The sequence below is a fragment of the Hibiscus syriacus genome, unplaced genomic scaffold, assembly GCF_006381635.1.
Source record: "Hibiscus syriacus cultivar Baekdansim isolate YM2019G1 unplaced genomic scaffold, ASM638163v2 tig00110927_pilon, whole genome shotgun sequence".
Lineage (NCBI taxonomy): Eukaryota > Viridiplantae > Streptophyta > Magnoliopsida > Malvales > Malvaceae > Hibiscus > Hibiscus syriacus.
In genome coordinates this window covers 425780-497868 of record NW_024062914.1, presented here as the reverse complement: position 1 = coordinate 497868, position 72089 = coordinate 425780, and the positions used below count along the sequence as shown (strand labels likewise).

General features: G+C 34.5%; 3 protein-coding genes across 3 annotated transcripts; 1 reads left to right on the top strand and 2 right to left on the bottom strand.

Moving 5' to 3' along the window:
* The first annotated feature begins 2910 nt into the window (after positions 1-2910).
* Positions 2911-4126, top strand: LOC120146491. The gene is made up of 2 exons (XM_039160028.1): positions 2911-2987; positions 3433-4126. The coding sequence occupies exons 1-2, from the start codon at positions 2911-2913 to the stop codon at positions 4124-4126; spliced, it is 771 nt and encodes a 256-aa protein (XP_039015959.1).
* A 41446-nt stretch (positions 4127-45572) lies between these two features.
* LOC120146477 (ras-related protein RABC1-like) lies at positions 45573-47543 on the bottom strand. The gene is made up of 6 exons (XM_039160020.1): positions 47419-47543; positions 46893-46961; positions 46469-46534; positions 46009-46130; positions 45788-45916; positions 45573-45699 (listed from the first exon to the last, which is right to left on the bottom strand). Exons 1-6 carry the CDS (start codon positions 47537-47539, stop codon positions 45592-45594), a joined length of 615 nt encoding a protein of 204 aa, XP_039015951.1. The 5' UTR covers positions 47540-47543; the 3' UTR covers positions 45573-45591.
* A 19200-nt stretch (positions 47544-66743) lies between these two features.
* Positions 66744-67851, bottom strand: LOC120146475. The gene has a single exon (XM_039160017.1). It carries the CDS (start codon positions 67774-67776, stop codon positions 66778-66780), a length of 999 nt encoding a protein of 332 aa, XP_039015948.1. The 5' UTR covers positions 67777-67851; the 3' UTR covers positions 66744-66777.
* Between the last annotated feature and the right edge of the window lie 4238 nt (positions 67852-72089).

Genomic DNA, 72089 nt, shown 5'->3' with positions numbered 1-72089 from the left:
CGACATTGTATAGTCTCTGGTAGATCTCTAGTCATGGTTTGAAGAAACAGGTGTGTCAACATCGCATCTCCACCGGGATGTAGTACTTTCAGCCATGGCCCGAAGCATGTATCCTCAAATATTTTTCTTTGTGCAGGTGAAAGCTTCGACGCAATTGTTTTGGCCAGGCTGACTTTATTTCTTAAGGTCAATTGAGCCGAATAAAAGTTCTACAAAAACAATAAACATACTAAGTTAGATATACCAAAAACTACACTGTGAAGATATACCAAAAATAATAATAAACATAAAGAGTAGTAGGTTATTCTTCAAACTTAAATTTGCAACACTGTGAATTTCGTATTTGTCTTTGTTTTTTGGTTGAAGTAATGCAATTCATTCAAGTTTCAATTTGAAGAAGAAGAATAGTTTCTGAAAATGAAAATCGCAACACGAAAATGACTATCGCAACGCGAATTTGACTATCGCAACGAGAGAATCGCAACGCGAAACTAAAATCGCGTTGCGATTTGCATTTCGCTTTGCGATTCTCGATTGATTTAATAAGCAATCTAAGTGAAATGGTATTGAAATTACCAGTAAACTTATCATCAATTTCAATATGAAAAACCTAATAATAATGCAAAAATTTCAAAAAGAAAATAATTAAAAAAACTAACCCTCGTTGGTTGATTTGGTTGATTTTCCATTTCTGATTGTGAGGGTGGCTCTGAGAGATGGAGATAGACGGATTTCGCCGGAGATGGGGACGGATTTCGTCGGAGATGGGTGAGAGAGTGAGAGATGGAGATGGGACTGAGTTGTGATTTTAGGTTTTAGGTTATGAGTTGCGATTACGGGATATACTGTGGACGGTTCAGTGTTCCAATATATTAATATTCATGTTTGGAATTTAAAAATAAAATACTTGGCCAGGATACTAATGGCGCTTTGAAAATCGCATTGCGATTATGTATTATCGCGTTGCAAAAGTCAGAATCGCGTTGCGAAAGTCAGTATCTCGTTGCGATTTTGTATTATCGCATTGCGATAGTAAGTATCGCATTACGATAGTCAGTATCGCATTGCGATTTTCCCAATTCGCGTTGCGATTTACTTATTCGCATTGCGAATTAGGAAAATCGCAACGATACTGTAGACCATCGCAACGCGATTTTCAACTATCGCAACGCGAAATGCAACGCGAATTTGCGATAATGGAGATCGCGTTGCGAATTAGCGATCGCATTGCGATTTTGTTGGTCATTTTGGCAAATCCGGAAAAAGTTGGTTAAAATCGTATATTATATGGGATTTTTGGTCACTGAGGTTATTTTCTCTATATATAATTAGTTGCATGAAAAAATTACTAAAAGTTGGGTGCTATCAGTTTGAAAACAGCTTATTATGAGGAGGGATAGGCTACTTCTCGTGTTGATTTTTCATATTCAATTTGTTTCATTCCAATATCATTTGTAGTGTGTCGATATTAATGTATGATGCTATTTTTATTTATTTGGGGATATTCAATGGTATATTCGTGTCATCATAAACACGTTATTGTATCAAATCAAAGGTGAATAATGTTAAGTTATACCTCGAACTTGGAAGTATTTCATATATTTCGTTAGTGTCATGCTTTGTTGGTTTGTAATAGTTTCATGATATGGTATTCGAGCATTAGATATTAAATTAATAAAATAATCTTAATTAGAAAGGGGGACGGATTAGTTTATAAGCTTCGCTTGATGAATAATTAAGATTCTTGTTATTGATTTATAAAAGTCTAGTGTGCTATTAAATGAAAAGAAATTAGTAAATCGCCTTTATCGATTAGAACCATTAAAATACCCTTATAAATTAAAGCTGTAGTAAATTCTTGAGTAGTGAAATAATAAAATTGTTTTGTGATGTAAAAGCGTTTAAAATACTCAAGTTATATCGATAGTGTAATCTAATTAAAACAAAAAGAAAAATCAAAATAAAATAAAATAATTTTAAAATTAATATATATAAATATAAGCTAAATTAATAATAATTTATTTTGCCACCAAATACACCTACACAAAAATGGTATAAATATGAATCAAAACTCTAACCTTAACATCTTCAATGGAGCTCTTGTATATCGGGTCAAAGCCTACTATTGATCAATAAACTTTATAAGTTAATATGGCAACTAATATAGGTCTTAGGTTTGCATCCTCCTTTCATCATTATTTTCTTAATTTTTACTAATAAAATAATGTTTGGACTCATAATTCTGTCAACCATGACTAGTTTAACGGTTGTTATCTCCAGCATTCTTGTTACCCCTCCGGTAACAGTTGTTAACAACAAATGACTGATTTATTATAATTTAATATAAGACCAAATAAATCAAAATACAAATAAAGGTCCTCTGAATAGACATGTCCTTTAAAGTAATTGAGTATTATACTTTGAAACGAAGATGTTGGAAGTCATGTTGCGATGATGCTCCTCGAACATGCATTATCTATAAACCTGTAAATGGAAACATCTAAACACTAAGCTTTACATTATAAGCATGCTAGACATGCAATTAATAAATATAAGATACTAGATAATATAAACATAAAGGAATAAGTCTAAGCATGCAATGTCATCAATAAGGTAACATGTTAGTCACCTACAGTTTATGATCCACACGATACAATCATCATTCATGGTTTGATTTCTAGCTTAATATTTTATTTTTTAATTGTGGTTAACATCAATTAACATTCAATTCATACATTAAACATATATATATAATATTAACACCTGGTATTGCATAGCAATCAAATAATTGTAATATAAAGGGAAACTCAATCTCACTGATACATCGATAACAATTCTAACTAAGGGTTATATGCTTGTATATTTTGAAGGATACCTACCCATTTGATATACATATTCTAACTTCTAGACATGAATGGGATTCTAGGAAATCTACTTGGGTTGTGCACTATTCCTTGTTGGTGGAACCGTGGTTTGATTAGAATCAAGTAGTCAATCATATACGGTGATATGGTCCAATGGCGTGCGAACACTATGTTCGAATAGTCAGAGAAAGCAGATATGCAGGTCTAATCCTTCATGTCATCTTCTTTCCCCTTTTCTTATGGTTAAGGTTATTTTTTGGAATGTTCAGGGAGCTCGGGACCCTGATTTCAATAGATATTTTAAGTTATTGATGAAGTCTAAATAACCGGATGTTGTTGCTATTTTGGAACCAAGAATTAGTGGTATTGATGCTGATCAGTTTATAAAGAACTCGGGTTTTGAGTTCTCCTATCGTGTTGAAGCTTCAGGGTTTTCTGGTGGCATTTGGATACTTTGGAAGAATTCTTTTCATATTACTATCCTGGTTGTTTCACGACAATATATTCATGCAGCGTGTTCAATGACGGATGTAGAAAAATAATGCTTTATTACGTTTGTTTATGCTAGTCCTGCGATTGGGATTAGAAACAAGTTGTGGAGGCATTTAAAAGAATTGGATCCAGGTTTGGGGTTGCCGTGGTTGCTTGGTAGGGATTTTAATGTTATTAGTAATTATGGTGAACGACAAGGTGGTTCTCAACGGCGCCATGGAGTTTGCGTAAAATTTGGTGAATTTATGTTCGATATAGGGTTGATTGATATGGGGTTTTCAAGTCCAAAGTTCACTTGGAAACGTGGAACCCTTTCTAAAAGGTTGGATAGGTGTATTTGCAATGCTGAGTGGTATGATTACTTTGAAAATTCTGAAGTCTTTCACCTCCAAAAATTGGGTTCGGATCATCGACCCATTCTCCTTAAGTTTGGGGAGCAGCAGGAGGCTTCCCATAATCGATATTTCCGATACATTGATGCTTGGAGTGATCACCCAGATTTCCAAAACTTACTGATGAATTCTTGGAAAAATGATAGAGACTTATACGAAAATATACTTGAATTCCAAGCTCAAAGTACCAAGTGGAATAAAGAGGTGTTTGGGCATATTGGGAGGCGTAAGAATTTGTTGCTTGCTCGAATCCATGAAGTTGAAAAAGCAGTGGATAATTCCAATGATCATGCTCTACTAGATCTAGAGACAAGGCTTAAAAAGGAGTTGAACGTAGTTCTCGCTCAAGAAGAAAGCTTGTGGAACCAAAAAAGCTAGAACCACTTGGATCGCGAATGGGGATAGGAATACCTCTTTCTTTCACGCATCGACTATTAACCGTCGGAAGCACAACACAATTAGTATATTGAAGTTGCCTGATGGTTCTTGGTGTAGTGACTATGTGTTTCTCAAAGATCATGCAATTAATTTTTTCCAGAAACTATTTACGAGCGAGCGAAGGATGCCTATTATTGATATTGGGAGGGGCAATTTCTTTCGTATGGGGATGATGTTCTTCGGCCATTGGTTCGTGATATTTCATTGGAAGAGGTTAGAAGTGTTATCCTTAGTATGGCTCCCTTGAAAGCCCCGGGCGCGGATGGAATCCATGCAACGTTTTTTCAGAAGAATTGGAACACAATTGGTGGGTCAGTTTTCCGATTTATCGATCGATTTTTCAAAGATGGATATATAGCTGATTGGGTAAATCAGAATCTGTTGGTGTTGATCCCGAAGGTTAATAATCAAGTCTCAATTACTCAGTTTAGGCCTATTAGTCTGTGTAATGTTCTCTATAAGACCATTACTAAACTGATTGTATGTCGTTTGAAACCGTTTATTCCTAAATGGGTGGACGAAAGTCAAGCTAGTTTTATTCCAGGCCGCCAGATTACAGATAACATTATTCTTGCCCAGGAGGTTATTCATTCGATGACAAAGAAGAAGGGTATAATAGGATGGATCGCAATCAAGGTGGATTTGGAGAAGGCTTATGATTGCCTGGAATGGAATTATATCGAGAACACTCTTCATGCAATTAGCCTACTGGAAGTACTCATTTCTCGTATCATGTGTTGTGTTAGATCTGTGTCGACACAGATTCTATGGAATGGGGATATTACGGATCCCTTTAAGCCTACGAGGGGTATTCGACAGGGGATCCACTATCGCCTTATTTATTTGTCTTATGTATGGAGAGACTGTCTCAAGCTATAAAGAAGAAAGTAGGTTCGGATGACTGGAAGTAGATTTATCTCTCAAAGGAGGGGCCTGGGTTATCCCATCTCTTCTTCGCAGATGATTTAGTGTTGTTTGCTAAAGCATCATTGGATCACGTTTCGATAATCAAGGGTGTTTTGGACAGGTTTTGTGATGAATCAGGACACCACATTAGCTCAGCTAAAACTCAGATTTTCTTTTCAAGTAACTGTCCAGTAAGCACTCGTCAGGCTATTTCTCAAAGTTTCGGTTTTGAGGAGGTTTAGATCTTGGCAAATATCTAGGTGTCCCGTTACTCCATAATAGAGTCACTAAAGCCACATACTCTTATCTCATTGATAGATTGAATCAACGACTGTCGGGTTGGGTGGTGAAATGTCTTACTTTAGCAGGTCGTATAACACTTGCTAAGGCTACACTTCAGGCTATCCCGGTCTATGTGATGCAATCAACTTGGATACCGAAAAGTTTGTGTATTGAAATAGAAAAGATTATTCGAAGATTTGTATGGGGCTCGAATAATGGTGGTACTGGTATTCCCCTGGTTAAATGGGAATCTATGCAGCAGCCAATAAAATTTGGAGGTGTGGGTATTCGGAATCTATATAATCAAAAAAAGGCATTCTTGATGAAGATGGGTTTCCAATTGATAACCAATCCGGAGAAACTTTGGGTTCGCACTCTTCGTGGAAAATATAAATGGGACAGTCTTGTTCCTGTTTCATTAAATCACACTAATGGCTCCCGCTTGTGGAAAGGATTACGATACATTTGGAGTGAGTTGTACGATAATATCGCTTGGAACATACGGGATGGGCGAGATACAGATTTTTGGTATGATCATTGGCTTGTTACTGAAAATCATCTTGTATTCTTCTATACAGGAGCAGGCACACCAAGACCCACCTCGGTTAGCGATATGGTTCTCCCTTCAGGTTCGTGGAATTGGGGCAAGCTTTCGCCATTACTCCCTGAACATGTACTTCAAAGAATTACTGATGTCCAACCACCCCAAGATTACTTGGGTACTGATACACCCGGGTGGAGATGGGAGCCCCATAGAAATTTCACTACAAGGTCAGCCTATACTGAAATCACATGCCTTGACAATAGTAAGGAACATCCTCTATGGAGTTTGATTTGGAAGCTAGAAGTTCCACAAAGAATTCGTACTTTTCTTTGGCTATTATTCCATGATCGAATTCTTACCAATGCTGAACGATCTCGTCGGCACCTTTCTAGCCTAGTGGATTGTAAGATTTGTGGGGCTGTTAGGGAGGATGCTGACCATATTTTGCGTCATTACAGTATGGCTATGAATCTGTGGGTAAGGGTTATCAAGCCTGAGAAGCTTAATGAGTTCTTGGCTCTTCCTTACAAGATTTGGATTGAACGTAACTTAAGGGCTACTGAAGTGTATGCACGAATGAATGATAATTGGGATATTTGCTTCTCTATTTACTGTTGGCACCTTTGGAAAAGAAGATGTAGTATTCTCTTTGATCCAAATTATGTGGAAAGAGAGGAGTTCATTTATCGTTTCGATCGCTTTGTTGATGATATTGTGATTGCTAAGGTTAGCACCACTAATTCTAGTCCATCGATATCTAGAAGTATTTTGTCTTGGATTCGGCCTCCCACAGGTTGGATTAAAGGAAATTCGGATGGGGCTGTAAGAACGTGTGATAATATGGCGGCTGCAGGAGGTGATCTGCGTAACTCTGAGGGAGAATGGATTTTTGGTTTCACGCGTAGCCTAGGAAGGTGTTCGATTCTTACCGCTGAGTTGTGGGGTGTTCATGATCTCTTGTTGCATGCTTGGAGGCTAGGGTTTCAAAAAATTGAATTGGAAACCGATAATCTAGAGGTTATGAAGATCTACACTTTTTCTTCGGCTGCGCTTGTGGGGAGTGCTTTGGTTACTAAAATCCATGAGCTGCTCGAACTTGAGTGGATCATAAAGGTATCACATATATGTAGGGAGCAAAATATGGTTGCGGATAGGCTGGCTACTTTGAGTCGAGGAGCCCCCATTGCTGCTACTGTTTTCTTAGAGCCACCTTCGGAGTTATCTTCCACGCTACTGCGAGATCTTTGGTTAGGGTTGAATCAGAAGAAAAATATCATAGGCTCAAAAGGGGACACAAGAGATATATATATTTTCTGCTGTTGTGAAGGGATAAAGAAAGAAAGCCTTTCATCATTTCATACATGGAAGTCTTCACAGAAGAGGTATCCCAGGGGGATAGATTTTCAGAATTAATTTTATTCACATGAAAATAGTGTAATTAATGCATGATAGAATTATTTCGAATGAATTCTTCTTTATTCTTCTTGCTCCCAACATGTCTCAATGTTCAGGCTCCCTGCGAGATGCCCCATGTTGTGTCTTAGAAGAATTCTCATGTTTAAATGAACAACTCAATGCCTTGGGTTTTAGTGGTATAAAAAAGTCAATTTTGAGTCTAAAAAGACAATGGTGTGACTTTATTGACTCAAAGAAAGGTTCAAAAGTTTCAAAGAGTGGTAATGTCAAAATATGGTCTTTTGGTAATGACCATGACTTATTTTGGGTAAAGAATCAAGGTATTTTTATTTTGGGGTTTAAGACAAGATAAGAAAGGTCTAATCTTGCCATATGTCAAAAATCTATAATTCTTTAAGAATTAAAAGAATCCTTAATTCATTTAATATTCGACGAACTAAAGATTAAAATTTGTTCAATTATTCCACCTTAGAAAGTAGCATACATTCAATCGTTTAAAAGATTAAGAAAACATGAAAGATCAAAGACGTGTTCAAACAAAACAATGCTCTAAGTGCAAATGGTATATGCAATGCCCTCTTCTTCGGCTGTTCATGCCCCTGAATCCATCAAGTTTTGCGCTTTGGTGACTTATAGTTATTTGGGGAGTGTTTGGAGCATCCTATGTGGCAACTGCAAACAGCTTCAACATCGTAGCCCTTAGGATATGTGGACTCTTTTCTCAGATCATCCTGACAGTCTTAGTCATATAATAAGCTGATCGAGCTCCCACTGTACTGATTTCAATTTTTTCTTTTGATGTTACAATCTTTCTTGTGGTGTCATGTGGTTAAAACCACTTCATCGAATCCTCCATGAAGAAATTTCAATGTTTATGAAAATACTTAAAAATGAAATGTAGATGCAAAATGAAAAAGTGCATGAAATGTTTGAGGCATTGATCCGAAAATATGTCTGTTATTATAAATAATCTTTATTGGGACAAAAGTGTTTTATCTTTTAAGAGACAATAAACATATTTAAAGGTACATCCGGACTAAATCCTCTAGACCCTGAAATAAGTTGACTAGTCTTCTGGCTTCGTCTGTCACCGGTCAAATACCCTACCGAATCGCTTCGGCTTCTCTGGCTAAATCGTGCAAGTAATGAGCTGTTTTTTGTACTTGTTCCCAGAAGTATCAAATGGCTGCATCTCTGGCTTTCATCCTTTGTTGAACCTGTTCTATAACGGAAACGCCATTGAAATCCTCCATCAAAGGGATTATCCGAAGTTCATTGAATTTGTCGACAATGACTTCCAATTCAGCTATTGTTTTGTCATCTTGTTCTTGTTATCTTTGAAAGGACTCTCGAGGTCAGTAACCTTTTTCTCGTCTTGCCCCTTCCACCTTTGTCAACCCATTTTTGAAAAGTTGACTTTGTATCTATTTGATTGTGGGCACCATGTCTTCTTGATCGAATGTGACACATAGTTGTCTTGCAGATTGTCATCATTTTCTTTTTGAGTCTTTTTTGACCATAGCCGGACCACTGCGTTTTTCACCTCTTGTATTACAACCCCTTTGTCCATTAATGCAAATTATTTAGGTTTAGCGAACATGTTTTAGATGGATCAACACCTTTTTTGAATGATGCAGATGATGTAAATAAAATAAAAGAGAGAGAAAATGAAAAAAGTTAGTAACGTAAATGTAATAATCAAAACAATCATGAAAATAAAAGTTCTACCCCACATGATATCTACCCCACATACTTATTATTCCTACCCGAACATGATCTCTATCCCACGTGTTAATTTTGAACCAGTCCTAACCGCATAAATTCTAGTTCACATGCTTTGAACAAAAAATAAGACATGAAATAATATCAAAGTAGCCTAGGGTTTAAAATGAGGTTTTGGGGTAGGCTCTAATTCTCCATAGTCTCTCGATTTAGGTTCTAAAAAGGGTACTCGAGTTCTCCTTGCTGGTGCCCCATTGGGCTTGCCAGACCCTTAGTCTTAAGCCCATTACAAGCTTATGTGGACTAAGTTAAACTCGAGAGGATACATTCCCTTATGCCCATACAGAGAATAAATTCACACGAAAACATAAGGTATATGAATCCCGAAGGTTACTTACTAGGCCCATACGGAGAATAAATTCCCACGAAGGCGTCACTTTCACCCCCACTTAAAAGGGTTTGGAGCTCGGGTATAGAGCTTGAGATGACGAATTTTGAACAATCTGAAATCATTAAAAACGTTAGTACAACTATTTATTTGAAAACTAATCAAAGATAAATAATTGAAATTGAATAAATAAATTAAAATTTACCATTTTCGCATAAAAAGACAACCGAAAATTAATTTCAGCCTGACTCACTTACCTTTCCCCAGCAGAGTCGCCAAGCTGTCGGAACCGTCTTTCGGTTGGGCCTGAAATTGGGCTTCGACTTGAATGAATTGGGTTAGAGTCGCCACCGATCATTTTAAAACAATATTTAGGTAAATCAGACACCATCTTACCTAATCTGCATTTTACCAGAAATGTATCGAGTTCGAGAGTCGGTTACGGTCAAGGAAGGATTATCACCCTTTAACTGCCCTTTCAGTACCAGTTAATTTGTCGGTTGTCTTTAATTGCGAAAATTAAGAATTTAAATTAAAATTTAAAAATTTGATTTGAATTGCTTACCTTTGATTGGTTGGATTTTCTAAATTGCAAGGGCTATATGCACGAAGATCCCCTTTTACAAATACCATGCGCAGTAATCCCTTCTTAAAACATTGCCATTTTGTGTCATGGTTCCCACTTGCTTGTAGCTCTTCCAATAATTTCACCAGTTAAAGCATCCTTTAGGATCCAGTCCCTTCTGGTTCTGATGTTTCCCCCACTTTGGCACCATGTCTCGATTTCAACCACATCACTCCAAGCTGGGTATTTGTATATTTCTATGTGCGTTCGTGCGGTCACCCATATAAGATGCAATTTTCTCATGGTGGGGGTCGTAGCAAACCCATATGAAGGAGAAAGGTAGGAATTCTTTCAAAGCTTCGTTTTTTATTTTTTTCTTTTTCCTTTTCGTATCTTTCCCGATTTTTGTGTGTGGTTTTTCTCTTGTTCCTCCCCACTGATTTTTCCGAATCCTCTCTGGTTATTTTCACTCTGTTCGAGACCCCTGAAATGTTTCTAATTTTTCTCTTATATCTCCTCTCGTGATTTCCAGTGTGTTATTTATAGTACAAAATGTGCCCTAAGTTTAGCCTCTTTGATTCCGAGTGAAACTTGGATTATTGTTGTTGACTAACACACAGCGTTGCTTTGTGTTTCACGTGTCAACGTTCGTTGGTGGTGAGCGAAACGACCGGCGAGTTGCGTGTTTGGTGGAGACTGTTGCGATGAGGGAGCGTGCTGCATGAGGGAACCTAGATCCAGCATTACGGCACTAGGGTGAGGCGTGTACTAGGGTTTCTGGAAACCCAAAGTGATCTGGGATGCTTCACTGGGTCACGTGGGACTTGGGTTTGGTCCACTGTTAGGCCCTGTAAAAAAATAAAATGTAAATGTAAATTATGATTTATAAATATTATGCAATAATATTAACTTAGGTGGACAAAATTACGTGTCTTCAATATGTCAGTTAACAAAATTGACATAATATATAGATAAAATCGCCTCAGTGACAAAAATGCCTTATAATATACGATTTTAACCAACTTTTTTTGGATTTGCCAAAATGACCAACAAAATCGCAACGCGAAATAAAAATCGCAACGCGATCCCCATAATCGCAAATCAGTTTCCAAAATCGCAACGCGATTCTTGAAAATCGCAATGCGATAGTACAAATTCACATTGCGATTTTCCAGAATCGCAACGCGAATATGAAAATCGCAACGCGAACACATAAATCGCAACGCGTATCCGTAAATCGCAACGTGTATCCGTAAATCGCAACGCGTATCCGTAAATCGCAATGCGTATCCGTATATCGCAACGCGTATCCGTAAATCGCAACGATAATCCGTAAATCGCAACGAGAATCTGTAAATCGCAACGATAATCCGTAAATCGCAACGAGAATCTGTAAATCACAACACTGAAATTTTGGGTATATAACTACGCAACAGAAGCAAATCATAAACTAAATCCCTAAATCGCAACTCATTCCATCTCCATCTATCACTCTCTCCGGCGACATCCGTTCCTATATCCAACGACATCCTTCCCAATCCGGCAACAGTTTTAGTTTCGCAGCTCGTCTGTTTAGTAAATTAATTTACAACCATGAAATCATCTAATGTTGATCATGTTTGGATAGATTTTTGTTTTGGAGGGTCATGGGATAATGTTCATGGTGTTTTACAATATATGTCTTTACCCATGAATCTTCAACTAAAATTGTCTTTACAAAAGTTAACTTATGAAACTCTAATGCTACGTGTTTCAAATAAATTGAATTTAGAGCCCCTAAGTGGATTTAGGCTATCTTATCAGAGAAATGGTAAAGTTTATTTGTTAACCGGCAATGAAGATGTTGAACGATTCATTGCTTACATTAGTGTTTCACAAGATGATGTTACATTGTATGTTGTTGAACCTAGAAGTAGTATTGTTGGGTCAATAGCGGGTAGTAATCAACTAAGTTTTTCTCAAAACCCACAACCTTTCTCTAATCCAAATCCCAATCAACTTTCAGCACCAAATTCCGGTTTTCGTATTGACCAGTTAGACGATGATGAGCCAACAGAAAAAATTGTGAGTACTAGTCAGTATTCGAAATTTGGTCTTGGTCAATATCCGGACTTTGATATTGGTCAATACACGGATTTTGATGATGTTTCAGAAGAAGAAACAGACCTGCGTGTAATGATTTTGATATTGGTCAATACCCGAATTTTGATGATGAAACAGCCGTTGTCGAAGAATGTATTGTTGATGATAATGAGGAGGAAGTTACGACTGTGAATGAACATGTTGAACATCCATTCTGTAATTCATATAATCCTGAAGAAGAAAAAGTCCCCGAAGAAAAGAAAATGCCACGGGCGTATAACTGGAATATGCCAGAATTACTTCAGATACCGGAAGAAGAGTTGGTAAAGAAAGCAGTTGATTGTTACACAAAAGTTATTCGTATCAAGAAAGATGATTGTTTTGATACAAAGGAAGACTTGAAGATAGCTTTGTATACGAAATGTGTGGAAGATGGCTATCAACTAAAAGTTAACAAATCAAGCAAAGATCGTTTCGAAACAAGGTGTATGATTGACAAAAACTGTACGTGGCGTATGATTGCAAAGAGAATAAAAGATTGCGAAATGTTTCAAGTTAGGACTTTTATTGATAAACATACATGTTCAAGAACCCAAGTTTTTCCTCACCATAGACAGGCAAACAAAAAGGTGTTGGGTGGTTTTCTGGCTGAGTTAATGTTTTTGAATGGCAGGGTATATCGGGGACATGAAATTATGACTGACATGAATGCTCGGTTCAAGATTAGTATATCATATTCTCAAGCTTGGAGAGCCAAATGTTATGCCTTGGAATTGTTGAGGGGGTCGCCAGAAGCATCGTTTGCCCAACTGCCAGCTTATTGTCACAATTTAAAGCTGAAAAATCCTGGGTCGGTAACTCATATCAAAACAGATAGAGATGGACACTTTGAGTTGCTGTTTATCGCCATTGGTGCTACGGTTAGTAAATCAATATAATTTTGTTGACTCATTTTTGTTAGTTACATGCATTTCACATTTAAATGATTATATTTCTTGTGTATATTATTTTGTAGATTCGTTCGTTTATTACTTGCATGCACCCAGTTATTATAGTTGACGGAGCACATTTGAAAGGTCGATACCTTGGAGTAAACTTATTAGCAGTAGCCATGGATGCTAACAATGGGATATTGCCAATAGCTTACGGGGTTGGCAAATCTGAAACCTCTGATTCATGGACATGGTTTATGGGGCATCTTAGGGATTGCATAGGTCCTATTAGCAATCTGACAATCATATCCGATAGGGAAAACTCAATTGACAACGCTGTTAGAAGGTGTTTCCCAGATGCTTTTCATGGACTTTGTGGTGTTCATTTGTATAGAAATCTAAAATCAAGGTCTGCTGGTATAAAAAAACACAAATGGACATACTGGAAGGCTGTAAAAGCTTATCGGGAAGTGGATTTCAATAAGCATATAAATTGTTTAAGACGTGTTTTGCCTCAGTGTGCTCAAACACTAGAAGATGTCGGGTTTGAAAGATGGTCAAGAGTACATCAACTTGGAGCAAGATATGGTTTCATGACGTCTAATAGTGCAGAATCAATCAACGCTCTAAGTCGTCATTCCCGGAAATTACCCATTACTATGTTAATGGAGTTTTTTCGAGCCTCTATTCAACAGTGGTACTACAAGAAAAGAAACCATGCAGGTATTATTTCTTTGAATTCGTAACTTATCATATTTATATATTTTACTAAGTATTGTTTATTTAAATTTACAGGAACATTGGAACATCGTGTTACACCATGGACTGAAAAAAGGATAACGAAACGTGTTGTGAAGTCAACGTCATGGAGAGTTGAACCATGTTCAAACACTTTGTTTCAAGTACTGGATAATAACTTAAATGGGCTAGTCGATCTAAATGCAAAGACGTGTAGTTGTATGAAATGGCAAACATCTGGTTATCCGTGTGGCCATGTTATAAAAGTTGCTCTTCATTTAAACCAAGATGATTCAAGCGCATACGCTATGGATTGCTACACTACAGAAGTTTATCGACAGACTTATGCCGAGATTGTCTACCCTATTCCACATCCTTCTGAGTGGGACATACCAGATGACTTACAAACAGTTTTGCCACCAGCCATGGACAGAAGGCTACCTGGCCGACCAAAAAGTCACGATCGTATACCGTCTAAGGGTGAAGAGAAGAAGAGATCGACATGTAGTCGGTGCAAGGAAAGTGGTCATACAAGGTTGACATGTGGATCACCAGTGCCATCAAAATCATCTTTTCCTCTACTAAAATATGGATCCTCATCAAAATCCAAAGCTCATATGGTGTCAAGCAAAAGGCAATCATCTTTAAAATCCCAATCACAATTGGCTTCACCTTTTGGGACTGTTAACTTAGGTGATTTTTAAATGCAAACGTTGTATTATGTGGATTTTATGTGTGAACTTTTAACATTTTCAGTTGAATTAATAGGTCAGACCAACCATTTTGACTTAACCAACTCTTGTTATTCAGTTGTTATCACTTATTAGGCATGCATTTGACTATCGCAACACGGAAATTACAATCGCAACGAGAGAATCGCAATGCGAAATGAAAATCCCAACAAGAAAATCGCAATGCGGAAATGAAAATCGCAATGCGAAATGAAAATCGCAATGCGAAATGAAAATCGCAACGAGAGAATCGCAATGCGGAAATGAAAATCGCAATGCAAAATGAAAATCGCAACGAGAGAATCGCAATGCGAAATGAAAATCGCAATGCGAAATGAAAATCGCAACGAGAGAATCGCAATGCGGAAATGAAAATCGCAATGCGAAATGAAAATCGAATTGCGATTATCTAGTTGCGATTTTCATTTCCGCATTGCGATTTTCATTTCGCATTGCGATTCTCTCGTTGCGATTTTCATTTCGCATTGCGATTTTCATTTCAACATAATGCAGATTGAAATCAACAAAATCAACCATTACATTTCAATCAATTAAACAAGCACAAATAAGAATTATGTTCGCATCAATTACACAAATCAACTTTTACAAATCATCTTTTACAAATCAATTAAACAATCAAAAAATAAGCAATAATTCTTATTTCCAATCATCTACTATTGAATCAACTTTTACAAATCAATTAAACAATCAAAAAACAATCAATTAAACTATTGAATCAACTTTTGCAGCCATACATCATTTTCACGCAGTTCACTTCTGAGATTAACCTGCAGAAACCAAACATTTGCTCAAACAACACTTTCTACACATCTAAAACCTACAAACAACAAATTATTCTATTCTAGGTACTTAACCAAACATTTTCAAACCAAAAGTCTATAAACTTACCAATTGTTTATGGACATTTTTATAACGCGGATGCAGGTAGGCAGCGTCTCGTATATATCGATTTAGCCATATAATGCCGAAACCACAAGCCTACTGCAGCTCTATCTCTATCGGTGGGAGGTAGATACTTGGTGCTTCCCGTCGTCAAACGCTCCAACGCCAAGCATACGAGAGGACCACAATCTCCTCTGGCTCCTCCCGTTTGTTGTGGCGCGGTCTCGTCTCTAATAACTGTAATATTTAGCTTCTTTGGCTTCTTGTTTCCAGAACGAGTCCAATAATTGATCGCATCCAAGAATTTAGCCAAATGAGAGCTCCATCCCTTAATAATATCTCTTAAATCAGCCAATGATATGTAATTTATCATGCTGTCATACACTATTGTCTTAAGGGATGGGAGCTGAAGCTCGACGAGAATCCAATGTTTACGTTCCAAAACAGGGATAAACACCTGTAATCATAAGTAATAATTCATTCATTTGCGCACTTATTTCATAAAACCTTTAAACTCAATCTAAAATAAATACTAACCTTATCGACCTCCCACCATGCAGGATAAAGTTTAGCTTGTCCATTGCCCAAATCAAATGATTCATCTCGTGCATTCTTCAAGTGAACGGCGTTAAAAGACGTCGGCATAATTGTATATCGTATATTTTTATTTTTCTTAAGTTTTCTTATTATTAGAAGACGTGTCACCCACGCATCGATATGCTGTTTTACAAAAAAAGACATATATTAGTGACTTACATAAATTTAAAAAAAAAATTAATCAAATTGAAATATAAGAAAAATATAAGACTTACCCCCCATCGAAATAGCCATTGTCTTCGACCCCTAATAATACGCCCCACCAAGACCGATCAAGCAACAAATAGATATCATCGGTGAGCTTGCATATGTCAGTGAAACACCCCTGGCTCCGCTCATGTAGATAAAATCAACTGCGGTCTTAGCCCAAAGGGTGTTATCCAGAATTGTGTCCGGTAGTTGTTTCCTCTCCTCTTCAGATACCGGTATGGTACTGGCCGGTAACTCATACGAGAGCCAACTTGAATCCATCATGTCCGGCACGTCAGAGGGTTTCTCAAGAAGCCTACATATGACGCCATGTGAATCGGGCTCTTGAATGGTGGGAGGGACCTCTTCAATGATGACAGTGGCCTCTTGAACGGTGGGAGGGGACTCTCGAGGAATGATAGGGGGGCCTCTTCAACGATAGGAGTGGACTCTTGAGGGATGACAGGCGAGTCGGGCTTCTTCTTGCGGTGTCTTCGCACTATTGGGGTGTACGGAGACTTAATAGCACGTGCACGCTGTCTGATGCGTGAACTCCGTCGTGCAAGCATAACCCAACGTAAAGCATCCACTCTATCGGGCCGCTAAATAATTAAATACAAAAATCAGTAAATAAACAGACATGATATTTAAACAGTGAAAACAAAGACAAATATGTTTCAAACTTGCATTGTATTCACCCAAGTCATTATTCTATCATAGTTCACAAAATGCATCAGATAACAAAGAAAAATATGTTTCAAACTAATACCCTGAAGTTAGTATTTGTCTTTGTTTTGTCTATTGGTTGAAGTAATGCAATCCATTCAAGTTTCAATTTGCAGAAGAAGAAATAGTTTACTTTCGCAACACGAAACTTAAAATCGCAACGCGAAATGAGAATCGCAACGAGAAACCAAAATCGCAACGCGAAACCAAAATCGCAACGCGAAATGAAAATCGCAACGACAGAATCGCAATGCGAAATGAAAATCGCAACGAGAGAATCGCAACGCGAAATGAAAATCGCAATGCGATTTTGGTTTCGCGTTGCGATTTTGTCGTTGCGATTTTGGTTTCGCGTTGCGATTCTGTCGTTGCGATTTTCATTTCGCGTTGCGATTCTCTCGTTGCGATTTTAAGTTTCGTGTTGCGAAAGTAAACTATTTCTTCTTCTGCAAATTGAAACTTGAATGGATTGCATTACTTCAACCAATAGACAAAACAAAGACAAATACTGACTTCAGGGTATTAGTTTAGCAGAATTGGCAGCAACCGAACAAATTTACTTTCAACCAAAAGACAAAACAAAGACAAATACTATTTCACAGTGTTAAAGAATACACAGTTTAGCAGAATTGGCAGCAACCGAACAAATTTACTTTCAACCAAAAGACAAAACAAAGACAAATACTATTTCACAGTGTTAAAGAATACACAGTTTAGCAGAATTGGCAGCAACCGAACAAATTTACTTTCAACCAAAAGACAAAACAAAGACAAATACTATTTCACAGTGTTAAAGAATACACAGTTTAGCAGAATTGGCAGCAACCGAATAAATTTACTAAGCAATCTAAGTGAAATGGCTAATCTAAGTGAAATTACGAGTAAATTTATCATTAAGTTAAATATGGAAAATCTTAAACTTACCTCGTTGCGTAGAGTATGAACCTCATTCTGCAACGATACTATCATCTCACGTAGAGCGGCAACCTCACCACGTAAAGTTGACACCTCCACACGCCATGCACCATCGTTATCGCGTAGAGTACTGATCTCCTCATGCAAGGCATTGACCTCATCACGTAACTCATCCCGTGGAGGTGGAGAACAAGGAGATAAATGTCGTGGCCTCTTTACCGGTCGCCTATCATGAGGTGATGGTGGAGAAGAGGCTCGATGATGTGACGGGATAGGTGATGGCTCTCGTTCTAGAGGTGTATAGTCGGGTCGATCGGGTGATGGCTCTGGGTGAGGTGATGGCTCTCGAATTGGAGGAAGTGGATGCTACTCATCATCCGTGCCATCAAAAAACTCTGACTAGCTTGCCACCAATCAGTGGCAAGCTCTTCCTCCGTGGGTGTCAGTCTTTGTAATGGAATGTTGGCCTCCTAATAATATAAAAACTCAAACAAAGTTAAACGTCTACTATTAATAACTTGTTTATATATTATATGAAAGTATTTGTGTTAACTTACATTATTTATTGTCGCATATGGTATTAAGTCTTCCCAATCCAACAGATTTTTCCTCTTCCAGGAAATAGCCCTGGGAATATCATTTGACGTTTTTATTGCATATGTACGCATGCTGGGGAAAGCCTCGAATATCCAAATCTACAAACAATATAATAACAAAATTAGTAATTGTTAAATAATTAATTATAATTTTAGAAACATTATATAGAAATTCTTACCTTAAAGGCCCAAACAAAGCCTGACAAAGTGTATTTCGACCCATCGCCACGCAAACTTTTGCGGTCATCAAAGGCAGTAGACAACTTAGTCCAGGTAGCTTTCCATATATACGAACCCCACGGAAACAGATTCCATGCATTCAGGTCCTCTACCAATATTATTAGCTCCCGAGGAATAGGTTGTCTGGCCTCTCTGCCTAAAAAGTCGGCATACACAAGTAGTAGAAGGCATACTCGGACAACATCGACGTCATCCATCCGAGTGAAACCAGCTTTCTTATTAAACAATTTCTTCAGGTCGTCGACGTGTAGGTTCGGCTTCTCCATTGACTCATCCGGAAAAACCCGGGATAACCATGATGGGTGGGCGATATGACGAGTGTACCGGCCTACATCATCGTGTCCGAATCGTAGACCAGTGATTAAGCAGAACTCCTTCCGCCCAAAACAAGTATACGCTGGTGGAAAATGAAACCATATCTCTTCCTCACCACGTTGTATACTGTCGGGTAGATTTGATGTCATGGTCTGAAGCCACAAATGGGTCAAATTAGCATCTCCACCCGGATTCTGTACTCTCAGCCATGGCCCGAAGCAGGTTTCCTCAAACAATTGTCTTTGTGCAGGTGAAAGCTTCGAAGCAATTGTAGTGGCTAGGCTAACTTTATTCCTTAATGTCAATGAAGCCGAAAAAAATTTCTACAAAAACAATAAACATACCAAGTTAGATATACCAAAAACTACACTGTGAAGATATACCAAAAACAATAAACATAAAAAGTAGTAGTTTATTCTTGAAACTAAAATTTGCAACACTATTTTGTCTTTTGCTTGAAATGAAAATCGCAACGAGAGAATGACTGTCGCAACGAGAGAAATGAAAATCGCAACGAGAGAATCGCAACGCGAAATGAAAATCGCAACGAGAGAATCGCAACGCGAAATGAAAATCGCAATGCGATTTTGGTTTCGCGTTGCGATTCTCTCGTTGCGATTTTCATTTCGCGTTGCGATTCTCTCGTTGCGATTTTCATTTTTCTCGTTGCAGATAGTCATTTTCACGTTGCGATTTTCATTTATCTCGTTGCGACTCTTCTGCAAATTGAAACTTGAATGGATTGCATTACTTCAACCAAAAGATAAAACAAAGACAAAGACAAATACTAACTTGAAAATCGCAACGAGAGAATAGCAACGCGAAATGAAAATCGCAACGAGAGAATCGTAACGCGAAATGAAATCTAAGTGAAATGGTTAATCTATTATTGAAATGACCAGTAAACTTATCATCAGTTTCAATATGAAAAACCTACAATAATGCAAAAATTTCAAAATAAAAATAATTAAAAAAACTAACCATCGGAGGTTGATTTTCCATTTCTGAATATTGTGAGGGATTTCTGACCGTGAATGGTTGTGAGGGATTTCGCCGGAGATGGGGACGGAAATCTTCGGAGATGGGGACGGATTTCGCCGTAGAGAGTGAGAGATGGAGATGAGATTGAGTTGTGATTTTAGGTTTTAGGTTATGAGTTGCGATTACGGGATTTTGTCTTAATATTCGTTTTTGTAATTTGAAAATAAAATACGCGTAGCGATTATAATGGCGCTTTAAAAATCGCGTTGCGATTTACGGATACGCGTTGCGATTTTACGTATTGTCGTTGCGATTTACGGATACGCGTTGCGATATACGGATACGCATTGCGATTTACGGATACGCGTTGCGATTTACGGATACACGTTGCGATTTACGGATACGCGTTGCGATTTATGTGTTCGCGTTGCGATTTTCATATTCGCGTTGCGATTCTGGAAAATCGCAATGCGAATTTGTACTATCGCATTGCGATTTTCAAGAATCGCGTTGCGATTTTGGAAACTGATTTGCGATTCTGGGGATCGCGTTGCGATTTTTATTTCGCGTTGCGATTTTGTTGGTCATTTTGGCAAATCCAAAAGAAGTTGGTTAAAATCGTATATTATAAGGCATTTTTTGTCACTGAGGCGATTTTCTCTAATATATATTTGATCCTTATTACATATATATTTTATTAATTTAATTCTAATTTTAATCTAATTCAAAAATAAATTAATCCTTCAATCTGAAGATATCATACGTGACTTCCTATCTTAAGAAAAAACAAATTAAATATATTTGCGACTACAAAGAGTTAAACCTAAGACCACCAACTACTCCAAGTGCACCTTAACCACCGAAATAAAATCTCATATTTGTAATAAATTGGAAAATTATATATATTTGTAATAAATTAGTAAACAATAATTAGAAACACGTTTTCAGTTTAACACGATTAATATATATACATATATATGTAATAAAAATTGTACGTAATACACAAACTTAGATTTATATAAATAAAATTCAGATAGAATGAGATAAAAATGATAATATATTTTTTCGATAACTAATGAAAATAAACAGCAGCCTACATATACTTAACCAACAGCATTAGCAAGCAAATCCTTCATGCAACAATGGCTGTATATCTAAGGTGGTTCTGAGAATGCATTTGGAGCAGAATGCATTGGTTGTTGTAACCTCCCTGCCATCATCGCCTTGAAAGTCGACTCCCAAAGATACTACGCTCCAGAACTGATCGATTATCGTCTCAGGATGTATCAAAAGCAACCTAATTGTGATGTAACTAAATATTCCACACAATCGCACCAAAAAATTATCCCGGTGATCCACCTGACCAACATAATCGGAAGCATTCCCAAGGTTCAAGGCTAGCCACTCATGAAGATTCATTTCAATAAACTTCGTCAATTTGTTTTCCTTCACTACAGCAGACCAAATACATACCGCCGAGGGGCATCTACGCAACAGATGATTAAAAGTTTTCCTCCTGAACCCAGCACAACGGACAGCTATTAACCATTGTGAAATGGCGGTGAGTACGTTCAAAATTCGTCACCAAAAGCTACCTGCAAATTAACCATAAAAATATCTTGATGTCCTCGATACCTTCTTATTGTCGATCAAATTGTGTTCACAAAAGAATTTGGGGCAGCGATTCGAATGTCATGCGCAGATCTTACTGTAAAACGGCAATACGCATTTAGGCTAACTCCATCCCACTATCGTTATCAAGGTGGAACATGGGACCCTTCTTGGCAGCTATTCTTAACAGAATATGCATTGGAAGAAAACGCTCAAATTGAGACCAGTGCATATTCCCAGCACTATCAGCCATATCGGCTATCGTGATTCTGTTCATGCTGACTGCTCCTGCCGTGGTCACGTGATCAATTAAGGGTTTTCCAAGATTTCGAAACCCCAAACCATCTTGTATAAAATCCGACCCGGATACGAATCTGAGGTGTCACATTGACTTTACAAAACGTTTACTTGGATAAAATCTCATAAAATTTAAAACTTTTATTAAAAGAACAATATAATAATTTACATAAATACTATCAAAATAATTACAAAAATCGATCAGAGCATTTGTGATTTAAACCGTAATTACATGCCAACATAATTCTTACAACAAAATAACATACTGTTTAAAGCACTTCTGATCTGATCGCTTTAAAGGAGATGCTTCCTTTCGAGATTTTAACTCTGGTCTTCCTGCTTCTTGGTACCTACGTGTAAACCACTTACACGCTAAGTCACGGACTTAGTGAGGCATAAAAGGACATGTGACAATAAATTCATGAACATGAACTACTATTATTCTATCATAACATTCCAATTTACATATATTTACTAAACTATCACATATATGATCATAACATGCACAAATGACAATTAACTTCTTATGAGAGTTTCAGTTTAATTTATCTTTGAATGACCAAGTATATTATTGAGAACAGAAGGTACATGAGTACACTGAGGTTGTTCACAAATGATGTCACCACAGCTCGAATAAATTCCCACTAGGGGCACTGAAAATTTGTCCCGAAGGACCACTTATAATCCCTCCACTCTTGGCATGCCAATTATACCTACAGCTCTCATATCGTATAACATGGGCTTAATTATGAGTATCTGTCACATTTTTAAATCACTTCTATCCTTCTCATATAAATACATCACATGCACATATATGATACTTTATATTTTCATACATAACTTGAAATTATCCTTTGATGATGTTATTCATCACATATAGTATCATATTAAGGCATGAATGAAGTATGCATGTAATCACTATAACCATAATATCTATATATGCATGTACATGAATATGAAATCATTAATTCAACTATGGGAAATAGACTTATCACAAGTCTTATCTCCATACACTCTATCTAGGGTATGCACTCACCTTAGCCTTGCTTGATTTGAATCGATTCTAGAACTTTATATCTCTCTCAACCGTTACAAATTCTTCGATTGTTCTGGAACGGGTTTATGTTCAATATCTACATAATCATACATTTATACATATCAGTATTCCAAATAACATACTCTAATCCTTCATTTATTGAACTAAAGGAAAGGCAAAATTTCATTTTCTATTTAAAGTGGTACCCCCTATAGGGTATCGATACATTCCTTAACTAAGATATCGGTAACATGCCTAGGTATCGATACCCATATTGAATTCTGTAATTTTTTGTTCAAAGATGGTATCGATACCATCCTTAAGGTATCGTACCCTTGGTATCGATATTGTTCTTTAGGTATCGATACCTCATGAATGTCTTCCTAAATTTTACTCTTGAAGTATTGGTACCTGATGAATAGGTACCGATACCCCTAGCCCAGATTTTCCTTTTTAAGCCCGAAAATTACTTTATTTCAGCTTAAAAACTTCATGTTTCATACCCTTACATATCCTTAACTCACATACACATGCTTAAACCCATTAATACTCATTTATCACATCTTTAACCTCAAAATCCTATCCTCCATATGTAAATCAAGAATTACACCAACTTTTCAACATGTTCTAATTCCAATTCTAACACTTCATACTCCTTAATTCCACTGATGACAAGTCAAATTTAGTCTTGAAATCTAATTACTACATCTCTATCAAGATTCCATTTAAGAACCCTTCATTTTTAATTCTTCCTATTCCATTCATCTTATTGTTTTAAGGCAAATTAAGCTTTCCTTAAGCTTAAGTGTCACCTAATGATCAAAACCAAACTTAAATTTCAACTAATAATCAACTAACAATGAATCTTACCTTTGCCTTGGTCTTTCAAGTATGAAAAAGGAATGAGAATAAGAGAATTCTGGAAACTTGATTTGCCTCCTTCCACTTCAACGTGTGTTAATATAACCACTCCCAATTTAATTATTTCTTTATCAAATGACTATTTTGTCCTTCAATTCCTTCTTCTTTGTAATTCAATCATATACCAAATTTACAATATAAGCACCTGAATTATTCAAATTGTAAAATTCTCAATATCGGGTTAGTGACCAAATTGTTAAATTTCAAAATTTGGTGACTAAAGTAAAATAATTGAATAGTTCAATGACTTATATGGGAAAATGTTGTGTAGGAATGAATTGTAAAGAAGAAGAAATTGAAGGACAAAATGATCTATTGGGAATGAAAAATAATTTAATTTGGGCTATGGTTATATTAACCCACGTGGAAGGCAAGGAAGCTAAAATTTAAGCTTCTAGGGATATCTTCTTCTTCTCTCTTCTTCAAACGTGAAGGCCCCAAAGTAAAGGTAAGTTTCATTGTTAGTTGATAATTAGTTGAAATTCAAGTTTGGTTTTGATTATTAGGTGATAATTAAGCTTAAGAAAAACTTAAATTGTCTTAAAACAATAAGATGAAGAGAATAGAAGGAATTAAACAAAATAGGGAATAAGTGAAATCTTGGAAGAAGGTTCTCTAATGAAGTTTGAGATTAAATTTGACTTGTCATCAACCTAATTAACATGTATGAAGTGTTAAAATTAGATTTAGAACATGTTGATATTTGAGTGTGATTCTTGGATGTTATGTGGAGGTTTGGATTTTGAAGTTAAAGAGGTATTGCATGAGTATTAATTGGTTTAAGTAGGTGTATGTAAGTTAAGGATATGAAAGGGGTTGAAATATGGCACAATTGAGCTAGAATGAAGTGATTTTCATGCTCAAAATGTAATTTTGGGCTAGGGTGTATCGGTACCCATTCAACAGGTACCGATACATCACGAGTAAAATGCAGAAAGATATTCAGAGGGTATTGATACCTTCAAGAGTGTATTGATACCCCTTGAAATGGAGAAATTTCTAGTGTAATTTGGGTATCGATACTTAGGCAGTGTATCGATACCCCCCTTAAAACGAAAACTTCGAATGTAATTTGTGTACCGATACATAGGTAGTGTGTCCATACACACGTTAAGGGATGTATCGATACCCTATAGAGTGTACCGATACCTACCTTAGTCAAGAATGAAATTTGCCTTTGTTTTAGCCTAAGAAATGAAAGATTAGAGTATATCAATTAGAATATTGATATGGATCCATGTATGATTATATAGATATTGAACTTAATTCCATTTCGGAACAATCGAAGAATTAGGATCGATTCAAAGCAAGCAAGACAAAGGTGAATGCATGATATAGGTACAATTTAATGGAAATAAGACTTGTGATAAGTCTATTTCCAAGATTAATTTCATAGTCTAATAGTTATGAACATGCATACATTATAGTCTTTATTAAATATGCATAAGTCATATATGTTTACATATGATTCACTACATGTTATATGGCTCATATGAATGTATTCAAATACTTGTGTTATATGATATGAGATGGATGATGATATGCACATGTGAAATACGCTAGAACAAAAGATATATGTGATTACAATGGAAATGGCATAACTACATATTTATATGAAGTATAATATTAATTCTCATGTTATGTAATATGAGAGCTCTAAGTATAATTGGCATGCCAAGAGTCGAGGATTTCATAGGTCCTTCGGGACATATTTTGTAGGTCCTTCGGGACAAATCTCATATGTCACTCAGTGAGACTTATACGAGCTATGGTGACAACAGATATGCATAACCTCTATGTACTCGAATACCTTAAGTTCTCATTATATACATGGCCTATAAAGAACGTGAAAAGTGAATGTATTGCATTATATGTTATCATATTAGTATTGGTTATAATGAATCATATGAAATGAAATGAAAACATGAATGATAGTGATGATTTTATTTGAATTTTAGGTTACATGCTCATATTCATAAGAAATACATTATACACATAGCTACAGAAAAGCAAGAAGATCAATCTTAGAAGCGGTAGAGCAGCATATCACAACTTGAAGATCATATAAGAAGCATCTTACACAATATATGTGTTTATGTATTGTATGGGTCGGATGTAAATAGAGTCATATAGTATGTATGCTCTGATCAAGTTGTAATGTTTTGAACTTAGTGATGTAAATATAGTTTTGTGTTAATAAAAGTTTAAATTTACTATGGTTTTTATAAATATATGTGCTTTGAAAAGTCAATGTGACACCTCGGATTCGTATCCGGGTCAGGTACGAGTTGGGGTATTACACAAATTATCTACTTTAGTTACCAAATTTTGAATTTTTATAATTTAGTCACTAACTCGATATTGAGGATGTTACAAATCTCCTCCCTTAAGAAAATTCGTCCTCGAATTTTCATTGCTCAAAGGGATAGGGGTACTGATCCTCATGTCCTCTTCACGCTCCTATGTTGCTTCCTTTATCTTATGATTTCTCCATAACACTTTAACCAATGGAATATTCTTGTTCCTTAATTGCTTAACTTCGTGAGCTAAAATTTGAATCGGTTATTCCTCATAAGTCAAGTTTGGTTGAACCTCGATATCTTCTGGCGTCACGATATGGGAGGGATTAGATCTATACTTTCGAAATATTGAAACATGAAAGACATCGTGTATCTTCTCCATTTCAGGTGGCAAAGCTAATTGATATGCCATTGGTCTCACTCTCTTAACAATCTCATAGGGTCCAATGAACCTGGGACTAAGCTTTCCCTTACGTCTAAACCTCAAAACTTTCTTCCAATGAGATACTTTTAAAAATACTTTATCATCAATTTGATATTATATCTCATTCCTCTTTAGATCTGTATATGATTTATGTCTATCAGTTGCTACTTTGAGATTACTTTGAATTACTTGGACCTTTTCTTCCACTTCTTAAATCAACTCAGGACCGAGGACTTCTCTATCTTTAAGATCGAACCAATTTAAGGGCGTACGACATCTTCTTCCATAAAGAGCTTTATATAGAGCCATTTTAATGCTTGATTGGTAACTATTTTTGTAAGAGAACTCAGCAAGTGGTAAATATCTTTCCCATGACCCTTTGAACTAAATAACACAAGCTCTCAACATATCCTCTAGGATTTGGATAGTCCGCTCAGACTGTCCATCTGTCTGAGGATGAAACGATGTGCTAAAATTTAATCGAGTTCCTAGTGCTTCATGCAAAGTCTTCCAAAATTGCGATGTGAATCTAGGATCTCAATCAGAAACAATGGAAACAAGTACACCATGTAATTGTATAATCTTCCTGATATACAATTCAACATATTTATTCATGGAGAAATCAGCTCGTAACAGAATGAAATTGTCTGACTTAGTCAATCTATCTACGATAACCTAGATTGAATATCTTTTATTAAAAGTTAAAGGCAACTATGTCACAAAGTCCAACACTTAGATACAAATTCCGTAATATTCCTCATACATTTTTCCCATTTGCGCTGAGTAATGAAATCAGCTTGTACATTTTTCCCATTTCCACTGAGGAATAGACATTGGTTGCAACAATCCTAATGGAACCTGATGCTTAGCTTTGACTTGCTGGCAAGTCAAACACTTAGATACAAATTGCGTAATATTCCTCTTCATTCCCAGCCACCAATATCGAATCTTAAGATCCATATGCATTTTGTTTCCTCCAGAATGCATCGTCAATGGACTACAATGAGCTTCCATTAACAATTCCTTCTTTAACTCATCATCATCCGGAATCACTAATCTCCCTTGGTAATACAGATTCCCATCAGACTTGATCTCATAATCTTTTATTTTCTCTTTCTTTACTTGTTGCAACATCATCAGACACTTTTCATGTAACATCCTCAATATCGGGTTAGTGACTAAATTGAAATATTTCAGAATTTGGTGACTAAAGTGTAATAATTGAATAGTGTAAGGACTTATATGGGAATTTTGTGTAGGATCAAATTACAAAGAAGAATGAATAGAATGATAAAATGGTCTTTATAGTAAGGAAATAATTAAAAAAATTGGATGGGTTTATATTAACCCACGTGGATTGAAGAGGAAAGCACATAAAAGTTCCAGAGTACTCCTCTTCTTCATCTTCCTTCATACGTGAAAGCCAAGCTAAAGGTGATATTACTTGTTAGTTAATTTCTTGTTGAATTTAAGGTTGGTTTATGATCATTATATGATAATTAAGCTTAAGGAAAACTTAATTTGTCTTAAAACAACAAGATGAAAGGTATATGAAGGATTAAAAAGAGGAAGTAAATAAGTGAAATCTTGATAGAAAGATAGTAATTAGATTTTCAGACCAAATTTGAGTTGTCATCAACATAATTAAGGGATATGAGGTGTTAGAATTGAATTTAGAACAAGTAGAAAATTTGGTGGGAATCTTGAATTCCATATGGAGGATGAGAATTTGAAGTTAAAGATGTATTAAGTGTCTAGGAATTTGTTTATATATGTATACTTGAGTTAAGTGGATGAAAAGGGTTTAAACATGAAGTATTTGAGTTGAAATGAAGTAATTTTTATGCTTAAAATGTGATTCTGGGTAAGGGGTATCGATACCCATTCAATAGGTATCGATACCTCAAGAGTAAAATTAAGGATGAAATTCAAGGGGTACCTATACCTTGAAGAACAATATCGATACCCTCTTTGAACGATAATTAATCGAATGTAATTTAGGTACCGATACCTTAAAAGAGGTATCGATACCAGGGTGATAATGAATGTAAATTCAGTAGCGATACCCGTATAGGTATCAATACCCTCAGCTAGGGTGGTATCGATACCCTATAGTAGGTACCGATACCTCTTCAGAAGAAATTTAAAAATAGACTTTTCTTTTAGTTTAAGGAATTAAGGATTGAATTATAATTATTGGAATGTATGATTATGTAGATATTGAGCACGAACAAGTTCCAGAACAATTGAAAGATTAAAGTTGATCAAGAAGAGAAATTAAGCCATAAGAGTAATTGATAGCAAGTGAGGCCAAAGTGAGTGCATATTCGTGATGTATGATGAAGGGAATAGGACTCGCGATGAGCCTACTTCCTATAGTAGTATACATGAATTATGAATATGAGCATGTGATTGATGTGAGGATATGTGATTACATATTTTACATGATTCTATGAACACATGTTATTGTATGGAATCTATGTGATATGATAAATGACAATAGAGACATAAGGAATTGTATAAATGGAATTATAATCTAAAATATGTAGGGTTCTTATGTGATATAAAGTATAGTACAAAGGATATAATAAATCATATGAGAAGGTTATAGGAATTGAGGAATACAAATAAGTTATAAGAAAAAGTGGAAAAGTAAAATAAGATAAGATAAATGACATAGTTGTAAATTATATTATGAATCAATGATATTAGAATATATTATAAATGGTGTCTTCAGATCTTATGTGTTAAATGATAGGAAATATATATATAGTTATCTAAGATGTGATATAAGACATTATATGACTATGTGAATGTGAATATGAATCATATGTCCCTATGAGTAGGTGGAAACAAGTGATATGAGTTATGAATATGTGAATATGGGAAATGATAAAAGATAATGCCCATGATATGAGTTATGAGAGCTAGAGGTATAGTTCGCATCCCATGAGTCGAGGGTTACCTATGTCTTTTGAGATATATATACAGTTTACCTATGTCCTTCGGGACATATGGACAGTTACCTATGTTCTCCGGAACATATGGATAGGTCCTTCGAGACACAAATTTCATATGCACTTAGTGGATTTTATACGAGCTGTGGTGACAGTATATGTGTGCACAACCTCATAGTACTCGTATACCTTGAGTTCTCAATAGTGTACATGGGCTTATAAAAAATGTAAAGAGTATGTACAAGTTTGCATGTTAACATGTTATTATTGTTTATACTGATTTTTATATGACATTATGGGTTTATAAGGTTACATGCATAATTATTATTAGATAATTGATTACATGTTCATATTATAAAAATTATTTATTATATGGTTATGCCTCACTAAGTCTATGACTTAGCGTGTAAGTGCTTTACACGTAGGTACTAAGAAGCATGAGGACCAGACTTGAGACCGGCAGAACAAAATATCTTCACAAGATATCAGATCAAAAGTAAATCACATAGTAGGTATTTTGTTGTATTAAAGGTGTTGGCATGTAAACAAATGTAGATTTACGTATGCTCTGATCAACTATGTAATGTTTTGAACTCAATGATGTAAATATGACTTTTTTGTTAATAAAAGTTTAAAATTTCATATAGTTTTTACGAAATTATATGTTTTGAAAAATCAATGAGACACCTCAGACTCGTATCCAGGTCAGGTACGGGTTGAGGGTTGTTGAACTATGTTTTGATATAACAATTTATGGCAAAATGGTTTTTGGACTTGAATTAATTTTACAAAATATTTTTGGACTTAATTGAATTTATTCAAAGTTTTAAAAGGTTTCAAAAATAATTCAAAGTCCATTAAAATCGGATTTGAGCCAAAATACTAAAGGGTTTCAAAGTGCATCCATGCATCCCTGCAGTGCATCCATGCATCCCTACAGTGCATCCATGCACCTGCAGTAGTGCATCGATGCACCATGCAGTGCATCCATGCACTCAAACACCGAATGCACTTAGTGCATCGATTCATCCTTCTGTGCATCGATGCATCAAGGTAGTGCATCGATGCATCCTGCTCTACATCCATGCACGAAGGCTACAACGGCTAGTAACAACTAGTTTATTTGAATTTAATGAAGGGGTATCGATGCACCATGATAGTGCACCGATGCACCATGTTATGGGCAGCCTTTTTGAGTAAAAAAATCATCCCTAAATGGCTCCAAAACATCCCCAACGGTTATATACGACATCAAACACATTCCAAGCTATAAATACAAGCTAAGGACACTTGAAGAAACAAGAGAACAACTATCCAAGCAATCAAACACAAGAGAAGAGTTTTTCATTCTTATTTCATCTTTCTCTTGTAAATATTTTGTTCTTGTGAGCTCAATCTTGTAAACACCTACCTTAGAGAGGTTTTCTTGTTTACTTATTTTATCCTTTTGTAAAGGGGAAAGGTTCTAGCTAATCCCGTGTAAAAGCTAGGGAAAGGTTCTAGTTTAGCCCAGAAAAACTAGGGAGTTTGTAAGGTTACTCTTTATCCTCAAAAGAAAGAACAAATTAGTGAATTTGTTGGAAAATCCTTGGTGAGGAGCTAAGGTAGTGGACGTAGACTTTGGTTGAGAAAGTTGAACAACTATAAATCGTTGTGCAATTTTCTATCTTTCAATCTCCTTACTCCCTAAACTCAAAAACCATTCCGACCCCTCTTTGCAAACCGTTTCGATTGTCGAATCGAGCTTCCGAAAATCCCAACAATTGGCATCAGAGCCTAACTCGTTAAGAAGGTTTAACCACCTTGAGACGATCCTCGAAGAAGCTCTACCAATTCCTGACACAACCGAGAAGATGGCTTCCACCTCCGGCTCGTTCCACATGAAAGATTCCCTACCAACCGACAAACCTCCATACTTCAATGGAGTCAACTATCATCATTGGAAGAAATTAATGAAGGTATTCATCCAATCCAATGATCTTGATATATGGGAGATAATCGAGAACGACTACTCTTTTCTAAAGAAGAATGAGAAGAATATGAGTGATAAAGAACGAAAGAAAGCTCAAATTAATGCCAATGCCATACACATGTTGTTTTGTGTATTTGGTCCTGAAATCTATGAAGGGGTTTCTTCATGTTCAAGTGCCAAGGAGCTTTGGAATAAGCTTGAGGAAATCCATGGAAACAAGAAAGAAGAACCAATAAAGGTGATGTCTCTAATGGCTCGTGAAGAGCCCGAGGTATCTTCTAACTCAAATGAATTTAATTCATATACGTTTGATGAGTTACAAGATGCTTTTAATAGGATATATTCAGAGTTTGAGACCATGAACTCCAAATATAAGAAAATGATTTCAAAATTTAAAATCGAAAATGATTTTCTTTTGAAAACAAAAATAGATTTTGAAAGCCAAAATGAAGTTTTGAAAAAGGAATTAGAGCTTTCAAAAATAAAAATTGAAAGTTTTGAAAAAGAAAATTTTGATTTAAAAGTTAAGCTTGAATGTTTAAAAAAAGAAAAAGAAATCATTTTAAATAATTCATTTAGTTCAATAATGACAATATGCTCACATTGTCATTATCATGGTCACAAGGAATATACTTGTCCTTTAAAGAAAGGAAAACATTTTAAAATTAGACAAGTATGGGTTCCTAAGGGAACAAGGGGCATTGAAACTAACGTCCAAGGATCCAAAGAAATTTGGATACCAAAATTGAAATGAATGTCTCTTGTAGGTGTGTGGGAGCAATTATGATGAAGATGATGATATTCAAGATGCTCTAGCCACATATGAAAAAGGAATGGGTAACCTCTAAGCTTAATGATTTTAATTTTGGTTATTTGGTTGCTCATTTAATTTTAAGCATGCATGAGTTTTGATTTTAAATAATTATGTATTATTTTTAATCTCATGTATGTTAAAAGGAAATAATGATGAACATTTTAATGTCTTAATAATTTTTCAGAATTTTTAGTTCGTCATAATGAATTTTGGTCAAAATTGGTTTTAAATGCAAATGATATCTCTCCAATAATTGATATTAACTTTTCAAAAGTTTTGAATTTACAAATTTTAAATTTTTGACCTAAATTTAAATGATTATGCATATGGTTTAAATGAAAATGATATCTCTCTAACAATTGATATCAAAATTTTCAAAATGCATAACATTTTTTAGAACTTTATGCATATGCACTTAATTTCAATAATTGATATTGCATAAAGTATTTTAGACTTGGATGTATTGAATTTCATGTGCTACTAACATGTTTGTTATTCTTTGTCGAAATTCAATTTTGTTTAAGTGTCATGATCTTAAAGCTAAATTTTGTTTGGAATGCTATTATTGAGGGGGAGCTTTGATTTTTCAATTTTTTTAAAATGTCAAATTTACCACTTACTCTCCAAAGTTATTTTGAACTTCAAAGATTGAATTATTTTTTATATAACAAAAAGGGGGAGAAGTTTGGTTTGAAAAATTCAATTTCTTAATGAAAAAGGGGGAGCTTAACATTTTCATATATTTTCCAACAATTAGTATTTTTTTCAGTAAACATTTTATTAAGGGGGAGTTTTGCCAAAAACAATTTTTCAAATGTTTTGTTATATCAAAAAGGGGGAGATTGTTGAACTATGTTTTGATATAACAATTTAAGGCAAAATGGTTTTTGGACTTTAATTAATTTTACAAAATATTTTTGGACTTAATTGAATTTATTCAAAGTTTTAAAAGGTTTCAAAAATAATTCAAAGTCCATTAAAATCGAATTTGAGCCAAAATGCTAAAGGGTTTCAAAGTGCTTCCATGCATCCCTGCAGTACATCCATGCATCCCTGCAGTGCATCCATGCATCCCTACAGTGCATCCATGCACCTGCAGTAGTGCATCGATGCACCATGCAGTGCATCCATGCACTCAAACACCGAATGCACTTAGTGCATCGATGCATCCTTCTGTGCATCGATGCATCAAGGTAGTGCATTGATGCATCCTGCTGTGCATCCATGCACGAAGGCTGCAACGGCTAGTAACGGCTAGTTTATTTGAATTTAATGAAGGGGTATCGATGCACCATGTTATGGGTAGCCTCTTTGAGTAGAAAAATCATCCCTAAATGGCTCCAAAACATCCCCAATGGTTATATACGACATCAAACACATTTCAAGCTATAAATACAAGCTAAGGACACTTGAAGAAACAAGAGAACAACTATCCAAGCAATCAAACACAAGAGAAGAGTTTTTCATTCTTATTTCATCTTTCTCTTGTAAATATTTTGTTCTTGTGAGCTCAATCTTGTAAACACCTACCTTAGAGAGGTTTTCTTGTTTACTTATTTTATCCTTTTGTAAAGGGGAAAGGTTCTAGCTAATCCCGTGTAAAAGCTAGGGAAAGGTTCTAGTTTAGCCCAGAAAAACTAGGGAGTTTGTAAGGTTACTCTTTATCCTCAAAAGAAAGAACAAATTAGTGAATTTGTTGAAAATCCTTGGTGAGGAGCTAAGGTAGTGGACGTAGACTTTAGTTGAGAAAATCGAACCACTATAAATCGCTGTGCAATTTTCTATCTTTCAATCTCCTTACTCCCTAAACTCAAAAACCGTTCTAACCCCTCTTTGCAAACCGTTTCAGTTGTCGAATCGAGCTTCCGAAAATCCCAACAAGGGTGTTACATTTAATGCTATCAGAGCTAAGGTTTAGCCGATTCTCGGCATAAACCGAAGTTCAGGGTGTCTTAAAAATTGTACATGCCAACATAGTAATGACAACTTCTGATCTGATATGAGTAATAGGTATGTTTTTATGCTAATAGAGTTATTGGTTGTATCTTATTAGATGTTCGGATAAGATAGCTCACGAAGTGAAGCGGGAGATGCAAGATTAGCTGAGAGTAGTAATTCACCTGCCCTGGACAGGCAAAGTGAAGGACAAACACCTTCTGGAGTGCCTGTACAAGATCAAGATGTCTTCTTCAGGACGTTGGACGCAATCTTAACTCGCTTCCAACCTCCTGCCTCCTCAACTCAGAGGATTAATATAGCTAAGGAGTTAAAAGGACTATGAGCTCCTGAGTTTAAAGGTGAAGCCGAAGAAGGTCTTATTGCTGCGGACCTTTGGCTCAACGATGTAAAGATCTTGCTAGATGGACTCCACTGCTCTTATATGGAGAAGTTAGATGGAGTGGTCTCCTTACTTTGTGGGCAAGCGAGAATCTGATGGACGAATGTCACTTTCAGGATGATCAGTGATCGGGTGACATGGTCTTTGTTTCTTGAAGAGTTTAAACATAAGTACATAGAGATCAGTTCATCAAACAAATTAAACAAGAATTCCTGAATCTGAAGTAAATGAACCACACAGTGTATGAGTATGAGTGTGAGTTCAACAAATTAAGTCACTTTGCAACAGAATTGATGCCTACAGAAAAATATGCATGTAATTGGTTTATTGAGGGTTTACGCCCAAAGCTTAAGGAAATATTAATTGTACTGAACCTATCCTCGTTTCAAGAGGTGATAAACTGTGCTAAAGCTCTAGAGAGAGCTCAGAATGAACGATTTGGGGAGCAAAGAGCCCAACCATTTAAAAGAATTGGGACTTCATCAAGACCTGTACCACCCAAGAGAGGAAGAGATTCTGAATTTCGATCCCAAGTAAGGTCTGAATCGATGGCATCCTCCACTAGAGGATTAAATCAGATGAGAGTTGGGCAGACTCAATCAGTAAGGTCTGGTGATGGAAGAGCACAACAGAGACACTGTCAGACTTGTGGAAGATATCATGGTGGGACATGTTGAGTTAAATCTAGAGCCTGTTTCCGATGTGGGGAAACATGACTTTTCATGAGAGATTGTCCATTAAGGACATGAGAGTCTGTATAGTCGAAACGATATGTTTCGATGTCACTGAAAAGAAAAGGTAGATGTAGATGAAGAGGCAAAAAACAGACAGAATCTTCTACTTAACAGGAAATACGCTCCACTCCTAGAGTATATAACCTCTAGACTAATGAGGAATATGATGATCCAGAGACGATAGCAGGTATTTTCTATTGTATTGTAAATATGTTATGATACTGGTTGATCTGGGCTTGCATATTCATATACGAGTAGTAAATTGGTGAGAGAATTGAGAATTTAGTTAAAAGTTATTTTTAGTAATATTGTAGATACAAATCCATTAAGGAACAATGTTCAAGTAAATAAGATAAGTTGAGGGTGTTCCATTCGGATTCAGGGAATTGAATTTTCTGTTAATCTGATGGAATTACTCTTCGAGGGATTTGAAGTAATATTGGAAATAGACTAGTTATATAGCTAGTATACAAATGTTGATTGTAGATTGAAATGGATAAAGTTAATTAGTTCAGACGAAGTGAAAATTATAGTATTTAAGGATCTCTATCGTTCTTAAGTGATGGGGATATTGTTTTGGAAAACTTTAAGAATATATACATCTGTGATCAATTAATAAGACAAAGGTAAATGGAATGTTTGAATTTGAACCAAGGAAATTGTATTATGGATGAGTAAAAAGTAAGGTTTGATAAGTTAAGGAAATGAATGATGAGTTATTTTGACTGGAAAGAATATATATATATATATGGATGATTTGACGAAGGTTTACGTTTTGCTTTAAAGAATTGGGTTGAATAATAAGTAATGTAATAGTGAATGTATTAAAGTTAAAGGATTTGTATGTTTGATAGAAGTTAAGGATTAACAGAAAAGTTTAAGATAAAAAAAGATAAGTATGTTGTGATTTGAATAAAGATTTCACAAAGAATAAGGTTGTGCAAGTAGTGTTAACTATCAAAGTTATAGAAATACGATGAGGAGTGTTGTTTAAGGATTAATATAAGTGATATGAAAGGATTATGGTAGCATAATGAAAAAGATATGGTCTATGAGACAAGGAGATAGTGATTTATGAAGGATTAAATAGATAGGGAAATTAAATGAAAAATTGTGTAAAGTGTGAATTATAAGTTTGATATAGAAGTAAGAAAAATGGTAGATAGTGTTGTGGAAAGATTGTTTGATTTGAAAAGAGTATTTTTTCATCAACTATGATAAAGAGTTAAGGTTATAGTTAGAAAGATAAGGATTTAGTTATATGTATTAAGGAAGTTAGAATATAATTGAAGGAATATTTTCTCTCGGTTCAAGTAGTGAAGGACATGTTTGTTATGTTTAAATGATATTGATGTATAAAGAAAAAGGTAATGGAAGTTAGGTTATGATAACACGAGAGATTAACTGAAGAGGTAATATGTGAATATGAATAGGAGATGTGTAGACATTAGCTTAATCTATTAGTACAGTGAAAATTCGAGGACGAATTTTTCTTAAAGGATGGGAGATTTGTAACATCCTCAATATCATGTTAGTGACTAAATTGAAATATTTTAGAATTTGGTGACTAAAGTGTAATAATTGAATAGTGTAAGGACTTATATGGGAATGTTGTGTAGGATCAAATTACAAAGAAGAAGGAATTGAAGGACAAAATGGTCTTTATAGACAAAATGGTCTTTATAGTAAGGAAATAATTAAATTTTTTTTTATGGGTTTATATTAATCCACATGGATTGAAGAGGAAAGCACACAAAAGTTCCAGAGTTCTCATCTTCTTCATCTTCCTTCATACGTGAAAGCCAAGCCAAAGGTGAGATTTCTTGTTAGTTAATTTCTTGTTGAATTTAAGGTTGGTTTATGATCATTAGATGATAATTAAGCTTAAGAAAAGCTTAATTTGTCTTAAAACAACAAGATGAAAGGCATAGGAAGGATTAAAGAAATAAAGTAAATAAGTGAAATCTTGATAGAAAGATTGTAATTAGATTTTCAGACCAAATTTGACTTGTCATCAATATAATTAAGGGTTATGAAGTGTTAGAATTGAATTTAGAACAAGTAGAAAATTTGGTGGGAATCATGAATTCCATATGGAGGATGATAATTTGAAGTTAAAGATGTATTAAGTGTCTAGGAATTTGTTTATATATGTATACTTGAGTTAAGTGGAAGAAAAGCATTTAAACATGAAGTGTTTGAGTTGGAATGAAGTAATTTTCGTGCTTAAAATGTGATTCTGGGTAAGGGGGTATCGGTACCCATTCAACAGGTACCGATACCTCAAGAGTAAAATTAAGGATGAAATTCAAGGGGTACCGATACCTTGAAGAAAGTATCGATACCCTCTTTGAACGATAATTTATCGAATGTAATTTAGGCACCGATACCTTAAGGGAGGTATCGATACCAGGGTGATATCAAATATAAATTCGGTAGCGATACCCGTATGGGTATCGATACCCTTAGCTAGGGTGGTATCGATACCCTATAGTGGGCACTGATACCTCTTCAAAGGGAATTTGAAAATAGACGTTTCTTTTAGTTTAAGGAATTAAAGATTAAATTATAATTATTGGAATGTATAATTATGTAGATATTGAGCACGAACAAGTTCCGGAACAATTGAAAGATTATAGTTGATCAAGAAGAGATATTAAGCTATAGGAGTAATTGATAGCAAGTGAGGCCAAGGTGAGTGCATATTAGTGATGTATGATGAAGGGAATTTGACTCGCGATGAGTCTACTTCCTATAGTAGTATACATGAATTATGAATATGAGTATGTGATTGATGTGAGGATGATTGATGTGAGGATATGTGATTACATATTTTACATGATTCTTTGAACATATGTTAATGTATGGAATCTATGTGATATGATAAATGACAATAAAGACATAAGGAATTGTATAAATGGAATTACAATCTACAATATGTAGGGCTTTTATGTGATATAAAGTATAGTACAAAGGATATAATAAATCATATGAGAAGGTTATAGGAATTAAGGAATACAAATAAGTTATAAGAAAAAGTGGAAAAGTAAAATAAGATAAATGACATAACTATAAATTATATTATGAATCAATGATATAAGAATAGAATATAAATGGTGTCATAAGATCTATAAGACATTATATGACTATGTGAATGTGAATATGAATCATATGTCCCTATGAGTAGGTGGAAAGAGATATGAGTTATGAATATGTGAATATGGGAAATGATAAAAGATAATGCCCATGATATGAGTTATGAGAGCTAGAGGTATAGTTGGCATGCCAAGAGTCGAGGGTTACCTATGTCTTTCTAGACATATGGACAGTTTACCTATGTCCTTCGGGACATATGGATAGTTACCTATGTTCTTTGGAATATTTGGATAGGTCCTTCGGATGCATATTTCATATGCCACTTAGTGGATTTTATACGAGCTGTGGTGACAGCATATGTGTGCACAACCTCATAGTACTCGTATATCTTGAAATCTCAATAGTGTACATGGGCTTATAAAAGATGTAAAGAGTATGTATAGGTTTGCATGTTAACATTTTATTATTGTTTATATTGATTCCTATATGACATTATAGGTTTATAAGGTTACATGCATAATTGTTATAAGATAATTGATTACATGTTCATATTATAGAAATTATTTATTATATGGTTCTGCCTCACTAAGTCTATGACTTAGCGTGTAAGTGATTTACACGTAGGTACTAAGAAGCACGACGACCAGACTTGAGATTGGCAGAACAACATATCTTCACAAGAGATCATATCAGAAGTAAATCACATAGTAGGTATTTTGTTGTATTAAAGGTGTTGGCATGTAAACAAATGTAGATTTACGTATGCTCTTATCAACTATGTAATGTTTTGAACTCAATGATGTAAATATGACTTTTGTGTTAATAAAAGTTTAAAATTTCATATAGTTTTTATGAATGTACATGTTTTGAAAAGTCAATGTGACACCTCACACTCGTATCCGGGTCGAGCACGGGGTGAGGGTGTTACATTTCATCTTTTGCTTGCAAATTCTTAATTCGATCTAACCATGATGGCTTGAGAGTCAATTCTGCACATATCACACCATCTATATTTAATGATAATCTGCCATCTAAAGCTCGCAAGGCTGCAAACGTTTTTCGACTTAAGGCATCTATTACCACATATGTTTTTCCCGGATGGAAATCAATCACCACATCATAATCCTTTAGAAATTCCACTCATCTCCTCTGTCTTAAATTCAACTCTTTCTGAGTCATCAAATATTTCAAACTCTTATGATCAGTATATAAGTAGCAACGTTCACCATACAAGTAGTAATGCCAAATATTAAGAGCGAACACTACTAAAACCATCTCCAGATCGTGCGACGGATAATTCTTCTCATGCGGTTTTAATTGTCTTGAAGTATAAGCCACCACCTTGCCTTCTTGTATCAACACACATCCCAAACCATTATGGGATGCATCGCTATATACTACATAGTTCTTGCTAGATTCGGGTTGAACTAAGACTGGAGCTTTTGTCAAAATCTTCTTTAACAATTCAAAACTCTCTTGTCATTCTGAAGTCTAAACAAATTTTTCATTTTTCCTCATCAGTCTGGTTAAGGGTAAAGCTATCATCGAAAAATTCTTAACGAACCTTCGATAATAACCAGCAAGTCCCAGAAAACTATGAATTTCTGACACATTCTTTGGAACTTTCCACTCCAGGATGGCTTTAATCTTTTGAGAATCTACTAGCACTCCTTCTACAGAAATTACATGTCTAAGGAATGTCACTTCGTTCAACCAGAATTCACATTTAGATAGTTTAGCATATAGCTTCTTATCTTGTAAAATCTGTAAAACTATCTTCAAGTGCATACTATGTTCTTCTTCTGACTTCAAATACACCAAAATATCGTCAATGAACACCACTACGAACTGATCCAAGTAAGGTTGAAATATTATGTTCATGAGATCCATGAAAGCAGCAGTGCATTGGTTACTCTGAATGGCATCACAATGAATTTATAATGTCCATATCTCGTTCGAAAGGCTGTCTTCAGAATGTCTTTCTCTTGAATCTTCAATTGATGATAACCTGAACGTAAATCAATCTTTGAAAATACTGAAGCTCATTTTAACTAATCGAATAAATCATCAATTTGGGGATAGGATACTTGTTCTTGATGGTCACATTATTGAGCTGCCTATAATCAATGTAGAGATGCATTGAACCATCCTTCTTCTTAACAAAAAAACTGGAGTTCCCCAAGGTGATACACTTGGTCTAATAAACCTTTTGTCCAGTAGTTCCTATAATTGAATCTTTAATTCCTGCAATTCTTTTGGGGCCATTCTATATGGTGACATTGCGATGGGAGATGTTCCCGACATTACTTCAATATGAAATTCCACCTCTCTATCTGGAGGTAAACCTGGTAACTCTGCAGGAAATACATCGGGGAACTCTCTAACTATGAGAATTTCTTCAATCCCCTTCTCTTTGGTTTTAACGTCCAGCACATTAGCAATGAACCCCTGACATCCTTGTAGTAGTAACTTCTTTGTTGACATCACTAATATCACATTTGCCAATGGATTCCATCCCTCACTAAATACAAGAACTTCCACACCTTCTGAACTTAACAACGTTACCCTTTTCAGTCTACAATCAATATTAGCATGGTAACGATATAACCAATCTATTCCAGTATCACTTCAAATTCTTCAAAAGGTAATTCCATCATATTAGCAGGGAATTTAATTCCCTGAACCTGTATGGGGCACCCCCGACATACCATATTAACTCGAGCACTATGCTCTAACGGATTCGTCACTATCACATCATTGCTAGTAGCTTCTAACTGAATGTTCAATTCCCTCACTAACTTGCTACTAATGTAAAAATAGCTAGAACTAGAATCAATCAGTACCAAAACACTCTTGTCATACAATTAAAAAATACATGTTCTAATCTCTGGGTTATCTTGATCATCAGTGGTTTTAAGATTATACACCCGAGCAGTAGAGCGTATCTCCTGTTAAGTAGAGGACTCTGGCTGACTTCTTCATCTACCTCTACCTCTTCCCCTCTGAGTCGTAGAAGTAGACCTCTCTGGCTGCGCATACTCACCAGCTATCTTAGGACAATCTCGGATAAAATGCCCGATGTCCCCATATTTGAAGCAGCCTCTTGAAATCGTTCTAAAAATTCTAGAATGATTCCTTCCACAATGAGGACATTGTCTAACTTGACCCTGGTTAGATCTCCCAGCTCTAGATCCCACTAGCTGAGTTTGTCTTCCTCTCATCGGATTGGATCCTCTAGCGGAGGATGCCACTGACTCCGTTCTAGCATGGGGTCAAGAACCAGCATCACTACCCCTTTTTTATGGTGCAAAACTCGATGAAGCACCCTTTCTTTTAGATGTCTGAACTCTTGGATCTCCAAATCTCTCATTCTGAGATCTTTCCAGAGCTTTGGCACAGTTTACCACCTCTTGAAACGAAGACAGATTCAACATAATCAACATTTCTTTTAATCTTGGATGCGAGTCTTCCACAAACCATTCACAAGCATCATTCTATGTTAGAATAAGTTCGGCAGTAAAGCGGCTCAACTTGTTGAACTCACACTCATATTCATATACTGTGCGATTCTATTGCTTCAGTTCATGAACTCTTGCTTCATCTGTCGGATGAACTGATCTCCTATGTACTTATGCTTAAATTCCTCTAAAAACAAGGACCAAGTTACTTGATCACCAGTCATTCTCATTGTAACATTGCTCCACCAAATTCTTACTTGCCCTCGAACCAAGAAGACTACTCCATCCAGTTTCTTCGAATCAGAACAATGAAGTCCCTCAAGTATGATTTTCACATCATTGATCCAAAGGTCTGCAATAACGGGACCTTCTTCGGCTTCCCCTCTAAACTCTGAAGCTCCTAAACCCTTCAACTCATTTGCAACAATCATTCTCTAAGTTGAAAAGGCAAGAGGTTGCAAACGCACCAAGACAACATCCTGAAGAACATATCTTGATCATCTACAGGCACTCCAGAAGGTGTCTGTTCTTCACCTTACCTGGCCATGGCAGGTGAATTACTACTCTCAGTGGGCCTATCGTCTCCCGCTTCACTCCGAGAACTATCATGTCCGGACATCTAGTAAGACATAACCATAACATTTTATTAATTAAACATCATACTCACTATTCTATCATAACAGAAGTTCTCACTATTTTTGTTGGCATGTAAACATTTAAAATCAGTATAAACTTTAGTTTAAGGCTAGAATAGGCTAAACCATAGCTCTGATACCATTAAATGTAACACCCTCAACCATTATCCGACCCGAATACGAATCTGAGGTGTCACATTAACTTTTTAAAACGTTTACTTGGATAAAATCTCATAATTTATTAAAAAGAATAGTATAATAATTTACATAAATATTATCAAAAAGATTACAAAAATCGATAAGAGCATCTGTGATTTAAACCGTAATTACATGCCAACATAATTCTTACAACAAAATAATATATTGTTTAAAGCACTTATGATCTGATCGCTTTAAAGGAGATGTTGTCTTTCGAGACTTTAACTCTGGTCTTCCTGCTTCTTGGTACCTACATGTAAACCATTTACATGCTAAGTCACAGACTTAGTGAGGCATAAAAGGACATGTGACAATAAATTCATGAACATGAACTACTATTATTCTATCATAATATTCCAATTTACATATATTTACTAAACTATCACATATATGATCATAACATGCTCAAATGACAATTAACTTCTTATGAGAGTTTCAGTGTAATTTATCTTTGAATGCACATGTATATTATTGAGAATAGAAGATACATGAGTACACTGAGGTTGTGCACAAATGTTGTCACCACAGCTCGAATAAATTCCCACTAGGGGCACTGAAAATTTGTCCCGAAGGCCAATTATACCTACAACTCTCATATCATATAACATAGGCTTAATTACGAGTATTTGTCACAATTTCAAATCACTTCTATCCTTCTCATATAAACACATCACATGCACATATATGATCCTTTATCTTTTCATACATAACTTGAAATTATCCTTTGATGATGTCATTCATAACATATAGTATCATATTAAGGCACGGATGAATTATGCATGTAATCACTATAACCATAATATCTATATATGCATGTACATGAATATGAAATCATTAATTCAACTATAGGAAATAGACTTATCACAAGTCTTATCTCCATACACTCTATCTAGGGTATGCACTCACCTTAGTCTTGCTTGATTCGAATCGATTCTAGAACTTTATTTCTCTTTCAACCGTTACAAATTCTTCGATTGTTCCGGAACGAGTTTACGTTCAATATCTACATAATCATACATTTATCCATATCAGTATTTCAAATAACATACTCTAATCTTTCATTTCTTGAACTAATGGAAATATGAAATTTCATTTTCTATTTAGAGTAGTATCGATACATTCCCTAACTGAGGTATCGGTACCATGTCTAGGTATCGATGCCCATATTGCATTCTGTAATTTTTCGTTCAAAGATGGTATCGATACCATCCTTAAGGTATCGGTACCCTTGGTATCGATATTGTTCTTCATGTATCGATATCTCATGAATGCCTTCCTAAATTTTACTCTTGAAGTATCGGTACCTGATTAATAGGTACCGATACCCCTAGCCCAGGTTTTCCTTTTTAAGCCCGAAAATTACTTTATTTCAGCTTAAACACTTCATGTTTCATACCCTTACATATCCTTAACTCACATACACATGCTTAAACCCATTAATACTCATTTATCACATCTTTAACCTCAAAATCCTATCCTCCATATGTAAATCAAGAATTACACCAACTTTTCAACATGTTCTAATTCCAATTCTAACACTTCATACTCCTTAATTCCACTTATGACAAGTCAAATTTAGTCTTGAAATCTAATTACTACCTCTCTATCATGATTCCATTTAAGAACCCTTCATTTTTAATTCTTCATATTCCCTTCATCTTATTGTTTTAAGACAAATTAAGTTTTCCTTAAGCTTAAGTGTCACCTAATGATCAAAACCAAACTTAAATTTCAACTAATAATCAACTAACAATGAATCTTACCTTTGCATTGGGCTTTCACGTATGAAAAAGGTAGGAGAAGAATAAAATTTTGGAAACTTCATTTGGCTCCTTCCACTTCCACGTGTGTTAATATAACCACTCCCAATTAAATTATTTCTTTATCAAATGATCAGTTTGTCCTTCAATTACTTATTCAATCCTATACCAAATTTACAATATAATCCCCTGAATTATTCAAATTATCTACTTTAGTCACTAAATTCTGAAGTTTTATAATTTAGTCACTAACCCGATATTAAGGATGTTACATAATTCTTTGAATATTTTTATATTTTAAATTTAAAATAATTTGATTTTTTCAAAAATCAAATAAGTCCTTGAATTTAAAAAAATCAATTTGGCTTAATAACTTGACCAAAAAAATCAATTTAACCCATACGTCATTAGCTAAATTACCAATCATAGTGGATCACCACGTTAGCACCGTGGATTGTTATGTCAACATCGTAAAATATCATGACAGCACCATAACAATCCGTTGGTCAAATGACTATATTAAATTTGTTTCTTGGAAATCACATTTAATAGAAAAAATAATTCAAAATCCTCGTTGATTTTTTTTTAGGTACAAATTACCTCGAATATCCTTTTTCCTATCCAAATCTAAGTTTTTATATTCTTACAAAATTGGTAGAAATAGTATGAACCGCGGTAAGAAATACTTATAGAAAAATTGGTGTTCTATAATCTATTCATCTTTTCTTATTCCATCTATTTTGAATAAAAAAAAAGATCGTATTTATTAAATCCCACTGTCTTTTCACAGTTGCATGGCTATATGGTAAAACTACAAGTAATATTAAGAAAAATGAAAATAAATCTTTTTTTAAGGCACAAGATAACAAATATATAGTATAAGGACTCTCGTAGCTTTATTGATAGACTACAGAGCTTTCCTACCATCATTTCAAAAAAAAGAAAAAACCAATTGATCAAATGAGGATTTTCAACAAGCTATTTTACATGGAAATTAGGTTTCATGTGAACAACTGAAATCAAGGGTAAATAATTATATATATATATATATATATATATATATATATATAAAGCAAAAGATGAATATCAACAGCAGGCGCTTGCGGCGGCATCGGGTTGCGGCGGCTTCTGGCTTAACATGTTCTTTTTCACACCCTTAGAGCCCTCGGCTAAAAGGCTAGGTGTATCAACAATCTGCGCAAAATGCCATCCCCCATTTTATCAATTCATTCCTTTCCTATGAAATATCATAATTTCAAAATATAATGGTTAATTTGAATACCTTTAGAACAAGCTCATCAAAGCACTGTTGTACGTTAGCGTGTGTTTTAGCACTGCATTCAATGAAAAGGCAGCCATATTCTCTTGCAAACTCCAGTCCCTCTTTCTTTGTCACAACCCTCTGACTTTCCTGAATTTCATTTTGTTTACATAATAAACAACAGATGCAAGATTGATTACAACCCTTAGAGAATTTTGTTAGATGTCTAGGGAATTTTTTACCTTGTCAAGTTTGTTCCCAACAAGCATTTTGATGCAGTCTTTATTTGTCGTGTAGAGTTCGAATTCCTTAGTCCACACTTCTATAAGATTTGTAAATGTTTCCCTTCGTGTTACATCGTAAACTGTTACATTATCATTCTCCAACATGTTAAGAGCATAGAAGATGTTATTCATCACCATGCTTACTGATAAACAACAGACTGATTAATGCAAACTTAACAAGTTCAACTCAAAACAGCATCTCATCTTACTGCAAACTTAATGAGTTTTGACTCAAAAGTGCATTTTAAGTTTGCATAATCATGGTTTGATCAGCTTAACAATTTCATGGTAGAGACAAGACAAGATCTATGAGGAATTAAAACAGGAAATTCCTCGAGAGAATATGGAATAAAGGGAATAATACTTGAGATTGTACAGTGTTACACGTGTTAGAAAAAGGAGGAGAAATAATTATTACCCAAAACCACCCCTTGGGCACCTCTGTAATAAGAACTTGTCAACGTTCTGAATCGTTCCTGCCCGGCTGCAATTCAGCATATACAAGTTAGATCAACTAAAGGAAAACTCATTCCCAACTTTAAAATATAGACTTGTTTAAGTCTTTAATTGTGCAAAAACGAGCTTAGCAGATTATGTGATTAACATTTCCACAACAATTCAGAACAACTTGTTGATGTTGAAGTGCTCTAGAAAGAGGAATCAAGAGAGACAAATCATAGATCTTGATGAAGTGAAACGAGTAATTCTAATTCTAGATCAATATCTCAGATGAAGTAATCATAAAAAACCCACTTCAATCACGTTAATATTAAAAATAAAATATAATGGAACAGAAAAGAAAAGAAAAAACAGATTATCAAGCTTTAAGTTTTAAGTTTTACCTGTATCCCAAATTGCAAGCTTTAGCTTCTTACCTCCAGCAGTTACATGTTTCACCTTAAAATCAACACCTACATAACCAAACAAGTATTTTGTTGGTTATCATTAGGCATCAAGCGAGCCAAGCAGATTAAAATGATTCTGATAATCAGTTTAATCGGCAATGAGATTTCACATTTGGTAGGCTAGCTCAATATTTCCTCTCACGGTTCATTCATCATATAAATTTTATGCATACTTGTTTAAAGAAAGAAAAGGAAAATTATTCCTCTCACTGGCCACTGCCATTCATCATATTTCCTGTTCTGAATTATAGAACAATCTCCACAGAGACAAATGTAAGTAATTGATGATAAAGCTATAGATAAATATCCATGAAAATTACTTATTAAAAAGAAAGTCTGTAATTAATTTGAATTTTTTTCATGCATGACAAATAATAAAATTACTAAAGAAGCCTAGATCAAAACAATGCCATAAATTATATGAGAGGTAAAAGTAAAATAAGAATTGTGGATGAGTACTGACCAATAGTGGGAGAGAGTTCATCAAAGGTACCGGCAGTAAAACTTAAAAGAAGACTACTCTTTCCAACACCTGAATCTCCTATCATCAACAATTTGAACAAATAATCGAACTCCGTCTCCATTTTATATAATCCTATTATTTCAAAATTATAATTATGAAAAAATATATTAATTTATATATATATTTATAAATAAAATATTTATTTATTTAGAAATATCAGAAAATGACTTCTAGGTGCCTTAAGACAGCTCTTTTCTTCGATATTAAAAAATAAATAAATAATTAAAATAATTAATATATAATTTATAAAATAGGATATTTATTTATTTAAAAATATCAGAAAATGGACATCCAGTTGTTTTAAGACTGTTCTTTCTTAATATTGAAAAATAAATAAATATTAAAACGGGATTAAAATAAGTTAAAAGTAATTAAATAAGATTTTATTAAATAAAATAAATATTATTTATTATATAAATATATATATTTATGGCTAAATAATAATAATAATAGTAATAATAATTAAAAGTAAACATATAAATTTAACATATAACTAAACAATGAATAAAATTAAAACTATATATTTAAAATAAATAAAACTTGTAAAAAATAAATAAAAATTGAAATTAGTAACTAAATTATAACCTAATAGAATTAAATACATAATTCATAATTAATTATTTAAATTTACAGGGATTAAACATGTTATTTTACTCATTTATTAATTTATAGACTAAAATAAAATTATATTAAATTAGAATGTCAAATTAAAATAAATTAAAACATGCTATTCAGATTAAAATATTAATTATTAAATTTAAAGGCTCTAACTCAAATAATAAAACAATCTAAGTGCTAATAATGTAATTTAGTCTTATTTTAATTAATTCGGGTTAAAATATAAATTATAAAAATTATAAGGGACTAATATAGTATTTACCCTAAATATATAAATATACGGGCTAGGACTAAAACATAATAAAATAATATTGGAAGACAAAATTAAAATAATCAAAAATTACTTTCAGTGACTAAATTGCAAGGATTACAAACTAGGATGGTTGTGGAAAGGGTTTATCCATGCGCGAAATTATAGATATACCCCTCCCAAAACGGCGTCGTTTGGGAAGGGGTATAAATACCTTCGGGCCAGCATCCTCATTTCTTCTCTTCTTCTTCTCTCTCAAAATGAGAGAGTTATAAAACTCTCTCGCTTCTCTCTAAAACAGAGAGAAGCGGCACCGGCCGGCAGCCATTCGCCGGTGTTGACCCTGCCACCGCATCCGGTGACCGAAAAAAAATATTTTACACCAAAATATAAATCGGATCGTCCTATTGACGGTTCCGGTGACCGTTTCCATTAAAAAAAACTCTCGATCGGAGCAAATCTACGAAAATGCCTTCGGGTTTTGGTTGTTTCCGGCGACGGTTAGGGCTCTCCGATGACAGAGTAAGTTTCTTTCCTCTCTTCTCTCTTTTTTTCTGGTTGCTGTGTTGTTGTTGACTGGGATCGTTGGTAGTTTTTTTTCGTGGTGTCTCGTTTCTGTTTTTTTTTCTGTTCTTTTCTGTTGTTCTTGCTTTGTGTCTGCTCTCATTCTTTTGCAGGATTCGGTGGCTTTTATAGCCACCACGGAGTTCTGTTTGGACCGGTCCTGAGAGGGAAACCTCGGTGAGTCACCAAAGCTAGGCTGGTGACTCACCGTAGGGATGGATGTTGGTTGCCATCTGGCGTTTTGGAGTCTTCCTTGAGGCGGCGTCATGGAAGCAAGGTGTCGACAGCAGGGTGTTGTGGCATCTGGCAGCATCTGGAGGCGGCAGCTGGGATCTTCTGGAAACTTGAGGCGGCGGCATCAGTGCTAGGGTTTAGAAACCCTAACTGAAACCCCAAATCAGTTCAGGGTTTTCATTTGGGTCTGGGCCGGTTCTGGTTGGGCCTGGGATTTGTATTTGGGTTGCATGGATCTGGGATTGTAATAATTATTTAATAATAATATATATAATATTAATAATAATAATAATAATTTTAATAATAATAATAAAAACAAAAATGAAAAAAGTAGTGTTTACAGCTGCCCCTCTTTGCTTATTCTTGTGTTAACAAGAATAGAGCAAAGACGAAAAAAAACAATAATTATTTCATTTTTCTTCTTTTGAGTAAGACTGAAATGTTGAAACGTCATTCCAGAGGTCCTAAAAACATCATGCACTGAAGGGCTTACAGATGACCCTAAGGCTTTGAAAACATCAAAAAGCTCCCGAAGGCTTTTTGGAAACATCATGCACTACAGGACTTACAGATGACCCTAAGGCTTTAAAAACATCAAAAAGCTCCCGAAGGCTTTTTGGAAACATCATGCACTGTAGGACTTACAGATGACCCTAAGGCTTTGAAAACATCAAAAAGCTCCCGAAGGCTTTTTGGAAACATCATGCACTGTAGGACTTACAGATGACCCTAAGGCTTTGAAAACATCAAAAAGCTCCCGAAGGCTTTTTGGAAACATCATGCACTGTAGGACTTACAGATGACCCTAAGGCTTTGAAAACATCAAAAAGCTCCCGAAGGGTTTTTGGAAACATCATGCACTGTAGGACTTACAGATGACCCTAAGGCTTTGAAAACATCAAAAAGCTCCCGAAGGCTTTTTGGAAACATCATGCACTGTAGGACTTACAGATGTGGGAAATAGTTTACTAAGTAAGAAACTATGAAAATCGTTTTCTTACTTTTCAACAATTTCATTTTTAGAAAAGATTGAATGAGAAACTATAGAAATCGTTTTCTCATTATTTTTGAAAATAACATGTTGATTGGGTAACATGACCCAATCTCAAGATAATGTTCATTCTTGTGGATTGCGTTCATCTATTCTTCAGATGTTGGCGTGATTCTTGCATTCGAGGTTTTGAATTCTACCTTCTTCTTGTAAGGTATTGTAAATCATGAATCTTCTTTTTCATATGAAGATCTGCAAAACCTTATGTTTGAATGCAATCATATGTATCAATGTAATGCATTGTCTATTGTGTAAATGATATTCTTATGAATGCATGAATGTTGATGCAATCTTCATTTGACTTCAAAGTGGTGAACTTGGTCTTCCTTCACTTCATCATTTATTTCCAGGGTTACCTCTGGATATCAGTGTAGAAAATTATGCTATCAAGCTTGCATTTCTGCAGAATCATTTGTTCAACTTGTATCTTTGTGTCTTCTTTGCTTCATGAAAGTCTCAGAAGAAATGTTTCATTTGTGGAACTCTTGCTGTAGTCAAAATTATGACCCTGATACTCTATTTTATCTTTGGTAACACCGGCTTTCTTTGTCTGGATTTGTGTAGAAATCCAATAAAGCTTTCATCTTTGAAAAGGGAATCTATCATCTTTAAAAAGAGAATCTATCATCTTTGAAAAGAGAATCTATCATCTTTGAAGAGTGTAGATGTAGATATTCCTGACTCAGTGGGGATTAATTAAGAGAGTAGAGGTTGTTCTAATTTAACTCTTGAAACATATCACAATGAAGATTTATTCTAATTCCTTTCATGTCTCCACATATAATCAGATCTCGAATAAGGCAACTTGGACCATATCATGTTGAGATGCTTAACAACAACCTGTCGTTCAAACTTAGTTGGCTCCACTAGTTTCTTGTTGTTAAAATTTCAGCTCTCTTTCTGTGGAAAGAAATCTTCATCATATCTCACTTTTAATCTTGGGGTTGAAGAAGATAAAATTTATCTTGGATCAATAAAGGAAAACCATATGATAACAACATTGGTTTAGCATCGGAATAACTGGTTCGTAAAACATTTGACAACACATTCATAATTTCCTGTGATTTCTACTTAGATGTAAAACATTTGACAACACATTCATCATTTCTTGTGGCTTCTGCCCGGATTTCTGGTCAGGGAGGCTCTTTCGTAGAGCTCAGAACTTTCGTATAACTTCACAAGACCACTTGAGAACAAAACTCAATAGGAATACAAATGAGATGCTGGTGTGACCAAAAAGTTGATCAAATTCGCAAGATATGCTAGTGATGAATTGAATAAGAGATACCAATTGATCTTGATATTGTCTCAGGCAAGGGTAAGTGTGATATTGATCACATTTTCTTATGTAATGAGCGTTGTAAGAAGTAGAAACACACCCACTATAAGAGCCATGTATAGAAAGATATCCGTAGAATTCTTGATGTTGGGGATGAAACGCACATGATAAACCAAATAGATGAAAACTCAGTTCAGTCTAGCTGGCAATGATAACCTCAGTAACATCGGGAAAGAGCAATATACATGAGCTTCTCTCTTCAATGTCATCAAGTAAACAAAACTGATGTGAAAAGCAGCTTCGTAACCTCAACAGTATGGTTGAAACTAACTGACAAGAATCTCAAAGAAATATTTTCAATTATCACCGACACACAAAAGGCCAAATTCAGAGTTCGAGGTCTTGAGGAACTGATCCTTGGATCGAATGGTCTACAAAGGGACCATCTTTATTCATGCAACCATGATGTAGCTTAACAAAGAACACACTGTCATGTGACACATGGTTTAAGAAGATTGGGTATTTGAAACTATACTTGCTGAATAAATATTTGTTCAACAACAGGACCCTAATGCAACTGCCTGATAAACGAAGCAATTATGTGTAGTCAGATTGACTGTTATTGTTTCACCATTTTCATTCTTCATATTTTTCTGTCTCATTGGAAATATCTGCTCAAGTCAATGATTTTTAACACATGATGATGTGGGCCTTCAGCATGCCCCAGCATTTGCTGATACGAACGTTCAAAAATGCATCAACAATCCTAATTCTGATTGAAATGGGCTTTCAGCCTGCCCTATCATTTGCTTCTTGCTGATCTGAGCCTTCAAAATGCCCCAACATTTGCTGATACAGATGTTAAAAGTGTGTTCACATTATTTCTTGCTGAGAAGAGCCTCCAAGAATGCCCAAATATTCATATTGTTGCGAGCCTTCAAAATGCCCCAATATTATATTTTTGGTTGAAATGGGCCCTCAATATGTCCCTCTAGATCTATCTGAATTGGCCTTTCGAGATGCCTCAATTTTCTATTTTTGGTTTACTCTCGACATTTGTTTGACTTGAATATCATGATCCCTACAAGGTTCAATTTTGACAATGCACTGTGGTGGATACTTGTGGCTTTATTCGTGCTCCAAATCTGTTTATCTTGAATACTCTCATTCTGGTGTTACTAAATAGCAGTGTTGTCAGGTAACTAGAAGAATCCTCTTCATGTTGTCACAAACTTAAGAAGTACTCAATCATTCTGACAAAAACGTCTAAGATATGTGTCTTTTGAATGAGGTGACCATTTTCTGTATCTGGAGGGATTTAGTCAGACAGAGCAGTATAAATAGCTTGGAAATCCGTTCCAGGCTGACACAATGGCTTATCATCTTTTAGTGAAGGCCATCTCTGAAATATACTTTTCTGTGGGAGAGAAACCAATTTATGTGAACAGTAATCTGATGCAATAGCAAGACTACATATACATGCTCTTGAAAATCCACACCCATGCAACATGTTGATTCTGATAACAACTTATCTGATTATGAAGCGATCTTTCAGGATGATTTCGCAGATATTGATAGTTCTTTCTGATACCGTGGAAATCCTGAATTCTAATTCTGATGAGGAGAATAAAATGTTATACTTGACAAAACAGGATATTCAGAGGTTGAGGCTTCAATAGCCATGAAGAGATGTGGTCCGAATTCATCAATTACAGAGTTGACAGATTTCATATATGTTGTTCAAATGGCTAAGGCTGCTGACGCACTTCTTCTGGTAGAAGATAGGAAGCCATTATGTAATGATCCCAATTACAAGAAAAGGCTAAACTCGAGCTATGATTTTTGGGAAAGGAATAAGCAGAAGAAGCTTGAAAAGAAGCTTCTTAATGAAGAACATCATGCAGTTCATCTTTTAATTCCAATGATTGGTTCTGGGGTTCCTACCGAACCAGATCAGATAACTCAAAGAACACTTCCAGAAGATACTATTGGGCCTCCTTATTTCTACTACGAGAAAGTGGCACTTGCTCCAGTTGGTGTTTGGACTGAAATGTCATGGTACTGATGTAGAGCCAGAATTTGTAGATTCGAAATATTTTTATGCTGCTCCACGGGAAATGGGCTATATTCATAATCTACCAATTGAGAACAGATTTCCTCTTTTTCTGCTTCCTCCATGTGCCATACATGATGTTTTTCCATTGACTAAACATGGAGGCCTTCCTGGGCTTCAAGAACAAAGTTGAACTGTTTACAAACATGTACAGGAAGTGCCAAATTGACAGAAATGATCCGTAAGGCTCTTGAAACTTCTGATGATGATCTACCTTCGAGTGTCCAGAAGTATGTTCTTAATGAGTGCCGAAAATGGAATCTGGTATGGGTTGGAAGGTATAAAGTTGTTCCGCTTAAATCTGATGAGGTAGAAACGCTTCTAGGTTTCCCTAAAAACCATGCACGAGTAGTAGAATTTGCTAGAGGCATGTTCCCCGGTGGTATCAATGTCATGTCTCTTTTCTCTGGGATTAGTGATGCAGAGGTTGCCTTCTATTGTCTTGGCATACCTTTGAAAACAGATGTGCAAGAACTGAATGGTGATCAGTTGGAGCAATTGATGAGTAGATTTGGCGGATTCGACCTTGTCATCGATGGCATCCAGTGTAACAACCTTACTGGAACAAATCAGGATGACTAGAAGACTTTTGTTGGTGCATTTTCTTGCAATAACGGCTATAACGACTGTCTTTTCTGTTGCTCCAAAATATGCACTGCAATATCTCACTCTTCCTGAACCATGGAAAGGTCTATAAGTGTAGAATTTTCCAATGTCTTATTCTGTGCCTATAAGCTCTCAAATTCAAGTTCAGCAATCTTCTGAAGGACATAATGGATATAATCCTAACAAAGAAAATGATTGGCATGGAAGAAGTAGCAATGATGTATCAAGACTTGAGCCAGCATCACAGTATAACCAGAGTGCAGGTAGTGACTTGTTCATTCCCATAATACATCTTACTGGGACTTATATCTCTGTGATGTAATCTGCCAGAAACATGGATTGATGGCTGGGGAAAATAATTTGTATGGTGATGCTTATCGCCTCAGCATGAAATAAGCGATAATCGTTCCTGATGAATTGTTAATGATGTCACCGGAGAGCGCCACAAGTTCAATTCTCCAGACTTTCTGGCTTCTTGGACCACTTGCTTTCAAGAAAGTGAAATGCTTCATCATTCTGGCCTCGTTTATTCTTTTTCTACAACAGAGGTAGAATAAGCAACAATTTCTTCAAGGACCTTCCTCATTTGAGACTGTCCTGTTTGAAAATGTTTTTTTCTCATTTCTTTATCGAAGAATGAAAGAATTTTGCAAAGTAATGCCCTTCTCAGGTTCACAATAGAATCAAATCATAAACAAGGAGTTTAATGAATATCAAATAAATCAACTAAACTTTTAAATCATTCAAAAATCACAGTCCTATGGCAAATGTCAAAATTATTGATTGATTTGAGGTGTAGGTTGATTTTGGTAAAGTAGGTTCTTTCAAGTTGGTTCAGTATGTCGCTTCGGGCTTCCACTAACTTGAAGAAATGGTTGTTATGCTCATCTTTGTAGAAATGCTACTTGTTTCCAGACTCTCAGGAACGTCTTTTGGGATGTGCGGTGCTTTATTTAAGAGCTTAAGATCATCTCTTATGTCGTTTGTTGCACCATTCAATATTCGAGCCGCCTTTTTAGGTTTTCAACTCGAATCCTCCTTTGGTTTCAAGATGATATTTAAAAATTTACATCTTGAACCCCCCTTTTATCATTTTTTATATCATGCATTAAAGATTTTAAAAACCAATTTTTGCAAATAAAAATCAATCTTGAGAGGCGGAATGAATTCTGAAGATATTATCTCTTAATTGGATGTCTTCAATCTTGCTTTGCTTGACTTGGATCTGCTTTGTTGGGGATTTTTCTATCATCTGGATCCCTCTAGACTGTCAAATTTTTTTTATCCATTCATATTTTTTCATATCTTCAACATTTCTTGCTCTTCTTGCTGAATTTAAATCTTTGAACTAATTGTACTTGATCAACTTTGTAACTTGAGGTTCCATGAGTCACCTATCTTGGTTCAATTTTTTCCTTTTTTCTTTTTCTCATTTTTTTCCTTTTTTTCAAGTATAATATTTCTTGACAGAATCTGAGTTTATTTGGTTTCTCAGAACTTTCCCATCTATTTATGCCAAGATCAACGCTCCTCCGGAAAAGGCCTTTTTTACAATGTATGGCCCTTCCCAATTAGGCATCCATTTTCCCCGGAAATCTTTATGTATAGGCAAAATCTTTTTCAGCACTAGATCATCCTCTTGGAATTCTCTTGGATGTATTTTCTTGTCATGAGACTTCATCATCCGTTTCTGATACATATGTCCATGGCAAATAGCTTTCAATCTCTTCTCCTCAATAAGGTTCAATTGATCAAATCGAGCTTGGATCCATTCAGATTCATCCAATTTTACTTTTCTCAAAATTCGAAGTGATGGAATCTCAACTTCAATCGGTAAGACTGCTTCCATCCCATAGACTAAAGAAAAAGGCATTGCCCCAGTAGATGTTCGCACAGTAATTCAATATGCATATAAGGCAAAAGGTAGCTTTTCATGCCAATCTTTGTAAACTTTAGTGGTCTTTGTAATGATCCTCTTAAGGTTCTTATTTGCTCCTACAAATGCCCCATTTATCTTTGGGCGATATGTTAATGAATTTGCATGCTTGATCCGTGTGCGAAGTTCAGTTATCTCATACATAGAAGTCCTTGTAAAAAGAGGTATCTCCAGGGGATGAATATTCAAGATTAACTTTATTTACATGAAAAAAATGTAATTAATGCATGATATATTTATTTCAATCAATCACTTTTTCCTTCTTCTTTGAGTATGCCCCAATCACTCGAAATTATCTTCAATAAGTTGATTCATAATGCCTCATATCGTCTCTTCTTGAAGAAAGATTCCCGGATAATTGAAAGTTTGGTTCTTTTGAGGTGTTTTTGTTTATGATGGTTTTGTATTTGGAAGGACAAATGTGTGACTTATGGTGGAATGTAACATAATGAATCAATTCTACCCGAGAAGATAAACATCTAGAGTGAGTGTCTCAAAAACAAGTAGATACATTTCTTCAGAGTCTCAGATAATTGTAGTGTCAGAATTTGGTTTTGGTACAGGTCGAGTAATTGGCGTTGGATGGGATATGGAAGATATAATTTTACCACTTGGAAAAGATCTATAACTCTTGAAAAATTAAAAGAATATTTAATCTACTTGATACTCAAGAATTTCAAGATTAAAACTTAATTCCTTGCTCATAACCATAAAAGCAACACAAATTTATTTATTACACAAAGGGCGGAGAAAGGAACAAAAAAAAACATGTTCAAACAAGATGCTGAAAGTAGAAATGTACTACAGTAGTAGATATCAACTTCCACTTGTTTATGCATCATTACTCCTCTAATGTTGGGGTGTAATCGGCCCAGGATTTTCATCTTTATTTGCTCCCCATTTATTGATTATGTCTTGTGTCAAGACTCCCTTGTCAACAAGCATCTCTATTTCTTTCAACAGTGGCCTACAATTGCCAGTAGAGTGCCCAGATACCCCCAAGTGGAAATTACAAACACCACCTTGATCATAGCTATGAGCAGAAGGGTTTGGTGTCACTTTCGTTGGTCTTGGTGTGATGTATTGACCTTTAACCAAATGAGGATACAAGTCTGAAATGGAAGTTTGGAACACTTCCAAAGTTTTTCTTAATCGCATGACTTTCTTTGGTCGATCCGAACAGTTACCCGCTCTTTTTCTTTTGCAATTGCGAGGACTCTGGATGCGACACTCATTCACATGATCAGCTTTTTCTTTTTGATCTGTCGGGCTCCTAGATGTGACTTTTGAGTTTTCTTCATTGATTACATTCTTAATTAAATCTCCACTTGTCACAAGATTCTCGAATTCCTTTGTCGGATTTGCCTGCATTAACTCGAAGAAAGGCGCTGGAAGGGAATCACGAAACATACGTGATATTTCTTCTTTTAATATGGGAGGTTGAACTTGTGCTGCCACTCCTCTCCATCTTAAGGCATATTCTTGAAATCTTTCATTGGTTTTCTTCTTTACTCTTCGAAGATCCATACGTGTTGGAGCTAAGCCTTTAACATACCGATATTGTTCCAAAAATGCATCAGCTAAATCAACCCATCTCTTGATCTGTTCTTGTGTCAACTGATTGTACCAGACTACTGCTGGGCCAACAAGGCTATCATGGAAAAAGTGAATTAACAGATCATCAGAACTTAAATATCCTTCCATTTTTCTGCAAAACATTCTCAAATGGATTAAGGGACAACTGGTGCCATCATATTTCTCAAAATCAGGCATTTTGAAATCATGGGGAATAACCAAATCTGGAACCAAGCTGAGCTCTCGTGCTTCTAATTCTTTGTGGTGGGCATTAATATCTTTCATGTTTCTGATTGCTTTCTCCACCCTCTTAACTCTCTCCTTATATTGTGAATAGTTAATGAGGCTATTCTTTGGGTTTGAGTGGGATGACCTAGGGTATATTATTTTTCTCGACTCTTCGATCCGATAGCATGATTTCTCTTTAGCATTTATCTCTTCTTTATCAGATTCCATTCCCTGAATAATTTGATTTGATCCATCTGGTACTGAATCTGATGCTTCTTTCCTTATATCCTGAGGTAACCCTGTCAATTGTTCTGGCCCCTGATCTTGTAATCCCTCATAAGATTGCTCCATTGTTTTCATGATGATGGTACAGTATGAATGAATAGTCTCGATTTTACTGTTACAGAACCCTTCATGAATTATTTATGTTTTTATAATTACTGTATATACCAATACTTTAACAAATAAAAAATGTAAATGCAAAATGCATAAATGCAAAAATGTAAATTATTTAAAATACCATAATAGGACATCCAGTTATATTAAGACTGTCATTTTCTTTGATATTGAAAATAAATAAACATTTAAATATGTTTTAATGCATGATGTAAATGTAAATACAAACGTAAAAAATACAAAAATGCAAATGCATGTATGAAAAGGTGTTACTCAAGAGTGATCATCTTAGAACAGATTTCATTGAACACAAAAGTTTCTGTGCATTAAACAAAACTTTTACATGTAGGGGACAACTTTCAGTCCTAACTTCAATAAAACTTTACATATAGGGAATAACTTTCCCATTTTCTTCTCTAAAACCAAGTTCGTTTATCAGCTTATGGGTCATATTGCTTGTCTGGACTGCAGCTTCTTCCATGACATTCTGGTGTTCTTTCATCTCCTGTGTCAATTCTCGGAGTTGCTCATTTCCCCTTGTGAGAGAACCTTTGTGCTCAAAAAGTTTTTGGACAAGATCTTCATGTATGTTGCAACTCTTTTTTAGTTTGGTGACCCCTGTTATCCACTCTTCTGGGGTGTTTCCTATGCCAGCATTTCGAAAAGCTTGATTGATCTTCTGGAAATCTTCCTGCATGGTTTCCATTTTGGTGCTCAATTTATTGTTTTCCATCTTTAAATGACGTATTTGAGCCTCGAACCTCAGTAAATCTTCTTCTTTCTGGGCGCCCCTATTGATACTCTTACCTTTGAAGACTTTTGGTATTAATCTAGCAGGACCTTTGGTTACCAAACTAGGTCGATCATTTACCATAAATTGTAAGGTTCCATGATCCAAAAGACTTTGGACTCGACGTTTGAAGGCAAGACAATTCTCGATGGTATGTCCTTGAGCTCCGATATGATATTCACAATGAACGTTGATGTCATACCAATTTGGATACAGAGGTTGGAATGGTTTTATGTAATATGGAGCCACTTCTCGTGCTTCAAGTAACTTTTCATACAACTCTTTATATGATATAGGTATAGCATCAACATGAGAACCGCCTTTTGTCTTGGATTGAACCTGAGTTTTAGATGCTGGGAGCAGACTAAACTTCGATGATTTCAGGTTACATGATTTCTTCTCTTCTCTGGGAGCTTTTACAATTGTCATCATTTCTTTGGTATCTCCAGATGACTTGTGAATACGAATGATAATTGTCTGTAATTTCTCAAGTTGGTTAAGATCTGAAGTCCCTTGCGTATCTGACATTGTAGGGCTAAGTTCATTGAGCTCTCTCTCTTTCTGTGCAGGAATTTCTTTTCCTTTGTCCAAAACAGATATTCTATTGATCATCTTGGTCATTTGCTCTCTTATTTCTCGTATCTCCTTTTGCTCTTCAATGGGCATACGATCTTTGGGTACATAGCTTGCCTCTATCTTCGGGGTTTTCTTAGGATGTCTTTCCATGGTTGCGTCATATTTTGTTTGATCATAAAACTTTTTGTCCATTTATGATTTCTTTCCAATTTGATGAACAGTCTTTCAAGTCAACACCTTTTGGTTATGCTATGATCATGCAATGCAAACGAAAGAAATCATTATAAACAAGTTAGAGCAAAACAAAATATATGAAAAATAAAAATGGAAAGGAAAAAATAAATTGGTTAGTATCAAGAAAGATTCTATCTATCAAGGTATATAATGTATCCTAACCTCATGCTTTCTAGTTCCATGCTTTGTTTGGAAAAATTAACCTAACTGCATGATTTCTAGTTCGCATGCATTTATTCAGAGAGAAAAATAATAAATTAAACAAATTAAAAGCTAGAACTTATTTCTCCTTTGTGTACACCTATGGATAGGGTTTCAGTACTTCTTAGATCAGGTGAAGCGCTAGGGTTTATTATATGCAGGGTTTCAGTTCTAGGAGTAAAGGTACCCGAATTGTCTTTGTTAGTGCCCCCTTGGGCTACTAAACCCTCAATCCTGGTCCATTACAGACTTAAGCAGATCAAGTTCAATTCGAGGGGACACATTTCCCTATGCCTGACACGGAGAATAAATTCTCACGAAGACATAGGATATATGAATCCCGAAAGTTACTTGCTAGGTCTGACACGGAGAATAAATTCTCACGAAGACTTCGCTTTCACTCCCACTTAAAAGGGACAAACTCAATTATAGAGCTTTATGTTATGCAATGCAAGTGTTGTGTGTGAGGAGAAATGTTCAAACCTCTGACAGAAAAATAAATAATGAAATAAAACGCTTGCAAATAAAATGAAATATTAATAAAATAATATATATAAATACTATGAAAATAATAAGTATATATAAAAAATTTGAAAAGAAAGAATTATAAATTAAATATATGAATTTTTAATTTATAATTAATAGAGACAATTTATAATTGATTTTAAAAGCTTGAAAAAATCCCCAGCAGAGTCGCCAAGCTGTCGTAACCGTTTTTCGTCCGGGCACGAATCGGGAAAAGTGATGTGAATAAATGGTTTTTAAAATGATTTGGGAGTCGCCATCGGTCTTTTGGGTCAGGTAGGTCGAATACCTAAAAATCATCCTTTAAAAGAGTTTTTAAGAAAACATCGATTAAAAGATAAATTGATCTGCGTTTTAACCAAAAATTTGTTCTTTTTATTAATAAAAAGGGATTCGTGGTCGGTTACATTTAGGGAAGGATTAGAACCCCTACAACGCCCAAAATTGGTACTTTTTAATTATAAATTGTCTCTATTATTAGAAATTTAAAATTCAAAATATATTTAATTTATAATCATATTATTTCAAAATTATAATTATGAAACAAAATATATTAATTTAGAAAATGACTTCTAGGTGCCTTAAGACAGCTCTTTTCTTCGATATTAAAAAATAAATAAATAATTAAAACAATTATTATATAATTTATAAAATAGGATATTTATTTATTTAAAAATATCAGAAAATGGACATCCAGTTGTTTTAAGACTGTCTTTTCTTAATATTGAAAAATAAATAAATATTAAAACGGGATTAAAATAAGTTAAAAGTAATTAAATAAGATTTTAATAAATAAAATAAATATTATTTATTATATAAATATATATATTTATGGCTAAATAATAATAATAATAATAATAATAATAATAATAATAATAATAATTAAAAGTAAACATATAAAATTAACATATAACTAAACAATGAATAAAATTAAAACTATATATTTAAAATAAATAAAACTTGTAAAAAATAAATAAAAATTGAAATTAGTAACTAAATTATAACCTAATAGAATTAAATACATAATTCATAATTAATTATTTAAATTTACAGGGATTAAACATGTTATTTTACTCATTTATTAATTTATGGACTAAAATAAAATTATATTAAATTCGAATGTCAAATTAAAATAAATTAAAACATGTTATTCAGATTAAAATATTAATTATTAAAATTAAAGGCTCTAACTCGAATAATAAAACAATCTAAGTGCTAATAATGTAATTTAGTCTTATTTAATTAATTTGGGTTAAAATATAAATTATGAAAATTATAAGGGACTAATATAGTATTTACCCTAAATATATAAATATACGGGCTAGGACTAAAACATAATAAAATAATATTGGAAGACAAAATTAAAATAATCAAAAATTACTTTTAGTGACTAAATTGCAAAGATTACAAACTAGGATGGTTGCGGAAAGGGTTTATCCATGCGCGAAATTACAGATATACCCCTCCCAAAACGGCATCGTTTGGGAAGGGGTATAAATACCCTAAACGGCTGGCCCGAAGGGCCAGCATCCTCATTTCTTCTCTTCTTCTTCTCTCTCAAAATGAGAGAGTTATAAAACTCTCTCTCTTCTCTCTAAAACAGAGAGAAGCGACACCGGCCGACAGCCGTTCGCCGGTGTTGACCCCGCAACCGGCCACCGCATCCGGTGGTCGAAAAAATTTTTTTACACCAAAATATAGATCGGACCGTCCTATTGACGGTTTCGGTGACCGTTTCCATTAAAAAAACTCCCGATCGGAGCAAATCTACGAAAATACCTTCGGGTTTTGGTTGTTTCCGGCGACGGTTAGGGCTCTCTGATGACAGAGTAAGTTTCTTTCCTCTCTTCTCTCTTTTTTTTCTGGTTGCTGTGTTGTTGTTGACTGGGATCGTTGGTAGTTTTTTTTTCGTGGTGTCTCGTTTCTGTTTTTTTTTCTGTTCTTTTCTGTTGTTCTTGCTCTGTGTATGCTCTCCTTCTTTTGCAGGATTCGGTGGCTTTTATAGCCACCACGGAGTTCTGTTTGGACCGGTCCTAAGAGGGAAACCTCGATGAGTCACCAAAGCTAGGCTGGTGACTCACCGTAGGGATGGCTGTTGGTTGCCATCTGGCGTTCTGGAGTCTTCCTTGAGGGCGTCATGGCAGCAAGGCGTCGACAGCAAGGTGTTGTGGCATCTGGCAGCATCTGGAGGTGGCAGCTGGGATCTTCTGGAAACTTGAGGCGGCGGCATCAGTGCTAGGGTTTAGAAACCCTAGCTGAAACCTTAAATCAGTTCAGGATTTTTATTTGGGTCTGGGCCGGTTCTGGTTGGGCCTGGGTTTTGTATTTGGGCTGCAGGGATCTGGGCTTGTAATAATTATTTAATAATAATATAATATAATATTAATAATATTAATAATAATAATAATTTTAATAATAATAATAAAAACAAAAATGAAAAAAATAGTGTTTACATACATTATGCAAGTGAAGTGAGTGCTGAAAGTGAATCTAATTGCATCACCTGGAATTAGCTAAACGGAGAGGAAAAAGAAGCGGCGGAAACGTGAGAGGTAACCATAGGTGCGGAACCAAAATTACTAGTGATGTTATTGTTGTTAGCGACTTTTTACCTAGATTAATAAAAAAAATCATATTTAAATATTTTTATGTATTTTAAAATTTCAAATATGAATTTTAAAGACTTTATAAATATATTTTTGAAAAATTTAAACTTATTTTCAAATTTTTTTTTAATTATAATTTACCATATGTTTTTGAGAAATTTAAATGTTTAATGAGAAAGTTTTGTCGTCTTTATGATTTTAATTGATTTAGATTAGTCTCAACTTAGGTTGTTAAATAAATAGAAGATTTCTCTGATTCATAAGATTAATAAATCTGTATATAACTATTTTATCAGTTTTCTTAAGATCATTAGTTTAAATAATTTTTATAAATATATTTTATTATATAGCACAAACCATTTGCCTTTGTAGTAAAAAATTGTTGTTATTATTTGATAATTCGTATTTGACCACCATAAATATTGTTAGAAATCAAATTTAATTCTGAAAAAGTCAATAAAAATGGCTATAAAGTGAAAATAAAATGAAATATGAGATGGAATATGAGTGAAAGCTTAGAAAAGCTATTAGAGAGAATTGAGGAAAGCTTAGCAAAGTATAGAATAGTGATGTTGTGTTTGTAAATTAGTCGCAACTATTATTGTAATATTGGGGTAACATCGTTGTAACGTATTTTACCTCATATTAATAAAAGTGCGAGTTATATAAATTATCGAGTGCTCATCTACGCTTCCAAAAAGTTGTATCAGAGCTTGGTTCGAGTTTAACGTGGTAGAGAAGACGACCAACATGATTCAACCTCAAATCCCGAGATTGACAAAGATGAATTATGACAATTGGAGCATTCAAATGAAAGTGTTACTAGGCTCCCAAGATTGTTGGGATATCATTGAGGATGGTTACACCGAGCCTGAAAATGCAGCAGCAGAAGCAGTCCTTACCAATGAAGAAAAGAAGATATTGAAGGAATCTCGAAAAAATATTAAAAAAACGTTGTTCTTTATTTTTCAAGGAGTAGACGAATCTATCTTTGAAAAAATTTCTGATGCGAAGACCGCAAAACAAGCATGTGAGATCTTACAAAAATCTCTCCAAGGTGCCGAAAAAACAAAGAAGGTACGTTTACAAACTCTTAGAGCTGAGTTTAAGATGTTAAAAATGAAAAATATGAAAAACATCGATGATTATATTAGTCGTGTAAAAGCAGTCGTGAATGAAATGGTGAATCACTCGACGAGGTTAGAGTGATAGAAAATTTTTTGCAGTCATTGACAAGAAAATTTGATTATGTGGTTGTGGCAATCGAATAATCAAAAGATTTATCCCAAATATCGATCGATGAGCTTGTGGGTTCACTTCAAGCTCATGAACAAAAAATGAAACAAAATGAAGATTCTGAAAATTTGGAGCAAGCTTTATAAAGTAAGATGAATGTCAATAAAGGAGAGGCTAGAAGCAGGTACACACGAGGACGAAGAACTCGTGGACGTGGTGGTTGGTCATATGATACCAATCAAATAAGTGAAAACAATCAAACATCAGGTCGTGGAAGAAGATTCAAAGGCCGAGGCCAAGATAAAGGCAGATATCAACAAGGAAATAAATCTCAGGTATAATGTTATAATTGCAATAAGTATGGTCATTATAGTTATGAGTGTAGATTTGCTCCTAAACAAGAAGAAAGAAATAACATAGCAACAGCTGAAGAAGAAAATATTGGAAAATCTCATGTATTCCTCACTTATAAAGGAAATGAAGAATTCAAGAAAAATATTTGGTATCTTGATAATTGTGCCAGCAACCATATGTGTGGTCAAAAGGAATTGTTTGTGAAATTAGATGAAACAGTATATGGGCGAGTAACTTTCGAAGATGACTCGCACGCAGAACTAAAAAGAAAAGGCGAAGTCATGATTACTCAGAGAAATAGAGAAAAGAAATACATTTCAGATGTTTATTATGTACCTGCTTTGAAAAGCAATATCATATGTCTTGGTCAACTCCTGGAAAAATGATATGAAGTGCATATGAAGAATCGTTTGCTTGCCATCAAAAATAAAGAAGGAGAATTGATAGCTCAAGTTAATATGACTTGAAATCGTCTATTTCCAATTGATATCGAGTCAGGAGAAGTCAAGTGCATGAAGACCGCTATCAAAGATGATAAGCGGAGAAAAGTTCGGAATGAAAAATCAAGTTTGAGGGGAGTGTTAGAAATCAAACTTAATTCTGAAAAAGTCAACAAAGATGGCTATAAAGTGAAAAGAAAAAGTAATATAAGATGGAATATGAGTGAAAGCTTAGAAAAACTATTAGAGAGAATTAAGGAAAGCTTAGCAAAGCATAGAATAGCGAGGTTGTGTTTGTAAATTAGCCACAACTATTATTGTAGTATTGTAATATTATGGTAATATCGTTGTAACGTATTTTATCTCGTATTAATAAAAGTGCGAGTTATATAAATTATCGAGTGTCCATCTATGCTTTCAACAAATATCAGGGATGTGAGCTTTCAATATAGAAAATTTGAAAGTTATCTTTCAACAGATATTGTTTTGTACTTACTCCATATTAATAAAAAAATATTACATAAAATATTTTTTCAACAATAAAAGTTCATTTTATTTATTAAAAAAAACACCCATATTTAATACATATGAATTAATTGAGCAACTTTAATAGTTAAAAGAAAATATCATTTAAAAATTTTAAATTCAAAGCTGAGATATAATAATTAAGAGAATTTTTGAACAGTATAACAATATAAGACTATTAATAAACATATATGAATTCATCCGTTTATTAACATTTCTGGTAGAAAAATAATGTTTTAAGTAGTGTTTTATTAAAAATATTAAAAAAATAATAACATTTTTAATAACGTATTTTCTTAATCGTATACTAAACATTCCTTTACTTTGGAGGTTGTGCTTGGACAATACATGTGCAGCCATATTTGCATGACGTCAAGTGTATCTGAAAAACGTAGCAATTACACTTCCCTGCCATCAGAGGAGCTTCCTCAAATAATGCATCCCATTGGAAAGTAAATGTAATTTTAGCTTCTTTACAGGAATCATCCTCAGTCTCCGATTGGAAATTAAGAATCGCCTGATCTCGCCACTGCAACAGCTGAAGGCACCCATAGCTGCCCCAATCAATTTTTTAGAAATGTAACTATTAGTTAATCCTAAAATTTTAAATTTGTACATATTTATTTATTAAATAATTTAAAATAATTGTAAGATAGTATTTATTTAAAAAAATTAATTGTTGATTATACACACATTTTATTAATGCAAATGCTTAAACTCGGCCTCTAAAGAGAGTAACACTTTTTTTTATAATTAATGTCACTCAATGAGTTCAATTCTTATATATTTTAAATATTTTTTATTTTCTATTAATAATATGTTTTTACTCCTTAAAATTATATAAACCCATTATAACATAAAATTTTACTTAGTTATTATCTCCTATTTTCTAACTCAGATTATTATAATTTTTTTAGTAAGATTCAAATTAAGAATTACCTTAAAGATATACTTAAAATAAATTACACATGAAACTGTTCAAGTTGGACATCCTTGGCCTTGAGAGGAACATACTCCCCAAGATAAACCTCGAGATGATCGGCTAAAGAAGACTTGTCTATATTCTCATGGTGATACGATTTGCACACAAAGTAGATGACCGTTTGAGCAACAAGACCGAACAGCATAACGCTAAACAACATCAAGAAGCAAAGTACCGGAATCCCTATTCTCATTCCGACGCTCATCGACCAATAAAACAACACGCCGATCTCGAACACGGCTTGAATCACGATAAAACCAACGACGAGCACCAGAAACACGGCGGCCGCCACCCCTATCTTACCCTTTATCAACGCCTTGCTCTTCTTCATGGCCTTGAACCCGTAATCATCTTCCAACACCGAAACCACGCTGGCCAATTGCCAGACCAAGGAAACATAAACAAGTCCCGCCAAGTATGGGATGAAAAGCAGAACGAAAACCGACATCCCCAACCCGCCGAATCCCAGAACAGCGAGCGGCACCAACAACAACACGCCGGAAGCGACGTCGTAGACGAAAACGACGGCGAAACTCCACAGGAACGTCACGAAAAGCCGCTTCCAAACCTTGGGTACGACGCTGATGACCTTCTTGAACGAGGTTTCCTTGCCTGTGTAAATGCATGCGATGGTGTAAACCACGGCGGATGTCGAGAGGAGTGAAAGGACGAGAAGGAAAGTGAAATACGCAGCTTTGAAGAGCCAAAACAAAACCCATTCAGTCGATATTAAATCAGACAATTTCTCATACCCAGGCGTCCCTGCTCGTGCATAATTCAAGGCGTCTTGGTTATCCAAAATATTGGCAAAAATGAGCTGAGAGATTTGGATGTGAGCTAGGAAGATGAAGGAGAGAGGGAAAATGAAGGAAAGAGTAATCTGGGTAAAGATTTTTCTCCATGAACATATGATCTTCAATGATTCTTTCAATATGCCAAAGAAACCCAGGAATTGAAGCTCTTCCTGCTCTCTATCCATGATAATTTCTCCACTTTGTGTGTGTGTGTGTTTTTTTTTATCCCTTTGATTCTTAAATAAATTGAGTGATGAGGGTGGGAAGCTTGTGGGGGACTAAGATAATGGGGTGGTTGTATTTAATAATGATAGACTGATTCAAAGTGTTCATTGACCCTTCTCTTCCAACTAAATTACAAAACTTGTTTGGATTTTTTTTTGTTGGAATTTTAGATTTATTCAAATTTTATATAAATTGTACCTATGAAGATATTTAAGTTAGTTAAGAAAGCATTCAATGCCAAGAAATTTCGGGTGGAATTGCAGACTTCACACCCTTTGCCACTGTTCCTTGAAAATTAGATGGTACGCATGATTTCATTACTTAACTTCTCCTTTTTCTTTGTATGTTTCTTTGTTCTAACAATATTTTTAATTAATAGTTTTGATTTTGTTGAATAAAACTAAAAATTTTAATAAATTAAAGTAAACTAAATTATAATATAAAATATAATCATACAAGAAAATAATTAAAATCAAATCAAATAATTTAGAAAACGATAGATACACTATCAACGGTGAAAGATAAACATCATCAAAATTAACATACTAATAAATTGAATTTATCATAATTAAATCATGATTTATCCATAAAATAGAACCAACCTAGAAGTTTAAAAGAATAGATCACTAAAACAATCAAATAGACGTCAAGTAAAGAAGCGGCATTAAATTTAATCATGATAAATGAGAAGGTATATTACTAAATTATTCATTATTAGAAAAAAAAATAGAAAGGCTAATTATATAAAATAATAAAAATTATTTATGTAAAGTAAAAATATGATAAAAATTATTGACAGTTTGAAGAAAAAGAGAAGAGGAAAAATTAATAATTTATAATCAAATTAAGAATGATGTTATCACTAACGATAAAAAATATAAGAGGAAAAACAGCATAAAAGTATAATTAAGGAGAAAATTTTCAAAATTTTTATAAATATACTCAATTTTGAAATATATCTATAAAAGAAAGAGAAAATGAAATTTAAGGAAGGTAAGGGGGACATATTGGTAATTGGAGTTGAGGGTGGGCTTCTTTGTAATGGCCAAGAAAAGTAAGCAACTTGGTTTGGGCTTATCAGAAAAAACCGGCCGTGGAAAGTTCGTGGGAGGAAGTTAGTTGAAGCGTCTTCTTTGCTTGGGAGTCGAGTTTCGAGGTCAACGCCAACACAAACGCAAACCGCACAGCGTTCCGTTTTCTCCTATTCCAAGAAACGACGTGTATTTTCCCATTTTATATTGTTGATATTTTTAATATTTATAAATGAAATATTATTATTATTATTATTATTTTAGTTATTAATACAATGTACTATTATTATTATTTTATTTATTATTTGATGTATATAAATAGATTAAATTATAATCAATGACGAATTTAGAAATTGAGAAATGAAGAACCAAAACTTTTACTAATTAGTATGTAATTTTTCTTATTTTTTATTCTCCTTGATAAATTAAATTAGATTTAACAGTTTTCTCAAAATAATGGGTATACAAATGATCCCTTAAGGGTTGCATACATCTACCTCTAATTATAATCAAGTGTTGAGAATAATATGATTATTCTTAAAAGTCCTTAATCAAATATTATTGTGGGCATAGACAACAATAATTCATCAAAATAAATGTGTTGTTGATTGATGATAATGAGTTGACATTCACGTAGAGATGTCAAAACCAATACATATGTATGGATTGAAGAACAACATATTAGATTGACCCGCTATGAGTATGTTTATTGGATCATTATGTGACAATCACAACATCACTCATACAATAGCTAGATATATGATCCTCAGACTTAAGATCATCATTTTCCTAACATTGTGAGTTGTATATTTTGATGCAGTCAAACGTATGTCGTAACTGGTTGTAATATAATATTGATGTTGCACATGTCACGATCTATGTAATGAGATATGGTTGACCAACATAAGAATTATACTTCCTAATCCTATGTAATAAGAGTAATATCTTAAGTCGTTTGATTGAGTGAGACTATAAAATTCATGATAATATTTAATTATTTCATTCATTCTTTTTTTAATCTCTAAAATTATTAAATTTTATATTCGTTTCAGAAAGATATCAATCGAGTTATTATATATCTTCTAAATCCTAGTCGTTCCCAAGTTTCTCTTTCTCTCGTCTCTTTGTTTTCTTCTATGTCATTTGAGAAAACTAATCTCCATTTCTTGTTTTTAAAATTTCAATATCATTCAAAGATCTCAAGAACATTTGATCCAAACTCGGGCTTTCCCATCAAACATGGACCCTTAATAGTGACCAAATAACTAGAGGTTCACCTCTTCCTCATGTTGAGGATTCAATTTCTAATGCAATAAAAAAATATGAACACAAACAAAAGGAAAGGGAAAATGTATAAAAGATTTTGTATGTACATATCCAATTTTAGAAGAGCTGCATATCACATCAGTGCTGGATTTTGTATGCACATATCCAATTTTAAAAATATCTTGTTTGATCCTTTAATTATAACTAAAATTCCATTTTTGATGTTTTTTATCATTTTAAGTAATAATTTTAAAAATGAATTTAAAATTTTAGTTTTTTTAAATATATGAAATCAATTTACTTTTAGAATTAAAAATTATAATTTTTTATAAACTTTCCATTCATCAAATTATTTTAGAACTAATTATTTATTAGTTGTGATTGTATTTGTAAAAATTAAAAAATTTATAACTTTTTAGATTAAAAAACTGAATTATCAAACAATATTATTATTTTTTTATTAAATGATAATTCAAGCATTTGAATTTTGTTTAAGAAGTCTAAACAAAACTTTAAAAAAATACATCTACAATATTATAGTATCATATTAACAAAAAAATACATCCAAACTTAAATAAAATAATAAAAAAAACTCTTAACTCTTAATAATGTATTAAGTAATTTATATGATATAAATTTAAATGTAACACTAAAAATAATATTTAATTTATTTATATCTATTTTGTATTCTATTGAGTTAATCGATCGACGAAATAGCCAAGAGGGGGGTGAATTTGCAATAAAAATTTTGGTGGAAGCTTTTGCATAAAAATAGAAAATAATTGCACAACGATTTAGAGTGGTTCGACTTTCTCAACCAAAGTCTACGTCCACTACCTTAGCTATCCACACTAAGGATTTTCCACAAATTCACTAATTTGTCTTTCTTTTGAGGAAAAAGAGTAACCTTACAAATCCCTCAAGAATTATACCCCAAATTCTTGAGAACACTCTCCCAAAGAGAACAATACAAATTTTGCAAACTTACAAAAAAACCTCACAAGGCAATGTGTTTGCACAATTCTAGAACAAGAAAAGAACACTTAAAGATGATTACAAATGAGCACAATATGTGTTCTTGAAAGCAAAATGAATATTGAAGGAAAATTAACTTGAAATGCACAAAATTTATGTTTAATGCTTTCTCTCTTGTTTCTAAATGAATTTGTTTTTGATCAATGGCTTCAGAACTTGTTTAAATACACCTTGGATTGATTATAACCGTTGTGAATCATTTGGGTGATGTTAGAGTCGTTGTAGTGTGAAAACCCTCTTGAAAAAGGCTGCTAGGAGCATGGGGTATCGATACCTTTTCAATGGGTATCGGTACCTGCATTGTAAAATTCAAATATTTCGACAGTTACATGACTATGGGTATCGGTACCCATAAGGCATTATGTTTTTCTCAGACCCAAAACTTGTATAGGGGTATTAGTACCCTATGTGGAGTATCGGTACCCATTGGGCAATCTATTTTTCTCGGATCCAAAATTTGGCATAGGGGTATCGGTACACCCTATGAGGGGTATCGCTACCTCCCTATTTAAAAATTATTTTTGGCTCGATTAAGGCTCGAAATTGTTTCAAAAATATTTTAAGATTAAAACACAATTTTAAACTTAAGTAAATATTGAAATTGACATTTGAAAAACTTGGAGTAATATTTTGATATTCGAATAATTTAATCGAATATACTTTAAAAATGATCATAAAATCTTAAAATCAAATAACACTTAATTTGTTATATCGAGACATCAAAATGTTTTCAACAATCTCCCCCTTTTTGATATAACAAAACAATTTAGTAATTTTAAGATTTTCTTTGAAAAATCATTTTTGAAAAATTACTACTCCCCCTTACTCTAACACTTCTCCCCTTTTTGTTAAATCAAAAAGACTCTAAAACGTTTGTAAACAAGGTTTTTGAAAAATTCGATAATTGATATTTAGATATAGCGTAAGCTGCTAAGATCAAA

Coding starts and splice junctions, on each gene's coding strand:
- LOC120146491 (XM_039160028.1), top strand. CDS start 2,911: ATGAATGGGATTCTAGGAAATCTACTTGGGTTGTGCACTATTCCTTGT. Junction 2,988..3,432: donor CGTGGTTTGATTAGAATCAA/GTAGTCAATCAT, acceptor TGTTTATGCTAG/TCCTGCGATTGGGATTAGAA.
- LOC120146477 (XM_039160020.1), bottom strand. CDS start 47,539: ATGGAGACGGAGTTCGATTATTTGTTCAAATTGTTGATGATAGGAGAT. Junction 46,535..46,892: donor GCTTGCAATTTGGGATACAG/GTAAAACTTAAA, acceptor GCTGAATTGCAG/CCGGGCAGGAACGATTCAGA. Junction 45,917..46,008: donor TTGGGAACAAACTTGACAAG/GTAAAAAATTCC, acceptor AATGAAATTCAG/GAAAGTCAGAGGGTTGTGAC.
- LOC120146475 (XM_039160017.1), bottom strand. CDS start 67,776: ATGGATAGAGAGCAGGAAGAGCTTCAATTCCTGGGTTTCTTTGGCATA.